Below are 72,089 nucleotides of genomic sequence, written 5' to 3' on the forward strand. Positions count from 1 at the left end.
TGACACATTACTATTCATTCTCTTGTCAACCTTGAGTTGGGGTGCTAGAGAATAGTGACAAGCATTTCATTTTCTTGGTCAAATTCAGAAATTCTCGTTTATTTTAGAGAAAAGGTTTGTATGGGTGTATCTTATTACTAGAATCCATCTTTTTTTCTTGATGAATATAAGGGAACCCAATGATTCATTCTTCAGCAAATACGTATTGAACAACTATTATGAACCAAATATTGTTCTAGGTGCTGGGGACACAGATAAAAAAGGATTTACATTATAGCAAGGTAGAGAGACAGCATTAAAATCAAAAGTATACTATCATGGCAGGGACCAAGAAATGCTTTGGAGAAAAATAAAGTAGGATACAAGGATGGTGGAGGTCCATTTCAGGAGAGGCAACGGTGTGATGGTGATGGCAGACACCACCTTCATCAGAGCTGACTACTAAAGGTTTAGGAATTTTGCTAGTCAGATGTTAAAAACAGCTATCATTATAAATTAAATTATGTAAGCTTTTAGGTAAAAATACTTTACAATAAAAGCAAAGGTAATAAATACTCAACACCCACCATTTATGTTTATTTTTCTACTTGTTACTATCATCTGTGCTCTTTATTTACATCTATTATATTCGCACGTTGGAAATTGCACATAATGTTGTGCTACCACACACCTCTTCCCAACTGTGTGTTTAGTGGTGTCATGTTGCTGGCTAGAAATCAGCCATGGTGAGTACAACTATACTATGGAAATTGGCAAATAATACTAACAGGTTGTTTGTTTTTTGTTTAATTCCAGAGAGCTGGTTAAACATTTACCAACACCTTACAAGTGTTTACAAGTCGGAAGAGTCCTTCCGATAAGGTGATATTTGAGCAGAAGCCTGAATTAAATGTGGGTATTGTCATCAGGATACCTGGGGGGTGCAGGAGGGAGGAAATAATACATGGTCAAGGATCACCACAGAGAACAGCATGGCTGTTGATTGCAGTCAATGAGAAATGTGGCAGGAAATGTGGGCAGGGGACAGATTAAATAGAACTTTGAAGCCCATGGTAGAAGATACTTTTTATGATAAGTACTTATGAAGCCATGGAAGGATTGAAAAAAGGAGAGGTACAAGCGCTGATGTCTATTACAAAGGATCACTCTATTGTATGGAGGACACGAGATTGTTCTAGATTTCAAGTGAACACTATCTGAGAATTACTCCTTGCTTGTTGGAAATCTACCAGAACCATTGATATTTGCAATCATCCTAACATTCAATCACAGACAACATAGAGTATGTGGAAGTGACTATGAAGGCTTGTTCCTATCCACACTCTTTTCTGGGCACGTGGGTAGTCTACACTTCCCAACACTCTTTCAATTAAGTGTGTTCATATGATGCATTTTAGCTAATGAAATGTGAGCCTAAGGGGCGCCTGGGTGACTCAGTTGGTTGAGCATCCGACTTCAGCTCAGGTCATGATCTCACTGCTGGTGGGTTCAAGCCCCGCGTCAGGCTCTGTGTTGACCGCTCAGAGCCTGGAGCCTGTTTCAGATTCTGTGTCTCCCTCTCTCTGCCCCTCCTCCACTCACACTCTGTCTCTCTCTCAAAAATGAATACATGTTAAAAAAAATTTTTTTAAAAAGAAAAAAAGAAATGTGAGCCAAAGTGATGTGTGCCACTACCAGGCAGAAGTATTTAAAAGCCACTGTGTGACCTCTACCTTTTTCTCTTGTCTTCCATGATAACTGTGGAGGCCACATATTGATGGAAGAAACCACAAGATGAAAGTATCCTGATCCCTGAGTGACTGTGTGGAGTATACCAGCTACCAACTTACTCTGGACATGTAACATGAGCAAGAAAAAAAATCTTTGTATCCTTGTTTCACTTAGCCCTGAGATTTAGGGATTAATTTATTCCTTCAGCTTGACCTAGCCTATTGTGACTAATACAGAATTTCAAGTTAGCAGTATTTTCATAACAATTGCTGACATTTATTGAGGTCTTTTCCTACACAAGACACCATGGTAAGCATTTTACATGTATTTCCTCATTTAAGACCTACATTGCCCCAATGAGGTGCACACTATAATTGTTTCGTTTTAGAAATGAGGAAATTAAGGCCAAGAGAGGTTAAATGGTTTGTCCAGCATTCCCCACAGAACAAAGATTCAGGCCTGACTCTGGTGCCTTCCCTTTTCCTACATAAGGAAAGAACACATAACCTCCTGACTTCATGCATTTCTTCACCCACTTATCAGACACCTACAGTGGTAGCCTCTTGGTAGGCAAAGATAAATAAAACACCTCTAGGAGCTCACAGTTTAGTGAAGGAGAGATTGTGAAGAGCAGATTATAATGAAATGAATTTACAGGAAGTACAGGAGAAAGAGGAAGAGACTCCAGTCAGCAAAATCTAGATTGTGTGAAACTCTACAGGACAAATAACACTGTTTCTTCAACAAATAAATTGCAAGGAAATTGAGGCAGAACTTATAGATTAAAAGAGATACAAAAGACTTATCAACCAATGGCAAGATTATCTGGCTCTTGATTCAAGCAAACTGTAAGCAAACAAACACAAAGTGAAGGTACTTACTAGATATTTGAAAATTTGAAGATTAGGTGGACATTTAATGATATTAAGGAATTTTTCACTTTAAAAAGTTTGGGTGAGATAATGGTTTTGAGGTTATTTTTAATGTGTCCTTACCTTTTAGAGATATCTGCTAAAATATAGATGAAATGATACGATGTCTAGAATATCCTTCATAGTATATAGAAGGGGGGAGAAGGGATAGACAGAACAACGCTGGCCATTAATGATTATTGGATCATTGGATCATTGTATCATTGGCCTGGTGATAGTTAGATTGGGGTCAATTTTAGTAAATACTTTAAACTTTCCAAGATGGAAAGTTTTAGAATAACTGTTGCTGGATTGGATATAAAGGAACTGGTAGAATCACTGACAAGGTGTTTGGGGACGTTGGGAAGCTTCCAAGGAAAATGGGACATCCACATGTGAAACAGTTCTTAGGCAGCAGAGGAGCATGCACAAACAAACAGCTCGAATTATTTTAAGCATCACCCAACATTATCGATGCCAGAGATGGTTAATAATTAGTTTTCAACCACAGCTGGCTGCTGGCACATGGCAACAGGTTATCAGAGTTCATGAAACTTCCTTCCACGGACACGTGCAGAAATGGGCTGAGGGGACAGGAGATTAAACATTGGATTAGAAAATCAGGAGACTGGGCAGTGAATCCTCGCTCTGTCACTGACCAGCTGCGTGTCTCAGAGAAGGACTCTTAGATTTTGGATCTCTGTTCCCTCGTCTGCAAAACAAGGGTCTTTGAACTGTTCCCAAAGACCCCTTCCTGCTCAAATTATTCTAACAAATGTTATTTGGGGTCATGTGTGAGAATCGCCCACCCCAGGTCATTGAAGTATCATTATCAGAACTGGAGAGACTTCTGGTCCAGGCATCTCAGTTACAAGAGACTCTAGGAAAGTCCCTTGCAACAGAGACCCCCTGAAGCAACGGTAGACTGTTTGGTACTTCACATGAGAAGCAGGTGGGAGTATTAACATGAGACCACTGTCCATTGTCTTCAGCACAGCACTTGAGAGCTTGGTGCCCTTTGCAGGTTAAGGGAGGAGAATTTACTTACAATATGGCAACTTCTTTTTTATTATTATTATTTTATTTTTATTTATTTTTTATTTTTATTTTTTTATATTTTTATTTATTTCTAGGAGAGAGAGAAAGACAGCGTGAGCAGGGGAGGGTCAGAGAGAGAGGGAGACACAGACTCCGAAACAGGCTCCAGGCTCTGAGCTGGCAGTCAGCACAGAGCCCGACGTGGAGCTCGAACCCACGAACTGCGAGATCATGACCTAAGCGAAAGTCGGACGCTTAACCAACTAAGCCACCCAGGCGCCCCTATTTGTATTTATTTTTTAAATTTACATCCAAGTTAGTCAGCATATAGCACAACAATCATTTCAGGAGTAGATTCCTTAATGTCCCTTACCCATTTAGCCCATCCCCCCTCCCACACCCCTCCAGCAACCCTTCCTTTGTTCTCTATATTTAAGAGTCTCTTATGTTTTGTCCTCCTTCCTGTTTTTATATTATTTTTCCTTCCCTTCCCTTATGTTCATCTATTCTGTGTCTTAAACTCCTCATATGAGTGAAGTCATATGATATTTGTCTTTCTCTGACCAATCTCGCTTAGCATAATACCCTCCAGTTCCCTCCGCGTAGTTGCAAATGGCAAGATTTCATTCTTTTTGATTGCCGAGTAATACTCCATATACATATACCACATCTTCTTTACCCATTCATCCATCAATGGACATTTGGGCTCCTTCCATTTGGCTATTGTCGATAGTGCTGCTGTAAACATTGGGGTGCATGTGCCCCTTTGACACGGCATAGCTGTATCCTTTGGATAAACACCTCGTAGTACAATTGCTGGGTTGTAAGGTAGTTCTATTTTTAATTTTGTGAGGAACCTCCATACTGTTTTCTAGAGTGGATGCCCCAGTTTGCTCAACAGGGCAAAAGAGATCCTTTTTCCCCGTATCCTCGCTAATATCTGTTGTTGCCTGAGTTGTTCATGTTAGCCATTCTAAGAGGTGTGAGGTGGTATCTCATTGTGGTTTTGATTGGTATTTCCCTGATGATGAGGGATGTTGAGCATTTTTTTTCATGTGTTGGTTGGCCATCTGGATGTCTTCTTTGGAGAATTGTCTATTCATGTCTTTTGACAATTTGGCAACTTCTTTGTTAAAAATTTTTCTTGGTTTAAAAATGCTATTCCTTTCTTTCCTTGAATGTTGAATACTGAGAACTCTGCCCCCTTGGTATCCCAAATAGGGGTGAAAATAGTACTGACTGGATGATGCCATGGCCACATAATACCATGCCAAGGAAAACAATGGAAAGTATCAAAATATCCTCCTTCAAACCCCACTCTTCACACCTCTGGAAGTGCAGCACTCACCTGCAGTCATTCTCTTCATGGAGGAAGTAATAGGGCCTGAAGCCACTACCTCCCTACCCCATCCACCCCACCCTGGCTGGATCTGGAAGCCACACAGACTGATCTCGGAGAGCTCTGGCTGAGGAGAGAGAAACACAGGCCAAGTGAGACTGCCTGGCCTCAGACTCTCTTGGTCCTGCAATTTCTGTCCTAACATGATTGAAAAGAAGGTTGGTCTGGGGGAGAGAATGAAACAGCCCCAAGTGGGGCAGATGTGCTGACAACCTGACAGATGGGGAGACTCAGTCTGCCCATCCTTCTTCACTGCCACTTGCCTATGCTCCAGTCTCTCAGGCCTTTTGGTTCAGGAGAAGGACCACGCTCCCAGGGTCTATCTGGAAAGCAGTTTCCAGGCTGCCTCCTGCACATTAACTGTGTACTTCCCTCATGTCTCCACATATGCTTCAAGTGTGCAGGAAGATTCCCAGAGCAGGAAGGCCCCCTAACGAACACCCTTCTGGAATCTCATTGGTTCCCTCCCAACAATTTTATCAGTCTGTAATAATATAGAAACTGGTATAATTATATGATTAATCTGCCTCTATAAACAGATATCATAAATCCTGGATATTTGTTTTCTTTTTAAAATTGAAATAGAACCTATAGAAAATGTACAATTCCTAAGCTCAGCCCAGTGAATTATTACAAAATAAATACACTTGGGCACCCACGATAGGGGTCAATAAAACAGTGCAGACATCCCAGAAAGCACTCTCCTCCTTCTCAAAGTCACCACTTCCCCCTGACATCCAAAGATTAATCTTACCTCCTTTTTCAAGTTTTTAATTGTTAAGATTTTTAAAATTGAGGTATGTACCATGAATTTGTGTACAGTGAAATTTACCTTTCAAAGTATGCAATCCTGTGAGTTTTCATAAACAGAGTTGTGTTTATCACAACCTCAGTCAAGATACAGAACAGTTCCCTCATCCCCAAAATTCCCTTGTATGACTTGTAATCAACCCCTCTCCCTCACCCCAGTTCTTGTAACCCACTGATTTGTTTTCTTTCCCTGTAGTTTTACCTATCCTACCATGGCATATGTATGGAATGGTCTAGTATTTGGAGTGGGGGCGGGGGAAGGCAAGAGAGAAGGGCTGGCCTCTTTCACTCAACCTAATGTTAGTAAGATTTGTCCATGATGTGTATAACAGTTGTTCATTTTCATTGCTGTATGAATTTGCCATAATTTAGTTACATTTCTGTATGAACACACCACAGTATTATCCACTGTATTGTTGGTGGACATAAAATTGTTTCTAATTTGGGGCTATTGCAGATAATGCCGGTAGAAACGTTCTTATACACGCCGTTTCATGCTCACACTATGCATCTTCTTCACGGTTTAATGATCCCAAGGTAATGAAGATGTACTCCTACCTTAGTTTCTAGAATTTTCATTCTAGTTTTCACACTTAGATCTACAACTGACCTGGAATGAGTAGTATTTGCATGTGGTATGAAGCAGGGGCTCAAGTTTCTTTTCCCCTTTTTGCGACCTGGATATCCAGTTGACCACCACCATTAAATGTAAAAAATTAAAAAGTCCTTTCACCTTGCTGTACAGTGTCACCTCTGAAATAAGTTGTCCATGCATGTGTAATAGTGTTTCTGGGCTATCCGTTCTGTTCCACCGTCTATACATGTCAATCTTCCCACTGTGTTCTTCTTTTTCAAAATTTGTGTCAGTTATTTGTGACCCTCAGAATTTCTCCCTAGCTTTTATGCTCCTATCTGAGTTTACTCATCCTTGGTCCCAGTACTCACAAGGGGCCGGCGCACACTAGGAACTCAATGAATAGCTGCTGTGGGGATGGAGGAGTCCTCGGGATCTTTCAGAGATGATGATAAAGACTCTCGAGTGCCAGATCTCAGCGACGTCCTCCCCACCTCCACTACCCCGGGCACCCCTCTCCTTCCATCCTCCACTACGCTGCCCACCCCCCACCCCCCACCCCCCACTCATCCGCCCCACCTCCTCCTCCCCCTCCCCGCCCGCCCAGAGGCTCTCTGGTAAACTGATAGGAGCCTGAGCTCGTCACTTTCCTCCCAGACACACCCTTCCCAGCAACCGGTTCGCCCCGCCCCGCCTCCGCCTCTCCCGGCCCCGCCTCCTCCTGTCCCCGCCCCGTTTCCGCACTCCAGACCCCGCCTCCGTCTCTCCCCGCCCCGCCTCCCTCGGCCTGACCTCAGCTTCTCTCCGCCCCCCCTCCTTCTCTCCTGGCCCCGCCTCCTTCTCTCCTGGTCCCGCCTCCGCCTCTCCAGGCCCGGCCTCGGCCTCTTCCCGCCCCACCTTCTCCTGTCCCCGCCCCGTTTCCCCACTCCAGGCCCCGCCTCTGCCTCTCCAGGCCCCGCCTCCATTTTCCCCGCCCCGCCTCCCCCGGCCTGGGCTCAGCTTCTCTCCGCCCCGCCTCCGCCTCTCCTGGCCCCGCCCCCGCCTCGCCCAGCCGGGTCTCGGCCTCTCCGGGCCGGGACGGAAGAGCAGTCCCGCAGCTTTCCCAACTGGGCTGCTGGCAGCACCGGACATGGACACCCGGCTGGACCAGGAGACTGCGCGGTGGCTGCAGTGGGACAAGGTGAGGGACGACAGGGGGTGGGAGCATGCGATGGAGAAGTGGGGCCCCTCCGCACCCCCCAGGAGCCCCCGCCTTTCCTGCGCGGAGCGCGGGTGCCGGAGCTTCCTTCCCGCCCGCCGCTCGCACCTGCAGGGCCCGCGGCCGGTGGAGAACCGGAGCTGGGGTACTGAATTACGAACATGCAGATTACGACCTGCTGTTAGGGAGTCACCAGCACCCCCATGAGGCCACAGCTCGCTCCCTCAGCGGCCGGGCTTCCTCTCTGGGGAAGTGGAACCCACCGGGGCATATTGATGCAAGGCGCGTTTCAATACATCCACACAAAGGAAGTAGAGCCCCTCATAGGTTGTAGTACTTACAGATCCAAGGGGTGGGGGGCAGTATGCAGAGAGCCGGGGCATGGTCAGTGCTCCGTCCCAGGTCACCAGAGAGAGGGCAGGGTAGCAAACGCCCATTAGAAAGTGGTTAGGGCGGCGGTCTCCAACTTTTCCCCAGGCTGAACTCTGAGTGGTTATTTAAAAGGTGCCCCGGAAAAAGCAAAGCGAAAACTTGGGGCGGGAATGCCTCTGGGTGCGAGCAGAGTTATAATGTTGTCAAATGACTTGGCAGCAACTCAGAACGACAAAGATGTTTTTCTCATCAAATGCGGGAAGACGGAGGAAGAGGAAGCAGGGAGTGGCCAGGCCTCCTTGCGTTTGGCCTGCACTTGGCAAATCCGGAGCAAACCCGGAAAAGTTTGTCCCGGGACAAAGCCAGCCATCTGGCCGCCTGGGGCTGCAAGTCCGGGAGTGGGAGAGCGAGCCTGAGCTGATCCGGACTCGGCCGGGCTCTGGGGTCGTGTCCAATTGGGGCGTGCCCACGTGTCCGCGTCACTCAGACCGCTGGCTCGTCCTCTAGTAGTAGGCTGTGCATCCCCAGAGACCCGGAATTGTCCCGTCCAGCCTATTTTTTTTTTTTTTTTTGCTCCTGGGAACTTGGCAGAGAGCAGCATTCCCCATCCACCTCTCACAGGTGCTCGGTTGTGAACGTGCATGCTCCTCATTGGGCCCGCCTGGCCTCAGGTGTTTTCTTCTGGTCTCCGACTTTGCTGGAAAGACAGAAGGGAACGCCTTGAGCACACTAGCTTTTCTCCTGTTCACTCTCTTAGGTGCTAGAGCAGAGGGAGAGGATCAGGGACCCCGCTGTAGACAGCACCTCCTCCCTTCCTGTCTAACTTTCCTACTTGCCCCTTGGGACAGGCTGTTTGTTTCCCCCGGAATGTTCCCTGGCTCTTCTGCTGAATTTGTTTCTCAAGCAGTTACTCCTGTTTCAGGTCTGAACTTAAATGTGATTTATGTAGAGAGGCCCTCCCTGGAAACCAATGGTAAATTATATCTCCCTAATTGGTCTACATCCGCCAAAACAAATAGGAAACACAAAAAACCCCCACAAAAATTGGTAAGTTTATTTGTTTAATGTCTGGCCCCAGGGCTGATTTCAAAGGCAGGACGTGTGTAGGGGTGGCACAGACCCTGTTTTAGGAGGGCCCCGCCCTCTGCTGTCCTGTTCTGAAATTCACTTGTTGAATAAGGAGTCCCGTGTTTTCATTTTGCTCTGGACCCAGACAAGTTACACAGCTGTGCCTGTCCACTCCTCCACCAACTTCCGTGGTTTTCAGGGCCTGACCCAGGGCACCTAGCAGATCCCTAAGATGCTGGTAGGATGAAAGGAGGGAGAGTGTAAGCTCTGTTAGCAGGGGCCAGGCCTTCCTCCTTCCCCACGGCCCCTACACATGAAAGAAACGTGAGCACATCTCTTGCAGGATGCCATTGGCAACTCCTTGGGTGGCTTTTCTTTTCCTGGAAAGACAGCCCTGTAATTCTTTAGGGAAGGAAAATGTTTCCATTTCTGATAACTTCGTAACTTGAAGTGGGCAGAATCCTTTTAAAGCCGTAATTGATCATGCGTTTTAAACCCACGAAACTTTCTCTCTGAAGAAATTGAAACCCAATTTCCGCCAAGATCTTGTATCTGTGTATGGAATGAGTACTTCCCTGGGTAGAGGCGAAGGGCACGTTATCCTTTTTAGCTTTTAATTTAATTTAGCTTTTAATTTCTTCTGCTCCTCTTGCTCTTTCTTGCTCCGTGTCTTCCTTGGTTTAAGACAGACCCCAGGTGGGGGACCATCCTGTCTACCAAAGGCACTGCAAGCCCTCTGGTCTGATTGCCCTACGTTGTATAGCTGTTCCTGTCCACTCCCTCACTGGTGCGTAGGGCCTGACAGTGCACTGCTCAAGGCAGGTACCCTCTGCATTTCCACCGTGCTTTCATTCCGTCTGTCTAGGCTGTTGGCTTTGGTCACCCTCACACTGATTCTAATCTCTGCTTCCCTCCTGATTTTGTATTCTTATCTCTCTGCCTCCTTTGGTTTCTGTCAGGCTATTTGGTCTTTTATGGCTATCAAAGGACAGTTGGCATTTTCCAAATCTACCGTGTACACAGGAGAATCACTGGATATTGTGTGTGACCTTAAAGTCTGTGTTGTCTCATTCACTCAGCAAATATTTATTGAGCCTCTTTAATATTCCAGATGTGAGCCCTTCCTTGAGGGCACATGACAATCTGATTGATTGGATTGTGCTCTATGATCACTGGCTATTGCTCTTAACCCAAAAGGTGGGGTTTTATGTGACCCGAATCAAGGTAGAACAATCTGGAAATGTGGGTTCATTCCAGAAAGCAAAGGTTTTATTGCAGTAGCATTTCAGATTTTAATGGTGTGGCCTATCTTGGCTGCATGTTCATGTAGTTGGATTGTGACTGTAAGATAAAGTGTTTACTCTGTTTTTCTTCTGATGTGTTACTTTAAAAGCCTGATGTGGAATTAATGTGATTGTCATTTTCCTCCATTCTTAACATTTTCTGCAACTCTTGTACAAAGAAAATAGGGCCATGTACAATGAACTTACATGGCTCATATGGGCCTCTATTTGAAACACTTAATGTAATAGAAAAAGCACTAGATCACTGTTCAAGCAAGTCACTTAATCTGAGTCTTCCCCATTGATGAGTTGGGGTTTTTGTTATTTGTCTGCCTCTTGCAGCCATTGCATACTTCAAATTTGAGAGAATTGGACAAATTATGACACAATAGTTAAGGTTTTTTTTTTTTTAAAGTTTATTTATGTATTTATTTTGAAAGAGAGAAAAAGCTTGAGTTGGGGAGAGGCAGAGAGAGAGGGACTGAGAGGGTCCCAAGCAGGCTCTTCATCGCAGGGCTCAAAACCACGAGCCGAGCCGTGAGATCATGATCTGAGCTGAAGTCAGACACTTACCTGACTGAACCAACCAGGTGCCCCGCAAGGTTTTGATTTAAATTGTAAAATCTCATAACTCTGGGGGAAATTTTGAAGATATTAGGGAAGAAAATGAACATTAGATTACAACTAAGTGCCAGGCAGAGAGCAAGGTTTTACATTAATTTAATGTAAACTACCTCTAAACCACCTTGTAAAGAAGGGTCTAGACTGTTCCCATTTTACAGATGAGAAAACTGAGAATTCAAGAAGCTAAATCATCTACCCAAGTACATAGAGGCAGTAAGTGATGATGCGGCTGGCATTCCATTCTGGGTGTTAGACTCCAAAACCATGTGTTCATTCCATTTCTCCAAAAGCACTTGCCTTGATAGGCAAAATAAACAAACAAATAAAATAACACAACACATGATAAAGGAGAAAATGGGCTGCCTGCGTGGCTCGGTTAAGCATTCGACTTCGGCTCAGGTCATGATCTATCTCATAGTTAGTGAGTTTGAGCCCTGCATCAGGCTTTGTGCTGACCGCCTGCTTCAGATATTGTCTCCCTCTCTCTCTCTGCCCTGCCCCCGCCCCTGCTCACACTCTGTCTTTCTCTCTCAAAAATAAATAAGCATTTAACAATTTTAAAAAATAAAGGACAAAACTATTTTCTTCTGCTCACAACACTTCTGACCCCAAATGTGTGGGTTTTCCACAGCAAGTTAATTTGCAATTCTCCATGGATACCAACTGGATTTCCTACAATTTAACTCACTTCTGACACTAACTACTCAAAGTCAGCACAGACCTCCCTCTCCGAGCTTAGGGGCTCCTTCTCACAAAACTGACCTCACTTTAGACGTTAGTCCAAAGCCCCAGGTTGTCGCCTGACTCCTGACCAACCAGTGATAAATCAGGGGTTCCCGAGACCCCCCTCCTCGGGTTTGATAATTTACTAGAACAGCTCGCAGAATTCAGGAAAGCGCTTTGTTATTATAAAGGACACAACTCCGGAACAGCCAAATGGAAAGCTGCACAGGACGGAGTATGTGGGAAGTGGTACCGACCTTGCACGCCCTCTCCAGAGGTGCTGCGCTCCTGGCACCCCAAGTGTTCACCAGCCCAGAAGGCCTCTGGATCGGGTTGCTGAGGGGTTTTGTGGACGTTCTGTTACCTAGATGCGACTGAATCATTGGCCACTGGTGAGTGGACTCAACCTCTGAGCCCACTAATCCCAAATTGGTTCCCCTGGCAACCAGCCCCGCCCACCAGGAGTCCCTCATTAGCATAAACTCAGGTGTGGCTGAAAGGGGCTTATTATGAATAATAAAAGATATTCTTACCCCTACCTCTTGGGAAGTTACAAGGGTTTTAGAAGCTCTGTTACAGGAACTAGAGACAAAACCAAAATAATATATTTCTTATCATTCACAATATCACACATAATTTTTAAAAAATTGAATCACGATGTTGTACATGTGAAACTAATGGAACATTGTGTGTCCACAACAACAAAAAACTTATATTTCAAATTGCAAATCCACCAGAAAATTGAGAAGCCACATATATATGGCTTTTCAAATATATATCTGGCTTTTCAAATATATATATAGCTTTTCAGATATATACATTTTTCCCTCTACAGGTTAAATTATTGTGGGTCTTTTTTTTTAATATTTCAGATTTTTATTCTGTTATTCAGCTGGCTGTGTCTGTTGTATACATTTCTGTTTTGCAGAATCCTTTAACTTTGGAGTCAGTGAAACAACTAATTGCAGATGGGAATAAAGAAGAACTACAAAAATGCTTTGGGGCTCGAATGGAGTTCGGAACCGCTGGCCTTCGAGCCGCTATGGGAGCAGGAATTTCTCATATGAATGACTTGACCATCATCCAAACTACACAGGTATCCCATTTTCATATTTCTTGGTTATTCTTTTTTTTTATTAATTTATTTATAGGAGAGAGAGAGAGGGAGGGAGGGATAGCGTGAACAGGGGAGGGTCAGAGAGAGAGGGAGACACAGACTCTGAAATAGGCTCCAGGCTCTGAGCTGGCAGTCAGCGCAGAGCCCGACCCAGGGCCCGAACCCACGAACCGCGAGATCATGACCTAAGCGAAAGTTGGACGCCTAACCGACTAAGCCACCCAGGCGCCCCTCTTGGTTATTCTTAACACATCCTCAGCGTTAAAAGATAAAAATGAGGCATGTTAAACATTTTAAGAGTTCATTTGAGCAAAAGTCTGTTTGAATTGGGCAGTGCCAAACTGGAAGTAGTTAGGAACACCCCACTGTAGGGGCTGGAAGAAAAACTCACAAAGGAGAGGCAGGAACGAGGCAAGGAAATTCATAGATGGGGAGGGGTTGCCTTATTTGGGGAACACTTGGAGGCAGTTTGTAATTAGCTGTCCTTAGGTTTTAATTTCTTAACCTTGAGGCATTTCCAGGCTTGGGCTTTCCTTCGCTTCTATAGACCAGGAAGGCATTAAAGCCTCCTCAGTCTAATGGCCTCCTTGTCTAATTAATATAACCCCAGGCTCCTTTTGTATTTGAGGGACCTAATTTGTTTTAATTATGGCCGGGTCTTGTGAGTTCACCAAGGCACAGGGACATTTACTCAGTAAAGTAAGGCTTGTGCAGTTGGTTAAAGGGATACTTGTTTCAAAATTCATACAAAATTTATACAGCCTGGGTGGCTCAGGCGGTTGAGTGTCTGTCTGGCTTCGGCTCAGGGCATGATCTCATGTATCAAAATTCGAACCCAACATTGCGCTCGTTGCTGTCAGCTCAGAGCCTGCTTCAGATCCTCTGTTCCCTTCTTTCTTTGCTCTGTCCCTGCTTGCACTCTCTCTCTCAAAAGTAAATAAAAACGTTTTTAAAAATTCATATAGCCGTCCTCCCTTTCATTTAACAGAGATTTATTGAATGCTTACTCTCTGCCGGGCTTTCGAGATATAACAGTGACTAAACAGATTCCCGTGTAACTTTCATTCCAGTGCAAATCCACCAGCTAAACTGATGATTTTTATGGTCTTGTAATGTTTGCAATGGTGGAGAAGGTACAAGCATCGAAAAGCGTTTCTAACTGTCAGAATAACCAGGGGCAGATTCGATTTCACTTTAATTTATAAGATAGGTGGAAATTATTGCTGAGTTCCTTTGCCTTCATTTGTAAATTTTACTGTCAGAGTCTACACCCAGCTTCTAGGAATAGAGATGAATCTTTTGATGAAACAGAAGATCTGCCACAGAGTAGCCAGAGTTTTGTTAATGAGGGAAATGAAAAACAGATTAATTCAGTTTCTTCAACTATATAAAATGTAGGTTAAAAAATGAAGGTGACTTTGGGGCGCCTGGGTCTCTCAGTTGGTGAAACGCTGGACTGTTGATTTCAGCTCAGGTCATGATCTCACGGTTTGATAATCATGATCTTTCATCTCAGGTCATGAGATCGAGTCCTGTGTCAGGCTGTGCACTGACATCGTGTAGACTGCTTGGGATTCTCTCTGTCCCTCTTCTTCTGCCTCTCCCCCACTTGCACTCATACATGCATGCATGCATGCTTGCATGCTCTATCTCTCTCAAAAAAGAAAAAAGAGAGAGAGAAAGAAAATGTAGGTGACTTTAATTCTGAAGGGAAAAAGGGCTAGAAAAATTGACTAATGATTATGTGTACCTTACATGTACCTCCCAGTATAAAAGGCAGACTTGGGCATGTTCTAATGAAACCCTAATAAGGAAGTCTTGCATAAGGGTATGGAGTTGCCATGGGAACCCTGGCAACAAATTTCTGAAATCTTTTTTGAGGGGAGGCTTACAATGGAGTGAGCCTGGGAATCCTATTCTAGTTTATGGTTTGCATGGGATTATGCCTCGGTAAAGTCACCCTCTGCTCTAGGTAATAGGGCTGTATAACTAATCACCCAAAACATAGTGGTTTTGAACAACAGCCGCATTTATTTTGCTCACAAATCTGTAGCGGAGGTGGAGGTCATCACAGCGGAGGGACAGCTCATCTCTGCTGGACTTGGCATTCCCTAGGCCAGCTTAGAGGCTGGAATCACCTGAAAGCTCATTCATGCACACATCTGCAGTTACTGCTGACTTTGGCTGAGAGCTTAGCTGGAGCTGGAACATTCTGTGTGCCCTGGGCTTCCTTACAGTATGGCTCAGAGAGCAGCCAATGACAGCATCCAGAGAGAGTGTGCACAGGTGGAAGCAGTATTGATTTTTATGACCCAGCCTTGAAAGTCACACAAATTCAGTCAATTCCATCATATTCTCTATCTGTTAGAGCGACTCAGTAAGGCTGTTCCTGTTCAGGGGAGGGCACATGGATGCTCACCTCTCAACGGAGGAACGTCACTGTCCCATTAGAGGAGCCCAGGGAATGGGATGTATCCACATGGCTATCTTTGGAAAGTCCAATTGGTTACATCTCCATTAGGCTTAATTGTTAGAGGATTCTAAGGAATTCTAGATGAACTCAGAGCCTTTTCTCCTGTATTCATCTACATCTAGTTTCTGAGTATGATGAAATTTATCCTCAGAAAAGTGTTGGGCCCTGTCTCACACATCTTCTCCCCCAGGGGAATTGGCCTCTTCTGGGAGTAGACCTTCTGATCGTTAAGAATCCTACAAAACTAAAATGAGTAGATCCTTTAAAGATCAGCTGATTCAACCAGCCACCCCTTGTGATAATTTCCTCTACAGTCCCCCACCACTTTGAACTGATTACCCGGCCTACACTGTAAATTTACAATAGGCGACACAGAAGTTGAAAGATGTGACAGTTTTATGACATCTGCAGGTACATTTTTAAAGTCTTAGGCGTGGTTTCAAAATCAGAGAAAGAGGATTCCCAGGACAAACAACTCACAGTTTGAGATTTTGAAACCATACAGAATTCCTTTATTCTGTCCTATGATAACATTTCAATTCTGAAAATCGCCCTCATCCCACACTGAGCCTTCTCTAGAATAAACAAACCCTCTTCCCTTAGCCATTTTCTCAAACCCTTAATCTCAGCTGGCCCCAGAGTTTTGTATTATTTTCTTTTTTGATATTTGCTTATTTTGGGGAGGGTGCAAGCAGGAGAGGGGTAGGAAGAGGGAGACAGCAGACAAGCCCGATGTGGGGCTCCAACTCATGAACCTGGGAGATCATGACCAGAGCCGAAGTCAGACGCTCAACTGACTGAGCCACCCAGGTGCCCCAGCCTCGGAGTATTTTTAAAGAGGTTTGGTGGTGTAAAGCTTCTGGGCTTAGACTGAGTGATTTTTGTGCCCTTGAACACTGGGGCCACAGGACAGTGGTCCACTGGGGCTAGGGAGAGGGTGTAAGCCTTAGAGGCATCTGGGTATCTTCTGGAAAACCCACAAAACCAATGTACATGTGTCCTTATTCCTATATTGCTCAACTCAAAAGATTAGCCCAGTGCAATATTTTTGCCTGCAAAAAAACTGAAAGCATTCTCAATTGGCACTGTTCTGGCCACAAAACTGTGAAATATCTCCCCTACCAAAAATAAAAGTTACATTTATTTTCTAAAAGACCTCCTTCAAGGGAGGGGACAAAAAAACCCGCTTTCTTCAGTCCAAGTAAAGTAAGTAATGTTCTTACCCAGTCAGCCAGAGTTCTGTTTGTTCTGTACTAAAACCTATTTTTTCCAGTGATATAAACCTATTGAGTTCAAAGTTCACTGTTTTCTAATCTTTCATATTTCAGATCAATGTGAGGTTATTGCACACACTGAGATACAGAAATTACGTGTTCCATCAGTTGTAGGCAGGTGATAATAGCCCAACCTCTGCACAATTTTTATATGTTAATTGACTATGCTGTGTAATTAGACTGATAAGGCCTCCATGAAAGTTTGGCTTGCTGGAAAACAAGATCACAAGTAGAACAGGTTTAGACCAGATGATTGTCAAAAGCTTACAAAACATATTAGTTTCTTTGATCTTCTGATGTTACAGAGCAGGCTGAAATGTCTGAAACATCTCCTGTCCCCAGTCAGACATTTCAGAACTAGTATAAAGGGAGGAATATAGACTTTAAAGGAAAATAATAAAAATAATGTTCATAACAGCAAACACATGGTGCTCACTTGGAATTGGATTGTCAGCACTCAACATATTTTAATTGATTTAATCTTTAAAACAGCCCTTTGGGGTCGGTACTATTGTTTTCCCCGTTTGACAGAACAGGAAACCGAGGCACCAAGTAATGAAGGGATTTGTCATTTACTCATAGGTGGCAGAGTTGAGTATAAAGTCCACCAATAATGTGTGCTTTGAACCCCTACACTGTACCACCTCCAACCAGACCCAGGCAGAAATCCAGGCTCTGCTATTCATGTGTCCCGGCAAGCCTCCCTGAGCCTTAACTTTCCCAACTGTAAAACGGATTCCTTGGCAAAACTGATCTGGGGGTTGCCGATAATAGATACTAAGTGTCTAGCACAGTACCTGCTACATATAGTTAGACAGTAACTGAAGCTGTTATTTTCTTATTCAGTTTGTTTCATTATCCATGGGATACTTTTCAGGGATTTTGCAGATACCTGGAAAAACAATTCAGCGACCTGAAGCAAAGAGGTGTCGTGATTAGCTTTGATGCTCGAGCTCATCCACCAAGTGGAGGCAACAGCAGAAGGTATTTAAAGATATTTAAGAAACCATTTTGTTATAGTGTATTTGGTGGGTTTGTTTTTAATCACTTTACATACATTTGTCAGCTATATCACTTAACTCTAAAAATGAGTCCATTCTGTTCGCAACTTTAAGAATTCTGATTTTTCATTTAAGAGAATGAAATTATTTAGACAATTTAGAATTTAATATGTATCTAAATGAAAGACATTTTTAAAGGGGCAACATTGTTTCTCCCTTTCTCTCTCTTCCATTTATGTCATTTTTTTCTTCCACTTTTCATAAGCCACATGAGCTCCTTCCCATTCTAGAACACCTGCTTTAAGCTGCATTCTTGTATCGTTTCTAAACCATTGGGACTCTCATGTAGCTATAAGCAGATGATGATGAGGCAGATGATGACGGTGATGAGGGTAATAGCAGCAATTATTCCAGTGCTGAGTTTGAACCAGGCCCCCAGGTGTTTACTCATTTCATTGTCACAACAGCCTATAAAGTGTACTTTTTTCTCTGTGATCTTCTGAGATCATGAAGTGAGAGAGGGAGCCACAGTTTCAGCCTAACGAAGCTGACATCAGTGTAAAGAGTAAACATCTTACACGCTGTGGACTGTCCAGCCTGTCACAATTACTCAGCTCTGGCATGGAGCACAAGCACAGTCATAGATTATACATATTGAGCGGGCATGGAGGTGTTCCAATAAAACTTTATTTACAAAATGGGCTGTGGATTGCCAACCCCTGCTCTTGACCCTCTTTTTTACTTGAACACTTCCTCTATTCTGATGAATTTTTTGGCACTGTAGAGTAGAAGTGTTAGTAGTTTCTTAGGTTAGAAGAACATACAAGTATTTAATATTAATGGAAAGTCCCCATACCTTCATGGTACAGGCTGAGTTCATAGAGTCCTAATCTTTGCCCATCAGGAGCTTCTCTGTGCAGTTCTGAGGAGGGGAACATAGCTGGGGCATAAGATTAGATGACACCAGCCCGCAGCCTGAACTCACAGTGACGTAAGATTTTTGCCCTTAAGCTGTAGGCTCAAAAATGTGTGTTATGTCAACAGCGCTAGAGAGGAACTGTAGCCCTAGATTTATAAGAGAGTGACATCGTATAAGCGAGAAAATCAGTTTGTCAGTTTTCACTTAACGAATTTACAGTTAGAATTAGGTCATAACATGCTTCCCTGGCCCAGAGGCGAATCACATGATCCAGGCAGAGCATGCCCAGTGCTGTATGTGGCTAATTGCACTGTTGAGCTTCTGAAATTGCTTCATTTTAGGCTGACAGACCTGCTTCTGGTTGATACATCCTTCATATGTGCTCATATTGTCAGTGAAGTTATAGATATTCCTTGCTCTGGCCTTGGAGCCATATCACTTCTTTAATGTGACGGCCATATGAGTTTATGGTTCACGTCTCAGTGTTTGATGGGATAGAGTGGAGCCCCGGGTTGCTCTCTATCACCAACAACGTGCAGATATTTAGAAACTGCAGCATAAATATTAAACCAATTCACGGTAAAACACTCATGATGAGTAAATGGAATCTTCTTAAAGAGTTAGAAACCATTGCAGTCTCAGAATTTTATGTAAGGAACTGTTTGTTTATTCCTCCGTCTTCCAATTTTAAATATCTGGTGGGAAACATAAACAGTAACTGTCAAGCATATGCAGAAAACACATTGAATCTTTCTTGTGCAGATTGGTAACTTAGTTTGTGTATATAATGTATATGTTGAGTGCCTCCCTTGCTCCTTTTAAGATGGCGCCTTTAAAAGCAGCCAGAACATGTGATAAACTTATCAAGTCATTTCAGTTCTAATGAATGCAGTTTAGACTTCATTCAGATTTTTATTAATACTGTTTTTGCTGAATTTTATTTTTTTATGAGTTTCCTTATATAGAAGCCTTTTTTTTTTTTTTTTTTTTTTTTTTTTGCTGTCAAAATCATTTTTGTATTTCTGTGGATCCTAAGAATTTTAACACTTGAGTTGTTAAAGCACAGAGATTTCTTTGTGCCCACCCAGCTCCAAGAAGAGTGTTTGACATGGGACAACTGTCTGGCTTTCCTTGGCCTTAGTCCCATTTCTGTCCAATAAAGGGGTAGAACGAGACGACGTCTAAGATGCCTCCAGCTTGAATGCTCTCTGCCAATGGAAATAGAACAAACGAACCCAAAGAAGTGGTCGGACATTCATTTCCTGCTTCGCCCTCACGCACGGTCCCGACAGTCCTAATTCTCCTTTCTCTCTCATCACGCTGCGTTTCCAGGTTTGCCCGACTTGCTGCAACCACATTCATCACTCAAGGGATTCCTGTGTACCTCTTTTCTGATATCACCCCCACCCCCTTTGTGGTAAGCATCCCTTTCTGTTTATAATTTTCTATCATGGGATCAGGGATGGGATGTGGCTGCATTTTGCAGTCTTTGGGATTTGGGTATTTATATGACAGAAGAGCCCCTTGGCATTTATCATTATTCTCTCATCTCTCTGAGCATGGTTTTCCTACACCCTGGCAATATTGCTATGGTGTTCAACTTCCAGTGTGTCAGAATTTATTTTTTTTTATTTTTAAAATTTTTCTTTTTTTTCTTTTTTCTTTTTTAAATTATTTTATTTATTTTTGAGATAGAGAGAGACACACAGAGTATGAGAAGGGGAGAGAGAGAGAGGGAGACACAGAATCTGAAGCAGGCTCCAGGCTCTGAGCTGTCAACACAAAGCCCGATGTGGGGCTCGAACTTCTGAACCGCGAGATCGTGACCTGAGCTGAAGTCAGATGTTTAACCGGCTGAGCCACCTAGGCACCCAAGAATTGACTTTTTTTCTTTTCTTTTTTTTCTTTTTCTTTATTTCTAGGAGAGAGAGAGAGAGACAGCGTGAGCAGGGGAGGGTCAGAGAGAGAGGGAGACACAGACTCTGAAACAGGCTCCAGGCTCTGAGCTGGCAGTCAGCACAGAGCCCGACGCGGGGCTTGAACCCACGAACCGCGAGATCATGACCTAAGCAAAAGTCGGACGCTTAACCGACTAAGCCACCCAGGCGCCCCAAGAATTGACTTTTTTTCTAAGTGCAGTTTTCCTTTGGTTAGCATTCAAAGGATGTTTTAGCTGGTTAGCAAAATATTTTGTTGGTCATCTGTGTTTTCATTCGGTTTGTAGTTCTTTTTCTCATTGGCACAATGCCTTGGGTCCCAAAGGAAATGTCTTGGTCTAAATCTGAATTCACTTCAAACTAGCCTTACCCCAAATATTTTTGACAAGTTGATGCACCAGCTTTTCAGACAAATGTTTTGTTCTAAACACTTCATGCCCAGAACAAGAAGCGTGCTTGGCACATCTTAGTAAGTTTTATATGTAATTCTTAATGTAGCAGAACCTAAAGAAAAAGACAATAGGGTCTGTGACAACTGTTGTTTTTAAGTAGACAGAACTGTTAGGAACAGGGCCAGATGCTGAGAATATGCATTTTCAGAAATTAAGCCAAAAACATGCTTAGAATGAAGCTACGTACATGGAGTGGAGAAGAGAGCATCTAAATACAGAGGGCAGTCCCGCAGCTTGTGCTTCCTGGCTCTAGTGTGCTGACAAGTAGATGCATCACCTCCCAGACTGTAAATAACCCAGTACACACGCAATGTCCCGTCCAGACGTAGCTCGGATTTCACAGTTTGATGGCAAGGTTGCAATGTGTTCAAGCAACCTTGGACTTCTGTACTATGTAAGTGTTAACCGCTATGGTTTTTATATCAGACATGAATTATAGGAGTCTCTCATGATCATTTTCTCATGCTGTGGAGTGGTTCTCCTTTTTCCTTTGTTTTGGGGGTGTAAAATAACTCCTAAAGGGCCAAATGATCCCAGAGATTCTTGCTGGGAGGCTGGAAGGGGTGCAGATGGTTAGAATCTCCAGTAGCCTGTGTAGAGGAAATCTCAAAAGCAGCCATAGGGAGGCTAAGCCCACCCCTCTCCCTATTTGGAGAAGTAGCCTTGTAAAGATGGGGGCCAAGCAGAAATACACGAGAAGGATTTCTAACCCTGGAGTAGGCGATGAGTGAGCAAGCTATAGGAGCACTCTCCATGTCTTCAACATTTCCTTCCACGGTTCCCTAAAAGCAAATGGGAAAGAAGAGAAAGCCACTGGAGGGAAGAAACTGAATCCAGACGCTTCTGTTCCAAGCAGAAGGCTTAAAAGAATGTGAAATGAAAGATTCAGACCTTTTTGGGGCACCTGGGTGGCTTAGTCGGTAAAGCGTCTGACTTCAGCTCGGGTCATGATCTCATGGTTTGTAGGTTCAAGCCCTGCATTGGGTTCTGTGCTGACAGCTCAGAGCCTGGAGCCCATTTCAGATTTTGTGTCTCCCTCTCTCTCCGCCCCTCCCCATTCACCTGCTATATCTCTCTCGCTCTCAAAAATAAATAAACGTTAAAAAAATTTTTTAACTTTTTATTTGAACAATTTGCTTCCTCTACCAAGTGGAAGACAAAATGAGAAGGCACCTAGGAAAATCCTCACCTGTCTTGTTAGGGTGCATATCCCAGAGTTTTGAGCAGTGAGTCAGTTCTAAGGGAAATGCAAGTATACTTGGGTGTGGCACAAAAATATTGAATAATGCGTTATGATGTTTATGTTTATTAAAGGAAAACAAGCCAATACAAACAGTATACAATTAACACACTAAGTATATCCTGTTCTTTGTTTGAAACTGTTCTTGCTTCCTGCCTTGACAGCCCTACACCGTGCTGCATTTGAAACTTTGTGCTGGAATCATGATAACTGCCTCCCACAACCCAAAGCAGGATAACGGTTACAAGGTATTCACTCTGCGCTTTTCCCTCCACACCTGTGTCCTTCTATGTGTATCCTACACCTTCACTGAGTAGGTAACAAAGGCTTTCTTTCCATTAACCATAAGCCTTCTGGATTTTTCCTGGGTTCTCCAGGTCTACTGGGACAATGGAGCTCAGATCACCTCTCCTCATGATAAAGGAATTTCTCAAGCTATTGAAGAAAATCTAGAGCCATGGCCTCAAGCTTGGGACGATTCTTTACTTCATGGCAGTCCACTGCTTCATGACCCAAGTGCTTCCATCAGTAAGAGCTACTTTGAAGACCTTAAAAAATACTGTTTTCACAGGTAAATGGATCAATTGTAAACTCACCTCAGGTCAGTTAAAATATGTGATTTAGCCAAGTTCGATCAGTTTTCATTAAATTTTTCTCTTCAATTGATACATCTTCTGTAGCAGCATCTGGTTTCAGAGGCCATAGGTCAGGGGTTGGCAATTTTTCTTGAAAGGACAGATAATAAATATTTTTGGCTCTGTGAGCCATTGTATTATTACAAATACCCAACTGTTGTGGTAGTAGGAAAGCAGCTATAGATGATACAGGAATGAATGAGCACAAACATAGCTAGGTTAAAAAAAATTATTTACAAAAGCAGGTGGCTGACATTGGCTGTACTTTGGTGACCTCTGTGGTAGAATCATATATATATAGATATATATATGTATATACACATACATATATACACACACATACACATATATCTACACACACATATATATGCATGTGAGTGTATATATGTGTATGTGTATGTAAAAAAATAAACTTGCTGAAACGTAGCAAAAGGAGACACTGATTTTTTCATCTTTCTAGAAATTTCCTGTGCATATGCCAGCATATTATATGTGTAATATGTTTCAAAACCATAAATTGGAATATAGGGTGCATATAGTTTTTTCCTCCGGGTAATTTGTCATGGATGCCTTCTGTGTCGGCCCCGGTTGGTCCTGATTCCTCTGCTGTAAGGGATGATGTAAGGGATTGATTTAACCCAGTGGCTCAGACTTGAGGTTGGTTAGGCGAGAAGCAGCCCAGCCGAGTGACAGTGTTGTCCTTCTGCAGCATGCCTGGGTCCTGCCACTCCTGACTGTCCTCCAGCAAGAAACCACGGATTTTTTTTTAATTTTTAATTTTTTTTAGAATAGTGTTCCATTTTTAATTTTTTTAAATGTTTTTATTAATTTCTGAGAGAGGGAGAGAAAGAGAGACAGCATGAGCAGGGAAGGGTCAGAGAGAGAGGGAGACACAGAATCTGAAACAGGCTCCAGGCTCTGAGCTGGCTGTCAGCACAGCGCCCGACACGGGGCTCGAACCCACAAACCGTGAGATCATGACCTGAGCAGAAGTCGGACGCCCAGCCAACTGAGCCACCCAAGGTGCCCCAAGAAACCACTGATTTTAAAGAAGCATAATTTCTAGACTGTCTCTAATATTGTGTTTGTTGGACCACTGGGGCCGGTTGCATCTGAAGGGAGTGGCCCTACAGGCTGGCTGTTAACATGAGCAAATGGAGGTTCAGAGTGGCCAGATCACCTGATTTGTTCTCTGTAAGAGAAATGAAAAACCTACGTTTTCTGTGTGAAATCTCCTAATTTTTAAGTATCGGGGACCATTTTGTAAATGGTGTATATACCAAACAAAATACATCTGTGCGTCTTCCTTTCGTCCCTCTGATTGAATTTCACAAAGGTGAGGGTTTCAAGTTGTTTGCTACCCCACGGAGCACTGGCGGCAGCATGCACCAGCACAGTTCCTTGAGAACTTGCTTGTGTGCGGGTGTGTGTCATAAGAGACATTGCTGGCATCAGCACTGTGCATGCATTTACAGAGTTGTCAACGATTAATAAACTGCTCTCCAAAAATGTTATACTACTTGACACTCCCACCAACGTAATCATAGCAATATCAAATACAATGATGTAATATATCATATATCAAGTATATCATAATAATATATGATCCACATATATTGGATATATAAGGTCCACATCTTACCCATACTAGTATTATCAAATTTCTTATTTTACTAGATGAAAGTAGTATCTTGGGACACCTTGGGGACTCAGTCAAGTGCCCGACTCTTGATTTTGCTCAGGTCATGATCTGACAGTCCTGAGTGCCAGCTGGGAGCTGGGCTCTGTGCCCTCTGCACTGGACGTGGAGCCCGCTTGGGATTCTCTCTCTCTCCCTCTGCCTCTCCCCCACTTTCACCTGAACTCCTGTTCTCTCTCTTAAAAAAAAAACTTAGGGGCGCCTGGGTGGCTTAGTCGGTTAAGCGTCCGACTTTCGCTTAGGTCATGATCTCGCGGTTTGTGGGTTCGAGCCCCGTGTCGGGCTCTGTGCTGACTGCCAGCTCAGAGCCTGGAGCCTGTTTCACAGTCTGTCTCTCTCTCTCTCTCTCTCTCTGACCCTCCCCTGTTCACGCTGTCTCTCTCTCTCTCTCTCTCTCTTAGAAATAAATAAAACATTAAAAAAAAAAACTTAATATCTTACTTTATTTGGATTCCTTAAGTATGAATAAACTATTTTTTCATACTCATTTAACCTCTATTTTTCTGTGTATTTATTCATCTTGCATTTATAAAACCTCTTCGCTTATATACAAAAATAGTCTTCATTTATTTCAAATATTGTTTTCCCTTCTGCTATTGTTACCTTTGGACTTTTTTATTGAAACTTTTGGATGAACTCTTATAAAAATTGATTAAAAGATCAATTTTTTAATTTATGAGTTCTGAGTTTTATGTCCTATTTAAGAAGACTTTCTCTACACCAAGATTATTTTTTAAAAATTCCCCTTGTTTTTTTTCTAGGACTTGCATCTTTACATTTTATAATGTTTAAATCTTTTCATTCACTGGTGAGTTTTAATTTTATGTGAGACACAAAAGCAGGAAAAGGATTGGGGTGTTTTATTTTTAAGTTTTGTGGTTATACCAACACATCAAATTGAAGAATCTATCTTTTTTGACTAATTGGGAATATCACCTTTATCTAACAATTTCTTTTTTTCTTTTAAAGTTTATTTATTTATTGGAGAGAGAGAGAAGAGAGAGGGCACACCAGTGGGGGAGGGCCAGAGAGAGGGAGACAGAAAGAACCCCAAGCACGACCTGCACTGTCAGCACAGAGCGTGACATGAGGCTTGAACTCACGAACCTCGAGATCATGACCTGAGTCAAAATCAAGAGTTGGACGCTTATCCATCTGAGCCACCCAGGCACCCCACTTCTTTTTTAAATGGAATTAGATCATCGTTGTCTTGTACATCTTATTACATTGATTTCTTCCTTTCTTAGGAATCTGGTTCTTTAATAGCAAAGTTTCTAGTTTTGCGAGCCATATTTAAATATTTTATCTATATTTTATCCTTTCCCATGATGTGTTTAATCCCAGGAGTGTGAACAGGGAGACCAAGGTGAAGTTTGTGCACACCTCTGTCCACGGTGTGGGTCATAACTTTGTGCAGTCGGCTTTCAAGGCTTTTGACTTAGCTCCTCCTGAGGCTGTTCCTGAACAGAAAGATCCAGATCCTGAGTTCCCAACAGTGAAATACCCAAATCCTGAAGAGGGTAAAGGAGTCTTGGTAACCTGATCTTTTATGTTCTAAAACTTACCTGTTATATTGAAAATTCTTACTATCAAGTAAAATAATTTTTATGTATTTTTTTAAACTTTTATTTATTTATTTTAAGAGACAGAGAGAGTGAATGGGGGAGGGGCAGAGAGATAGAGAATCCCAGGCAGGCCCCATGCTGTCAGCACAGAGCCTGGTGCAGATTCGATCTCACAAAACATGAGACTGTGACCTGAGCTGAAACCAAGAGTTGGATGCTTAGCCGACCAAGCCACCAGGCACCCCTTTTTATGTGTTTTCATTGTGCTAAACAGAAAATGAATTTTATCATGAGAAATACTTATATCTATTACTCATCCATTTCTTTTTTTAAATTTTTCTTTAACGTTTTATTTATTTCTGAGAGAGAGAGAGTGAGAGACAGCATGAGCAGGAGAGTGTCACCGAGAGAGGGAGACACAGAATCCGAAACAGGCTCCAGGCTCTGAGCTAGCTGTCAGCACAGAGCCCAATGTGGGGCCCGAACCCACGAACCGTGAGATCATGACCTGAGCCGAAGTTTTAACCAACTGAGCCACCCAGGCACCCCTGTTACTTATCTATTTCTTATCGGAACCTTCAAAACACATCTCTTAGCATCAGGATGTGAGAGCTGAAATTGAAATGGTATTTTAAATTGAATTAATTAGATTTAAATTAAGTTTTACTCTGCTTTTTAATGTTTTAAAGAAACAGTAGTAGAATGAATATTTATCACATGATTTTTATTCCTCAATATTTTTAATCTGTAATTTTTCTAGTATGAAGTAGTGCTATTTATTTATTTATTTATTTTAAGTTATTCATTTTTGTGAGAGAGAGAGAGACACAGAATCCAAAGCAGGCTCCAGGCTCAGAGCTTTCAGCACAGAGCCTGACGTGGGGCTTGAACCCACCAGCGATGAGATCATGACCTGAGCCAAAGTTAGACTCTTAGCTGACTGAGCCACTCAGGTGCCCCTGAAGTAGTGCTATTTAAATTATGGTTCCTTTCGCGTTTTTAAAGGTTAAGGGTAACAGTGATATTCAACAAATTGGCTTATTTTGGTTTGTTTTGCGGTTGGTTACTTGGCAAGGCCTAGAAATATACTAGTCCAACCACACCTACACTATTGGACGTGAGGTGAATCCCACAGGAAGGTGTGGGTCATGTGTTGATGTTCCCATTATCTGACTTCTAACTTAGGAAGTAATTTGTGACCAGCTGAGACCAGCTCCAGAAATAAAACTCAGCCTTTGGGGAAAGTTCTTTTAGTTCTTGAAGAACTGAATGTTTTTGAAGACGGCAATATGCTCAGTTGTTGATTGACATAATCTGTTATTTTCCTCCTCTTTTTCAGACTTTATCTTTTGCCTTGGCTGACAAAACCAAGGCCAAAATCGTTTTAGCCAACGACCCGGATGCTGATAGACTTGCTGTGGCAGAAAAGCAGGACAGGTACAATTGATTGTGATTACCTATCTAGTAGAAAACATAATGGGCAACGTCTTCAGCAGTAAACTGCTCCTGGAAGTATTTACTGATCATTGTACAGATCATCACCTCACTGACCCCCTAACATACAGCAAAATGCCACACGATGATTGGCAAGCATAACGCACAGTAAACCAGCCCAGGATGTATTTGTAATTGAAATTGCTACCTATCTTCTCTCATTTCCTCATCGATTTTATAATTAATGACTGTTTCTAATGCAGGCAAGTACTTTGTTTGCTGCTGTCTTTACAGTTCAGTATTTACTGAAGAGTTTGCTGAAGGAGCTCGACCTTCAAGGAAATGTTGAATTTAGGTTGAGCGGACCAGAGAGGAATAGAACTGGGGTACCCAGTGTTTAAGACAAGTTTGACTGTAGAATTTGTGCAGAGGAATAGGGCATACGTGGAGGGAAAAGATGGAAAGCAGGCAGGGGTCCAAGCAGTTTTGGGTGTCAAACAGCACATGTGATGTTTTGGGAGCAGCGAGCAAGCCGGGGATGCTGCCAGAGGATTGGGGTTTTAGATTAGGATCAGACAGGTTTAATTTGAATCACTTTCTGGAAAGTTAGGCAAGGGTGATGCATGCTGAAACGCAAGAGGTACTGCTAGCCACCCAGTGTAGAGAGGAAAATATATCACAACGTCTGTTCTGTGGTGTCCTGACCATTTTAGTGCAGACTCGCTCTTGAGGCACACTAGGATATGGACTTCTCAGAACCCTCGATACTGACCGGACCAGAAATTGAGATTCACAAACTATAATTCTGTTGGCGGCGGGGGGGAGGGAGGGGGCGCGCGCAGAAGGGGAGAGAAAAGGGAGCAGCATATTTCTGTCATCTTTAAAGCCAAAGCCTTTGCCAGAGACAAATAAAAGTGCTATGTGTCGTCGCTCTTCAAAGACGGGGTATTTGAGCAAACCGATTGAGACAGAGTAGCTGCTTAAAGGTTTGTGAAGTGACAGTCACCTTTTCAACCAGTTATTTAAACAAGAATGAGAAGAACATTCTTACAGAAACCACTTTGAGCCTTGTTTGGCTTAACTGTCCTGTCCCAGTCACTTCCAGTGTCTCTCTTAAGATCAATGCATTGGTTATTTTTTCTTTCAGTGGTGAATGGAGAGTGTTTTCAGGCAATGAGTTGGGGGCCCTCTTGGGCTGGTGGCTTTTTACTTCTTGGAAAGAAAAGAACCAAGATCACAGTGCCCTCAAAGACATATACATGTTGTCCAGCACAGTCTCCTCCAAAATCCTGCGAGCCATTGCCTTAAAGGAGGGCTTTCACTTTGAGGTAAGGTGTTTCCAGAGACTTGCTCTTAAATTTCTTTTACTCTGTAGGAGGCCTAAGGCATTTCTTTCTCTTTTGGGTTATCCCTTTAGGAAACACTAACTGGCTTTAAGTGGATGGGAAACCGAGCCAGACAGCTAATAGACCAGGGGAAGAATGTCTTATTTGCATTTGAAGAAGCTATCGGTAAGAAGAGATAATGGTGATTGCACCATGAGTTAATATATAGAATGCAAATAAATGGGATTTGGATTTGGGTTTGAGAAATTAACAGTAGAACAGGGGTACAGCGGCACTCAAAGAACACCGAACTGTCATACCCCGAAATTGGCACCTCAGACTTGCTTCTGGCTAAAAAGAATGTCTCTCAAAAAGCCAAGCCATTAATAGGAGAAAGTGAATTCTTTCCCCGATGACTGAAAACAGTGATGTTCTGCATGTGAAAGCTTGTAGCTCAGGAACCCACGCATTCCCATTCCGGGGGAGTTGTTGGATTTCCTCATCTGTGGTGTTGATCTCCAGGTCTGATATGGTTCACTCCTCTTCCAAAAGTGCTGGGCAGACATCTGTCCAGAGGAAAAGAGAAGGCCTGGCTGTAGGACTTTCATCAAAGCGACCATCACCCAAAAGGACCGCCCAAGTCAAGTCAGAATGACTGAGAAACACTCATCTTAAGTTGTCCATATAAACGAGGAGAAAGGGGAGTAAGGTGTAGAAACTTGAAATTCAGATGTTTTTGTGAGGGATATTTTAACTACTTGTTTAGTAAAAGCTATTATACCTTATACTTATTACATAAGAAGATTCATCTAGTCCCTGCGGCACAGATGCTCACATATTATTTAACGAATTAATCAAATGAAGCATAACAGCTCAGCTTTTGCTCCTTCATCACAAATAGCACTCTTACCTTTCTATACCTTTTTATTTAAAAAATGTTTCGTTCAAATATTTATTGTCTATCAGTTACATAGTGACTCTGAAAGAAATGGATGACACTGACCTCAGCCTATAGCACTTTGCATCTATCTAGTTAGTAACCACGCAAGAGAGCATAGGCTAGGTGTCAAGGTGAAGGACATAACTCTCAAGAACTATTGGAATTCAGAGAAGACAGAATAAGCATTGAATAGAGCACCTGGAAACCATTTGGTGTAAGCTGGTGGGGCTGGGGCTAGACCTGGGGAACAAATAGTTTATCAAGGAGGGAGAATATCTCCTTATAGGTTATTCAACCAGTACATCTTGCAGGCCTGCTATGTACTAGGCATTGGGCTGGTTTCTCGAATATAAAAATGGTAAATGAGGAGCGCCTAGGTGGCTTAGTCGGTTAAGCGTTGGACTTCAGCTCATGTCATGATCTCATGGTTCATGTGTTCGAGCCCCGTGTTAGGCTCTGTGCTGACAGCTCAGAGCCTGGAGACTGCTTTAGATTCTGTCTCATTCTTTCTGCCCCTCCTCCCCCCCATGCTGTAGTTGTTTCTCTCTCTGTGTCTCAAAAATAAACATAAATTTTTTTTTAATTTTTAAAAAAATGGTAAATGGGAAGCATTCACATATTCATGCTGTACAACCTCTTATGAGATGGAGATGGGCAGGTTGCATATAGGTATGTGCATGTACAGTGTTGTAAAGGAGCCCACTCCTAAGCATGTACGTATGACACATGTTTCTCTGCAGGATATATGTGCTGCCCTTTTGTTCTGGACAAAGATGGAGTCAGTGCCGCCGTCATAAGCGCAGAGTTGGCTAGCTATCTAGCAACCAAGAATTTGACTTTGTCTCAGCAGCTGAAGGCCATCTATGTTGAGTAAGTTTCCAGTAACTGTTTAATTGAAGTAATAGTCTTACATGTTTTATTATGGTTTAACGTGTGAGATACTAATATTCTTTCTAATGCTCTTACTTTGGTTGTGAATTCTATTTATTTTTTTTAATGTTTATTTATTTTTGAGAGAGAGAGAGAAAATGAGGGGGGAAGGGCAGAGAGAGAGGAAGACACAGAATCCAAAGCAGGCTCCCGGCTCTAAGCTGTCAGCACAGAGCCTGATGCGGAGCTCAGACTCACAAACCGTGAGATCATAACCTGAACTAAAGTGAGATACTCAACCAATTGAGCCACCCGGGTGCCTCATGAATTTTATTTCTTATGAAAACTAAATAAAGGATCACACTTTCTTTTGATACTTAACCATTTAATAGTAATTGTTCATGATTGCATGAATCCTTAACAAAGGAGCACATCAGTTGCAGAAATAGCTAATTAAAAAATGTGATTTTAAGTGCCTGATGTCAAAAAAGATTAAAGGTGTTCAAGAAACCGCTATTAAGTTTTTAGAGCAATGACCCAAGTCTGCCTTTTTAAAGTGCAGAAGCAGTCAGGGGCAATCCACTGCAATAAGACTTTTATTTACAAATACAAGCTAAAGGCCATGCAGCAGTTTGGCAGTCCCTGGGGTCAATTGTAGCTCTTTTTTATGCTAAATTATTCCTTGGAAGGTAGTCATGGTTGTTTGTTTCATTCGGTTTAAAATATACTGGTTGATACATGTTCTGTGTACATTGTGTACAATTATATGTTCCTCCTTTTGCATATTTGTATTTTTTTAACTGAGATATAATCGACATTAGTTTCAGGTATACAATATAGTGATTCGATATTTGTGTATATTACAAAGTGATGATCACAGTCCATCTAGGTAACATCCACACCATACACAAGTACAAATATTTCTTCTCCTGATGAGAAATTTTAAGATCTATGCTCTTAGCAACTTTCAAAACATATAGTGCAATAGTATTAAATATAATCACCATGCTGTGTATTATTTATGTTATTCTAATCATTTAATTTCTAAAATTATTTGTGTTTGTTTTCATAGATATGGCTACCATATTACCAAAGCTTCATATTTTATTTGCCATGATCAAGGCACCATTAAAAAATTATTTGAAAACCTTAGAAACTACGATGGGAAGAATAATTATCCAAAAACTTGTGGCAGATTTGCAATTTCTGGTATTAGAGACCTTACAACTGGCTACGATGATAGCCAACCTGATAAAAAAGCTGTAAGTTATATCTTTGATCAGTTAAACTCTTCTCTATTTACCTTCTATTATACTTTGAATAGCTTAACTTATTTAATCATGGAATTAATTGAAGCTGATTTTAGGCATCCAGGCATTATTATAAATAAGCTATCAAGATATATAGAAAGAGTAGGGCAGTCCACCCTGGTGTGTGTTTCTCTTTTTTTTTATTAATTTTTTTGATGTTTGTTTATTTTTGACAGAGTGTGAGCAGGGGAGGGTCAGAGATAGAGGAGACGCAGAATCTGAAGCAAACTCCAGGCTCTGAGTTGTCAGCACAAAGCCCAACGCAGGGCTCGAACTCACGAGCCGTGAGATCTTGACCTGAGCCAAAGTCAGACGCTCAACCAATTGAGCCACTCAGGCGCCCCCCCCCCCAGGTGTTTCTGAATGAGTAGATCTGGGGTGGGGGCCAAGAATTTCATTTCTAACAAGTTCCCTGCGGATGCTGAAGTTACTGATACACACTTTGAGAACCGTTGTTTGGTTCCTAGTTAGTTTTACCCTATTCTCTGAATGTCCAGGAGCTGTTAGCTATAAAGCATGAGTTTGCATTCTTCACATTGTGTGGATCCCCCACTGGCGTCAAAAGAAAGCTCAAATATGGCAGAAGAGTATTGCTAACTAATAGCAGCACACAGGGGAAGGAGAGCAAGAATCGCCTTATGAGATAGTAGACATCTTGATAGTTACCTTTCTTTAAAATTTTTGTCTGTACACGATGTTATTTTTTAGAAAAGTATTTTTGGAAGAGTCATGATGAAACATGGCAGCTCCAGCCATCTCTTTGCCACGCCAAGACCACTGTCTTCACTCTCAGTTGTTTTGCCTGCTATTTACCACCAGATTTTTTTTTTAATGTTTTTTATTTATTTCTAGGAGAGAGAGAGAGAGAGAGACAGCATGAGCAGGGGAGGGTCAGAGAGAGAGGGAGTCACAGACTCTGAAACAGGCTCCAGGCTCTGAGCTGGCAGTCAGCACAGAGCCTGACACGGGGCTCGAACGATGAACCGTGAGATCATGACCTAAGCGAAAGTCGGACGCTTAACCGACTAAGCCACCCAGGCGCCCCCCACAAGATTTTTTTTTAATGCTTATTTATTTTCGAGAAACAGAGGGATACAGAGTGCAAGCAGGGAAGAGGCAGAGAGAGAAGGAGGAAGAGAATTTGAAGCAGGCTTCAGGCTCCAAGCTGCCAGCACAGAGCCCAATGCGGTACTCGAGCTCACAAACTGTGAGATCATGACCTGATCTGAAACCAGATGCTTAACCAACTGAGCCACCCAGGCGCCCCTACCACCAGATTTCTAAATAATGTGCTCATATGGTGATATTTTGACTTCTCACTGTTGGACTTTGTTAATTTTTTATTATGGAGATAAGGATTTAAATCTTACATTTCTTACATTCACTATTCTGCCTTCTCCTCTGTCTTCACAAACACATACGCCACAACATTCGGTGAGATCACATTCCATGCTTGTATTATTATGACTAGTAACTATTGTTTCCTGCTTAGCTAAGTAGTGTACTTTGATTAGGTTCCCCTAAATTGTATAATTATTTTTCCTATAATTAATAGTTGCTTTGTTCTTTTGTGTGGTTGGATATTTACGTAACTCTCACCAGTCTTTCTCACGTCCTTCAGACACCTCCAGTAGGGTTTTCCGTATGGTCCAGTGCTGTTTTATCAGTGCTGTTTATTCAGTTTTGTTTCCAGTGGCCTCCGTCCCGGTCCCTCTGTGCGCACAGGGCCAGCTCCTCTGTGTGCTGGTTACACACGTCATCCTGGGAATGCCCGTCACCACTTACCGAGTTGGGTCCTTTGCTTCTGGACCCCATGACTTCCTCTTCCTCTGTTTGTTTTCCTAAATCACATCCTCCTAGCAGATTCCTTAAACAAAGTGAATAGGAGGTAAATTTTTGGAGGCATTTAAGTCTGAAAATGTCTTATTCTATCCTCACATTTGATTGATTCGCAGTTTTGAAAACAGCAGTGTTCCATTACATTTTAGTCCCCAGTATTGCTGTGGAGGGTTTGATCTTTCATTCAGGAAATAGTTGAAGCCTACTATGAACCACATAAAGAGATGTCAGTGCCATACTGATTCGGTTCTGTTCATGCAGCGTGTTTTTTACTCTATGGGAAGATTTCAGGTATCGTCTGCTAAAACTTGGAGTTCTAAAATGTCAGTGATTTGCTTTTATATGGGTCTTTTTTTCGTCATTTTTCTGGGTAGTCAGTGAGTCTTTGTTAATCTTTGGAGTCATTTCTTTCAGTTCTGAGTAATTTTCTTAATCTTGTGTCAGAGAAGAGGGCTGGATGCTCATTTCCCAAATATCTTATTGCCCTGCATTTCTGGCCTCCCTTTCTCACTGAGTTCTTAGTTAGCGGCTGGCTCTCCTGGACTAATGTTCTCTTTCCTTGTTTCTTTCTTTCCTACTGTCCATCTCTATCTTGCCCTACTTTTTGGGAGATTACATCAACATTAATTTTCAGAGCTTCTGTTTACTATTTCAGTTCTTATTGTCCAACTTACTAAGAATAACATCCTGAGGCTCCGGCTGGCTCAGTTAGTGGAGCATGCGACTCTTGATCTCAGGGTCGTGAGTTCTTGAACGTTGGGTATGGAGCCTACTTAAATAAAAATATCTTAAAAATAAAAGTAGCATCCTCTTCTTGTTTTCTATATATAATATTTTTCTTTTTTTAATGATATAATGTCTCAACATTATTGTTGAATTATTCATACATTACTTAGCTGTCATCATAGTAAATGCACTCTTCACCCCCTTTGTCTATTTCATCTATCTCCCTACCCACCTCCCCTCTGGCAACCACCAGTTTCTTCTCTATATGAAGAGTCTATATTTTCTGATGTTGTTGTCTCTTTTTCTCTTAGTTAATTGTTTTGCTCCTTAAATTCCCCATATGAGTGAAATTAAATAGTATTTGTCCTTCTCTGTCTGTCTTAATTCACTTAACATTATACCCTCCATGTTGTCCATCCATGTTGTTACAAATGGCAAGGTCTCATTCTTTTCTTTTTCCTTCCCTCCCCTCCCCTCCCCTCCCCTCCCCTCCCCTCCCCTTTTCTCTTTTCTTTTCTTTTTTCTTCTTAAGTAATCTCACACTCAACATGGGGCTTAAACTCATGACCCCGAGATCAAGAGTCACATGCTCTACTGACTGAACCAGCCAGGTGCTCCAAGATCTCATCCTTTTTAATGGCTGAATAATATTCCTCTCTCTCTCTCTCTCTCTCTCTCTCTCTCTCTCTCTGTGTGTGTGTGTGTGTGTGTCTACACACATACACTCTTGGACTGCTTCCATATCTTGGCTATTGTAAATATTGCTACAATAAACTGAGAGGTGCATATATCTTTTCTTTTTTTTAATTTTTATTTAATTTTGAGAGACAGACAGACAGAAAGTGAGCTGGGGAGGAGAGAGAGAGGGAGACACAGAATCTGAAGACAGGCTCCAGGCTCTGAGCTATCAGCAGAGAGCCCAATGCTGGCTCGAACTCACAGATGGCGAGATCATGACCAGAGCCTAAGTCCTACACTTAATCGACTAACCTGCCCAGGTGCCCCTGCATACACCTTTTTAAATTAGTGCTTTCATTTTCTTTGGGTAAATACCCAGTAGAGGAATCACTGGATCATATGGTAATTCTATTTTCAGTTTTTTGAAGAACCTCCATATTGGTTTTTTTATAGTGTCTGCACCAATGAACATTCCCACCACCAGTGCACAAGGATTCCTTTTTCTCTACATCCTTACTGACGCTTGTTATTTCTTGCCTTTTTTATTTTAGCCATCCTTCTGGGTGTAAGGTAATATCTCATTGTAGTTTTGATTTGCATTTTCCTGATGATCAGTGATGTTGAGCATCTTTCCATGTGTCTGTTGGCCATCTTTATGTCTTCTTTGGAAAAATGTCTATTCAGATACTCTGCCCATATTTAATCCATTTGTTTTTTGGTCCCAAGTTCTATAAGTTCTTTATACATGTTCGATATTAACTGCTTATCATATATATCATCTGCAAATATCTTCTCTCATTCAGTAGGTTGCCTTTTTGTTTTGTTGATGGTTTCCTTTGCTGTGCAGAAGCTTTTTCTTTTGGTATAGTCCCAATAGTTTTATTTTATGTAATATTTTATCTCTCTTAAGGATGATCATTATACCTTTTGAAAATGTAGACTTTTTTTTTATCCCATATTGTCTTTATATCTCCCAACCTCTTTTTTTTATTATTATTTGGGTTTTTTGGATTTTGTCTCTTAGCTGTCTTTTCCCAAAGTCTGGTAATCCCTAATTGTTTTGGGGCACTCAAAAACTGATTGGAAGTTCTACATACATGAGCAAGCCTTGTCAACTGACAAAGTTTACTCTCAGGGGATTGGATAGCAAATTAACTCTTACATGCAGGGCTCCCTATCTGGGGGATCCTAATTCTCACCCTGATCTCTTGCCTAAAAGCTGTAAGGTGGGATGTTGATACCTGAAAGCGTTGGAGAGGTGCCTGGGAGTCTGGAGGGAGGGCAGCTAGTATTCAGGTTGTTGACTCTGAGTTACTCTCTGTTTTCACCATACCCTGCCTCACAGTGCCTGGTGTACCCAACTCCTGAGCCTTTCTTATTCAATTACACCAGAGAATTAAACCATCTTGTATTAAGGCGGTTGCCTGACTGTGTGGGCAGAGGGTGAGAATCTGGAGGGTCTAATAGGTCTTTTCACATACTACCTTCATTTCCCACCTGCCTTTTGCAGTACCTGGTGCCTCCAGGTAGTGAGTTTGCCAGAGTTCTGCAGAGCTCGGCCAAGGTCTTGTTCCTTGTAGGTGCTCAGCCGTCATTGTCCTGTGTTCCATCAGGTCAATTCTGCCCCTCCCTCTGTTTTGTAACCCCCAGGATTGATTGACAGTCTAATTAACTACTGTTTTCCTTTCCCTCTTTGCCTTTGTGTTTTATACAAACACACACACACACACACACACACACACACACTTCTGTCATTTTAGTTGAGTATGGAGAGTGATCAGCTATAAATACATCTTCTGCCAGAAATTTTATCTTAAAAAAGATCTCTTCATATAACTTTTTTTATGAAGTAAATTAAGGTTTATTGTGGGTTTTTTGCTCATACATTATTAATCTATTTAAATTGATTTCTTATGAAATGACATGTTTCAATGTTAGTAAAACTTTAGTAGCTTTGGGGTGCCTGGGTGGCTCCGTTGGAAAAGCATGCAACTCTTGATCTCGGGTTGTAGGTTCGAGCCCCATACTGGGTGTAGAGATTACCTAAAATCTTTAGGGGCGCCTGAGTATCTCAGTCAGTGAAGCATCCAACTCTTGATTTTGGCTCAGGTCATGATCTCACAGTTGGTGAAATCAAGCCTCACGTCGGGCTCCTCACTGTCAGTGAAGAGCCTGCTTGAGATTCTCTGTCTCCTTCTCTCTTTGCTCCTCCCCTGCTCTCTCACTCTCTATCTCTCTCTCTCAAAACAAATAAACAAACATTTAAAAATAAAATAAAATCTTTAAAAAAAACCAAAAACTTTAGTAGCTTTAATTAAGAAAACTAGGGAGGTAAAATGCAAGTATACAAATGACTTAATTCCACAAATCACTTGATTATTATTATTATTTAGTATTTAAATCATATGGAAAATATTTTCTGATTTCCTCAAAAATATCCTTTTCTCTTAAACCAATATATTTGCTTGGCATTTATTTTCTTGCATGTACAGGGGGAAACTATTATTTGAGCCAGAATAGTTCATGTTACAATTTAAATGTATAACATGTGTAAATTAATTCCTAGATTCTCCCTACTAGCAAAAGCAGCCAAATGATCACCTTTACCTTTGCTAATGGAGGTGTGGCCACCATGCGGACAAGTGGGACCGAGCCCAAGATCAAGTACTATTCGGAACTGTGTGCCCCCCCTGGAAATAGGTATGATATGAAGGGCACGCCTGTGATTGCTGTTCCCTAAAGTTCCTAATTGGTTCTGTGCAAATGCTAAGTAAAACCTTTTGCCTTTCCAGTATTATATACTTTAATTAGGAATGTTGTTTCAAAACCTGCAGCAATACTGTGATAGTAACAGCTGGTTGAACCATCCAAGGACACGAGAGCTTATTTTTACTTACTTATTTCTTTCCTACCTTTTTTTGTATGGGGAAATTTCATTCCAGATTTCAGTAATAGTAATAGTTTCCTTTTTTAATTCTTTAATCTGAGACTAATACCAATGAGTTTTTGTCTTTTTCTCCTTGTCTCTGATACAATAATTTAAAAAAAAATTTTTTTAATGTTTATTCTTTTTGAGAGACAGAGCGTGAGTGGGAGAGGGGCAGAGAGAGAGAGGGAGACACAGAATCCAAAGCAGGCTCCGGGCTCTAAGCTTTCAGCACAGAGCCCAACGTGGGACTCGAACCCATGAACTAAGAGATCATGACCTGAGCCGAAGCTGGACACTTAACCGACTGAGCCACCCAAGCACTCCAATACTTTAAATTCCCCTGTACATGCCTTGAACAAATATCTTTGAGCACCTACTGTGCATAAGTCTGTGCAGGGTTCTGGGGAGGATAAAGAGCCATAGAAGAAAGAGTCATTGCCTCCAAAAAGCTGATGGTCTAGTAGCTTCAGGGTCATGTTTTTGTGACCTTGGAAAAGGGTTTGAGTTTACTTTACAATACCATAACACCTTAAACTTTAACAGCCATGGTGCATATAGTTAGCTTGTATAAATACGATACTGCACACTCGTTTAACACTTGGGTAACTAGCACTTCTCCATTCAGAGTAAAGAATCAGGACAACTTTTGTAAAGATTAATTAAGTCAGTACTGTCCAATGGAAATAAAATGTGAGCCACATAATGCAATTTGAAATTTTCTACTAGACACATTTTTATTTGTTTTTTTTTAAATTTTTAAAAAAATTTTTAAATAGTTTATTGTCAAGTTGGTTTCCATTTAACACCCAGTGCTCATCCCCACAAGTGCCCTGCTACTAGACACATTTTTAAATAATGAAAAGAGCTGTGCCTGGGTGGCCCAGTCGATTGACCATCTGACTTCGGCTCAGAGCATATAATCTCATGATCCATGAGTTTGAGCCCCGCATTGGGCTCTGTGCTGACAGCTCAGAGCCTAGAGCCTGTTTCAGATTCTGTGTCTCCCTCTCTCATTTCTCCTTCCCTGCTTGCACTCGGTCTCTCTCACTGTCAAAAATAAACATTTTTTATAAATAGTCAAATAGTAAAAAGAAACAGATAAAATTACTTTAGTAATTTAATCTACTTACATATGAAAATATTGTTATACCATATATAATTTATATAAAAATTAATGAGATAGTTTACATTTTTTCACATCTTCAAAATCCATTTACTCTTTTACACTTAACCACATATCTCAATTAAAATGCTTGATTTTCTAAGAAATACTTGTTCCATACAACTGACCCTTGAACAACATGGGCTTGAACTATGCAGGTCCACTTATATGTGGATTTTTTAAAAATAAATATAGTATAATATTATAAATGTATTTTCTCTTAATCACTTTTTTAGTGTATTGTAAGAATATAAGTAACAAGCAAAATATGTGTTAATCGACTGTCTGTGTTACGGTAGAGTTTCTGGTCAAAAGGAGTGAACTTTTTGGGGACTCAAAAGTTATACATGGATTTTTCACTGCATGGGGGTCACTAATGCCCTAAGCCCCAGGCTGTTGAAGGGCCAAATGTGTTAAGAGTTTATAAAATTTACAGTTGAAAAAATAGATTTGTATACCTAAGTTGTTCCAAACATACTTAAGTTTTCCAATAATTGAATTAAGTGGCAGCTTTTTTGTTTTTTTAACGTTTTATTTTATTGTTTGTGAGGCAGAGAGGGGCAGGGCACAAGCAGGGCAGGGCCAGAGAGAGAGGGAGACACAGAATGCAAAGCAGGCTCCACGCGAGGCTCCAACCCACGAACACGAGATCATGGCCTGAGCCGAAGTCAGATACTCAACTGACTGAGCCACCTAGGTGCCCCTAAATGTCAGCTTTTCAGTTTGAACATCAGTTAATTAAACTTGAATTCAGTTTTCAGTCACACCAGCCACATTTCCAGTGCTCAGTACAGTAGTTAGGACCATGGATCTGATGTTTACCAGCCAAAGCCTTGTCACTGAAGAGTTTTTCTGATCTGGTGAATCAAATTTGCACTATGTGGAAATAAAAGCAGAGGAAATTTTCTGAGCATCTGCAATTGGCCAGCCCTTAGCAGATTAAATGTAGCAAATTGGAGGGGCAGGGACAGAATTGTTTCTTTGGACAGGAGGAAATGACTGCTGACAGCAAGGAAAGAAACATTAAAACAAAAGTATTAAACATGGACACAGAAACTCAGAATGTTCACTGCTTTATCATAAGGGAAAGCATTCCACATCCAAATTGGCCCTGAATCTTCTTCTGAATAAGAGCTTCAGGTCAGTCCAATATATTTAAGAAGTCAAAGACTGTGTTCTTTATTTTTCTACAGATTCCCATCCAAAACCTTTTTGTGCTGAAAGGGTAAAAACTCAGCTAGTGAGAAACTTAAACACATAAAGCTTCTCATTTTCTAAGCATTCTGTATAACCAACATTTGATTGTACTATTGTGCAAGTATCAGTGTTTGTGTGTTAAATATTAAGCTCTTTGCTACTCTATGGAGTATAGGATTTTCCAGACATTTCTTTGTAATTCACATTCTCATGTAATGTTTTTGTATTTCAGTGCCTTTCTTCTAAAAACAAAGGGGCATTAGTCCAACTTAAAGATCCATTTTTTCTTTATATATTAGTCCCTTCCTTGTCATTTCTCTGTGAAAATACTATAATTCAGAAAACTTTATAATAACCATACTATTTAAAAAAATGTTTTAATAGTTTATTTATTTTTGAAAGAGAGACAGAACATGAGTGGGGGAGGGGCAGAGAGAGAGGGAGACACAGAATCTGAAACAGGCTCCAGGTTCTGAGCTGTCAGCACAGAGCCCGAAGCGGGGCTCGAACTCATGAACCACGAGATCATGACCTGACCTAAAGTCGGACGCTTAACCGACTGACCCACCCAGGTGCCCCATAACCATACTATTTAATGTTTAAGGATCTGGTATTTTATATGTTTCACATGGCTTATTGGGTGAACTTAAGATTCAAATATAGTTTACAACTTCCTGAAAACACTTAGAAAAATTGTCTTTTTATTATATTCATTGAAATGCTGTTCCAGTTTATTAATTGCAACATTGGGTGCTAGGTCAGTCCACGGATATGCTAACAGGGCCCAAGCAAGTCAACAGCATAGCTAACGTACAAGAGCAATAAAGACATGGCCAAGGTTTCCTTACTGTCTGATCACCTTAATATTATTACTGTATTTTATTTATTTACTTATAGAATTCCATAACCTCCTCATCCTTTAGAATGGAAAGTCCTTTTCAAGTTTAAGTCCTGCTTTTAAAAAAATATTTTTTGATCAGTAGATGTCTTTTGCCCAACTTTTTATTTTGGAAATTTTCAGTGAATACCCACATACCTTTCATTTAGACCAAGGGTTGGCAAACTTTTTCTGTAAAGACCCAGATAGTAAATATTTTAAATTTTGCAAGCCATGTGGTCGCAACTACTCAGTTCCCCTGTTGCTCAAAAGCAGAAAGAAGGAATATACACAAAGGAAGAGGTGTGGCTTTGTTCCAATAAATCTTTATTTATAAAAGCAGGCTGTCAGCAGACTGCTAGCCATAGTTAACCTACTCTAACCTAGTCTAAGCAATTGTTAACATTTTGCAATATTTGCTATCTGTCACCGTATCTTATTGTATATGCAAGTTTTGTACCTGTATTGTATATGCAGGGTCATTTGAAAGTAAGTTGCAGACCTCAGTAAAACTGAACAAGGATGCTCTAAGGAATCCCTTAGAACAAGGATACTCGATTACTGTATCACGATTTAGATAACAATTATGTCAGGCAAGCTTCTAACAGAGAAAAAAACCAGGAGGAGATATACATTGTATTTATATATTTGTATTCACTGGTAGTTTAATTTTAGGTATATTGCTTGGAAAAAAAAAAACAGTAGTTGTTAGCTGTGTGCCTTCCTGAGAAATGCTGTTTTCTTCAACACGCACTTATGGAGAGAGAAATAACAACCAATGTGATTCATGTGTATTTATGAAGCATAATTACTTTATATGTTACCAGTGAGGGTAAAAATAATTTTAATGATAGCTACACTTATTGAGGTTTTTGGGCCAGGTTCTGTGCTAATTGCTTTATATAATTTATCTCAATCTACACAACAACTCTCTTGGGAAAGTAAAGTCTTTATCCCAATTTTACAAATGAGAAATCTGGGCCTTTGAGAGGCTAAGCCACTTGCCCAAGGGCAGACAGCCAGTAGTAGAGCCAGAATTCATGTCTGCAATAAAATGGATTGTTTTAGTTGTGCTGGGTAGCTCCCACAATGTAAAAATGAACTTAACTAATGACAAGAATTTCCAATTCCATTTAAATAAAGGTGCATATATTGAAGAGAGTCAGTTATGAGGTAATGTACGTTTGAACTGAAGGATTTGGTTTTTTAAATTCGGCTTTTTGTTTTGAAGTACTTCCCGTAAATACACGGCGCTAGAGCCCTGCCCCTAACAGGAGCTGCTAGAAACCTGTATAATCACAAATTCCTTTTATCATTATCTACCTTCCAGTTGTTTGCATATAAATGAGTGTTGTCTGTATGCTTGAAAGTTTGATTAGTTCCCTGGATTTTCGTTTATACTTTAGTTTTGACCCTGGAGGTAGAATAATGAGAAAAGCTGGGGAGACTGAGTGCCTGGTGTGTGATTAGCAGGCCCACTAGGAGGCTCCCATTCTCTGCTGCTTAGCTTCCAATATTTTGAAGGAAAACAGGATCAGGAACGTTCCTATCCTGAGAGACCGAGGACTTAACAGAGGTGTCATTTGTAAAAGTTTAACAGGATTGAATGACAACTGAAGTTATAAAAGTTTTCTTTGCACTGTCAGGTTCAAACTTTGCAGATCTTTCAGCGAGGCTAAAGCAAAAATTGTGTTTCTTAAAAATTCTTGTAAGACACACAAAGGGATGATCTTGTTTCTAGTAGAGACCTTGGGAAAACCATTGGGGGAAGTAATGGATATTGTCTCATGGGTTTTTTATTTGTTTGTTTAGGGTTTTTTTTTTTTGTCCAAATCAACAGATGCATTCTCATGCTTAAGTCTCTGGAGTTCTATTTTGGCTGATTTAGCCTTCCTCTTAAGGTTAAATTTCAATGTTACTTTCCCAATGTGGAGAGAACTTAAAATATGCTTTGGAATAATCCACTGATCTGGAATTTTCTCCCTTATTTTCCAGTGATCCTGAGCAGCTGAAGAAGGAACTAAATGAACTAGTCAGTGCTATTGAAGAACATTTTTTCCAGCCACAAAAGTACAACCTGCAACCAAAGGCAGAGTAAAATATTTCAGCCGTGGGCATAATTACAATTAAGCTGAACTTGATTAATTAAGCAATATTTTTGAGGACCAAATGATTTAAACGGTCACTCTAAGTATTTATATATTTTTAATAGACCTACATTCCTCATTGTTCTATTTTTTACCTTTAAGACAAGTAAAGAAAAGATGGCCAAACCCAATAAACCAATTAAATTTAATTCCTATTAAAAGGTTAAGCCTGGGCATTGTCTGAATTAAAAAAGGAAGATTTTAAAAATAGCTCACTTTCAAAACTGCATTGTAATTCATATGCTTTAATTAGGATAAATAATACATGTGTCTTTTCTATCACTCTTTTTCATGAATAACTGAAATCGCCAAAAAGTCTATACAATTACTAAATTCTGGGCTGTCATATCATAGGATAACCACTTCTTAGGTATATGTATATTTACATTTCTATCAATTGCTTATAAAGTAAAATATATAAACAAATTGAATGTCCTCTTCATGTTTAGGGAAAAACAGGAACCTATAAAGTGGAGGAAAAGATACTTTAAAAAGATAAAATTTTTGACCTAAAACTTTTTAGTTGTAATAATGCATCATTATACAGTGTTTACATGCTAGGAAAAAACAGCCTAATCATCTTTGTTCAGAGCATTAACATTCATTTTATCTCTCTAAATCTGGAATTTAAAAATTGGTTATTTGAAACTGCAAAGTTCTTTATTGTGCAGTTGTTGCTTTGGTACACGTTAATGTAATTTTTGATACTGAGGCACAAAGGCTACAGCTTTAACTATTTACCTGACTTTGCTTTTTTGCCTTGATCATATGTGATTAAAATCTAAAGCTATTAGATTTCCTTTTCAGGTTTATATTTAACCTGTGCCTTCTGTTCTTCTCATAACCAATGGCCTCAAAACCATCCAGAATTACTCCCTTTGAGCGCCCGTGAGTCAGGACCAAGCTGTTCCTTATATACTTTCTATATTTTATGTGATTCTCTATTTTTAAAGCAAATGATTGCCCATTGTTATTATTATTAACATAAATGGCTACTAACAGTTTCAGAACAATGAAAAATTACAATCCTATTGGCTTTTTTCTAAAGTAAAGAGAAAATGTTTTTATGTCTTCGTGATCCATAGTTGGTGCCCTATCAGAACTCTTGAATCTATAATATTCAATATATGCCGTCAGTTGTTTCATTGTAGCTGTTATGTATTTTTGTTTTATAATGTTTTGTAGTCTCAAGCTGTATTCTAGAAATAAAGTCTGTATCCTTGATGCAGTTTTCAGAGCTTATAAACTATATGCCATCATGGAAATTCCATGGTTTCTGGAAATTCAAAGGTGGTGGAGACCCACCCTGCTGGGATGATGCTCACAGTCTAACTGGAGAGCTAAGGAGTGACTGTAATGCTTACAAATTCTCTAACGGAATTATTTGCAAAGCACCAGAGTTCAGAAGTGTGAGAGAGGGATCCATTCTGCCCAGAGAAAGCCTCCTGGAAGAGAGATGAATGGCCGCTTTGCCTCTGGCGGGGAGTAGGAGCTGAAGATGAAGAAGAAGGGCATAGAGCACAGCACCAACAAAAGTATAGAAGTGCTGGGGTATGTGTGTGGGTGTTTTGGGAGGGGGTGGTGAAAACACGCCCCACATGTGCATTTTAGGACATACCCCCACTTCTCTGCCACTCATGTGAACTGGTGATTCAACTGGGCCTGGAGGATGTCCCCCAACTCTGTCTGTCACTTGTATTTCTAAGAAATAACACAACACACCATGGGGGTGCCTAGGTGGTTCAGTCAGTTAAGCATCTGACTTCAGCTCACGTCACGATCTCACGATTCATGGGTTCGAGCCCCGCATTGGGCTCTGTGCTGACAGTTCAGATCCTGGAACATGCTTTGGATTCTGTGTTTCCCTTCCTCTCTGCCCCGCCCCCACTCACTTCTCTGTCTCTTTCAAAAATAAATAAACATTAAAAGTTTTTTTAAAAAGAAATAGCACACCATGTATGCACACTAAATATTTTATGAGTTTTTATGTTATGGGACACCATGTAGCCTAATGTGCGGTGCATGAAGCTTGCGACACAAGATCTTCCTGGGTTCCAACCATGGTCTGCTGTGAACCATCTTTGTGACCTTGGTCAAGTCGCGTAATCTCTCAAGTGTCAATTTTGTTATTCTTTTAGAAGACTTTTTTTTAGGGCAATTCTAGGTTCGCAGCAAAACTGGGAAGAAGGTACAGAAATAACCCCATCACCCTCCTGCTTCCCTACATAAGTAGGAAACCTGAGTGGTAAGTTGTTATAGCTGATGGAACTACACTGGTATATTTTCACCCAAACTGTGGAGACAAAAGAGCATTGGTTGCCAGGGTTGGGAGGGGAGCAGTGAATAAGTGCAGCACAGAGGATTTTAAGGGAAGTGAAAATACTCTGTATGACACTCTAACGGTGGTTATATGCGTTCTACGTTTGTCCAGATCCATACAGGGTACCAGATCAGGAGTGAACTCTAATGTAGACCATGGACTTTGGGTGATAATTTTGTTAGTTTTTGTTTTCTTATTATTTTTTAATGTTTATTTATTTATTTTGGGGGGGGGGAGAGTGAACAGGGGAGGGCAAAGAGAGAGGTAGAGAGAGAATCCCAAGCAGGCTCTGGGCTGAGAGCACAGAGCCCAACACAGGGCTCAATCTCCCGAACCATGAGATTGTGACCTGAGCCAAAATCAAGAGTCGACCACTTACCTGAGCTACCCAGGCTACCCATGTCAGTTTTTAAATTAAAAGATTTTATTAAATGATGTCTGAGGTCATTTCATTCTGCAAGTCTTTAGATTATGTGGAAAACACTATCAGCAATAATAAATCATTGACAATTCTCTTTGGCAGAATGCTTAACGAGTCCTCGGCGGGGGGAACACTTGATACCAAAGAGGTACCTTGTGTATGAGCCTTGAGTTCATCCCCTGCCTTGCCTCACAGCCTGAAGGCTGTGTGTTGAAACTGGGGACAAGCAAGGCAGGGCCACGTTTCCTGGAGCTCCAGGAAACGTTCTGCAGGGGGTTGAGGAGGAGATCGGGACTGAGCAGTCACAGCTACACCTGCTTGGGGAAGGCGGTCTGATTTTTTTTTAATTTTTAAAAAAATATTTATTTTTATGTGGAGGTGGTGAGGGGCAGAGAGAGGGAGACACAGAATCCAAAGCAGACTCCAGGCTCTGAGCTGTCAGCACAGAGCCTGACGTGGGGCTCAAACTCACGAACTGTGAGATCATGACCTGAGCTAAAGTCGGACGCTTAACCAACTGAGCCACGCAGGTGCCCCAAAGGCGGTCTGATTTGAGTGGGGTGGTGGCATCATTTTCCTTGGTGCCCAGAAAGGATCGATCCCTAGTCTGAGAGACTGACTTGCAGGAGGAAATGCAGGCCAACTTCCTTTGTGGGCTCTGAAATAACAGCTGTTACTCTTTAAGAGAAAAATGAGAGTGCCTTTCATTTATCTCATCAATGTAGCTCAGTCATTATACTATCATGGGAAAGTATTGTTCTTTTCTGACCTTGGAAACCCTTGGCTTTAAAAAAAAAAAATGCTTTGGGGCGCCTGGCTGGCTTAGAAGAACATGAGACTCTGGATCTTGGGGTCATAGGTTTAATAAGCCCCATGTTGGGTATAGAGGTTACTAAAAAAATAAATAAACTTTAAATAAATAAAAATAGATGCTTTAAGTGATGGAACAAATGTGTATGTCTTGCTTTAGAGGAATTTTGAAAGGATAGCATCTAAATCACATTTACAGTAAAACCTTAGTTTGAGGGCATAATTCGTTCTATAAACATTCTTATAACCCAAAGCACTCATATATCAAAGTGAATTTCAAGAACCGTTGGCTCAGTTGTGATCACGTGACATTCGGCGTCAGGTACCACTCGTATTGCAAGACGTCACTCGTTTCTCAAGTTAAAGTTTATTAGAATTGTTTTCTCGTCTTGCAGAACAAGTTACTCACAATCCAAGGTTTTACTGTATAATTTCTATGTTGTAAGAGACCAAATCCTCAGAGCTATTTGTGCATTCATTCGTATGTTCACTGAGTCATGTTAGAACCCTGCTGTGAGCCAGCCCCTTGTCTGGATACTGGTAACGCACTTGCCACCCTGATCTCAGACTTCGTCCAGCAGGGGAGATGCACGTGTGCCCAGATCATGCAGTACTGTGTGTGGAACTGCAATAGCGAACTATTCCAAATGCGCAAACAGCTCTGTAACGCCTCTTGGACTTGTCTTTTTCCAAATTACCCATTTCAAATCCCTAACATTTTTGCTCAAAACCATCCTCCTGGGAGGCTACTTTTAGCTCATTTCCCCTCACCGTCCTTTGCCCCAGCCTTGCTCCAAGCACTTTTGTGTAAAATAACACCCATTGAAAGCAAGGTGTCTCCGAGGCAGGTGAGCATCAAAGTTTAAAATACCGTCACTTCTGGGGCGCCTGGGTGGCTCAGTCGGTTAAGCGGCAACTTGGGCTCAGGTCATGATCTTGAGGTTCAAGCCCCGCATTGGGCTCTGCGCTGACAGCTCGGGGCCTGGAGCCTGTTTCAGCTTCTGTGTCTCCCTCTCTCTGCCCCTGCTCCACTCGCTGTCTGTCTCTGTCTCTCAAAAATAAACAAACATTAAAAAAAAAATAAACATTTAAAATACCTTCATTCCATAGACTTCCCTATTTAAGCAGAGTCCAGTAACTACTGGGATGAGCCAGAGGAGAAGGACAACGGTCTGCAGAGGTGAGACCCGAGGGCTGAGCCTCCAGGACCAGAACGTGGGCACCAGCATAGAGAGCAGTGTTCCTGGGGCCAGGTTTCTTTTGACCTGCCTCCCCTTGGTGCATCCTTGAAAATACACAGTGAAAGACAGAACTGTTGCTCTGTCTTGTCCCACCCGGGTCCAGCTAAAACGGCGTAGGTATGTGGCCCCAGCGTGGTACAGAATGGAGTTGGGCACACAGACCAATGAGCCAGTTCCAAGTCCAAGTAGCCCTTGAAACCATTTCAAAATGGCACGGTGAAACCTCAGAGGGAAGTTGGGGTTGCAGTTCAGAGATGATGAGCCTGATTGTGTCCTTAAAATACATTGTTCTGAGCTGCTTAATGGGGGGGGGGGGGAGGGGAACTAAAAGAACATCTCTGGGTGGCAAGAGTGAAATGGGACTGGTCTGTCTGACAAGTGGTCCTATCATTTAGTAAAATTAACGTAAACTTGAGGTGGAGGCTTGGGCTGATTATCTGCCTTGCTAACAAACAAACAAACATTAAAAGAAGGAGAAGGAGAAGAAGAGGAAGAAGAAGAAGGATGAATTGATGTGTCCAGTGTTATACTGGTGGAGGTCAGCCTCCCTCAGAAGGAGCAAGCGTTGCTGGGAAGCAATCTCAGGTGGCATTTGTAGTTTTTGTCAACCTTGAATGACGGGGCACTGTTCCCAGTTCTCTTGGGCTCCAATGGCACAAAAAACGCAACTTGCCACACCTTAAGGATTTTAGTGATTTCTTTCTTTTTTTTTTTTTAAAGTAAACTCAGTGCCCAGCATGAGGCTTGAACTCATGGTCCCAAGACCAAGAGTCACATGCTCAACCAACTAAGCCAGCCAGGCACCCCTGCAGTGATTTCTTTCAATAGATTACTTGCCTGTTATAGAACAACGTTGAGTTATGAGGACCAACAGAGAAAGGGAGGAATGTGAATGAGGTGCAAGAATCCACGAAGAGACCCAGTGAAGGCTTTGCTTGAGTGGACCAGCCACATGGTGGATGGATCCACAAGTCAGGAAATACGACAGTCTTCCTTCAGACGGTGTGTGCTCTGGTATGCAACCAGAATTGCAACCACGATCTTTATGGATAAGATATCAAGAGATTTAAATGAGCATGGTGTCGTTTGAGATCTACCTTCTATGTCTGTTCAGAGAGTCTGCATTTAGTACCTTGTGGGGAAAGGATGCTGGACAGAATGCTGTTAAATTGTGCAATGCTGTGAAATCTGCCCCAGAGTATGCATTGGTGTAGCAAGCAACAAAAATCAATTTCACAAAGTAAAACAAAGAAAGAAATTCTGAAAGGAGTCTGTGAGGTCCTAGCATTGTGCTCTATCATCAATATCACCTTTATCAGCAATACCAAAAATAAGATTAAAGGGTTGTTCTGCTTGAGAATCACTAGTCACCACACAAGCCAGAGGTGGGCTGATGAACGGACCCCTAAAAGAATAAAGAAGTATAGTTGCAGGTGAACGGACTGACCTTGTGGATGAAACAGACCCTGAGCCAGTAGCCACGGTATTATATCTTAAATGGCAGAGTCTTTACTATAACAATGTTGAAAGAAATACTGAACAGACCATTTTCTGAATTTAGAAACTCAGGATGATAATGACGTTGAGATAGGCATTTGCTCACAAATGGTAGCATGATGCACACATCGTTCTGCTCTGCTTTTCCATCCTTTAGTTGAAAGAAGGACATGAAAGCTGTTTCCAATTCTTTGCTCACATAACAGCAATGAATAACATTGTACATACGGCATTTCCCCTCTCATTCTACCATAGGAGAAATGCTATTTTAACTGCTAAAATACCTCCTGTTAAAAGTGGAACATGACGTGATCCTTGTGAGAACACTGTAAATTGCCAAGTATTAAGTATGACTGTCAGTGGGTAAATGAACAAATTAGATTTATAAACTGTTTCATAATTCACCCACTTAGTGTTTGTAAGTCTGTTTTAGAAAATCACTTATCTTTCTGCTGCTCTCATTTTCCAGATATTGACAGCAATTTTTAAAGAGAGAAGAAAGTCAGTATTTCTAGGCTGCACCCACTATGACCTTTGGGGTTAAGGTTGTGACTCTGTAGCAACAACCTGAGTTTCGATTCCAACCCCATCACTTTCTTTTTTTTTTTTTTTTTTTTTAATGCTTTATTTATTTCTAGGAGAGAGAGAGAGAGACAGCGTGAGCAGGGGAGGGTCAGAGAGAGAGGGAGTCACAGACTGAAACAGGCTCCAGGCTCTGAGCTGGCAGTCAGCACAGAGCCCGACGCGGGGCTCGAACCCACGAACCGCGAGATCATGACCCGAGCGAAAGTCGGACGCTTAACCAACTACGCCACCCGGGCGCCCCTAACCCCATCACTTTCTAACTGTGGGATGCTTCTTAACATTTCTTAACCTCAATTCCCTTATCTCTAGTGGGGATGAAACCAAATTATTTTTCAAACTCACTGTTGACATTTTTAAATTGTCTAGGTCTTTTAAATACAGAACACTAATGGGTGATTAGGGAGAAATTGAGGATTTCAGGAGAAATTTATTAACTACTGGAGAAATCACACGAAGGACTTCAGGCCCCATGGACTGACTGACATGCAGAGGTACTCACTACTTCTCTTGCCTGTAAGAAAAGCTTGCCTGGGGAAATGAAACTCATGCAGGACCTACAGAGGTGTTAGAAGAAAATATGGGACTGATTCTTTTGCAACCTTGGAGTGAGAAAAGCCTTTCTAACTAAGGCTCAAAAGAAAAGATTGAAAGCTGCCACACTAAATAAAATCTGTGACAAACTGGGCAAAAATATTTACAACTTCTATCACAAAGGGCTTCTCTCCCTAGTGTACAAAGAGCCCTTGGATATCAGTAATAAAAATGAAGAATTTCATAGAAAAGAGGGCAAATGTGTTGAAAGACAGTTCACAGAAAAGGAAGCATAAACGACTCTCAAATCAGTCTTTTAAAAAGGCTCAAGATAATTTTTTTTACACCTCTTTGTGTCCTGTGCCATTTTAGTTGTATGTTCAATTCCTTGTGTGTGTGTGTGTGTGTGTGTGTGTGTAGTTACTCTTAAAAATCTTAACATGTACATCTCCTTAAACATGTCTGAAGTTACTATATATAGTCTCCACTCAAACAACACAGGACACTTAATTCTTGCTTAGATAATATATTCAAATGATAGAAAATTCAAAAGATATGAAAAGGTATACAAAGAGTGAAATATCTCTAATGGTACCAGTGTTCATGGCCAGTCATTTCCTCTGCGTGAAGGCAATCACCTTTGCCAGTTTCAAGTTTATTCTTCTAGAGATATTGTATATAAAACTATTATGTGATGGATTCTTTTGTTTTCATTTGATCCAAATGGTAGAACATCGTACTCTCTGTCCTGCAATTTTTTTTTGTACTGAGCAATTGTGAAAGTTTTTCTTAAAGTAGCTCTGTGCCCAATGTGGGGTTTAAACTCATGACCCCAAGATCAAGAGTAGCAATGCTCTACGAAGTGAGACATCCTGTATATTAATGTTTGCAATTACTCATTCCTTCCATGTAGATGGAGTGTATGGAAGTATGAAAAAATCTGTGTTCATTATTATAACCAACTAACATGTTATAGTTTTTAATGAGTCAGAAAAATGTGACTCATATGTAAATACATTTATTCCATGCCATACTCAAAAACTTAATGGCCAAATAGTATTTCGATGTATGGATGAATATTGAGGTTGTTTCTAATGTTGCTGTTTCGAACAACACAGCAATAAATAACCTTGTCATGCATAATTTTGTGTGTGCGTACATGAGTGTGTGTCTATGGTATAACCCAACTAATTTTTAAAACCCTTCAAAATAATTATTATTGAAAGTTAATGCTTATATATATATATTCACTAACCTGTTTGCTAATGTGATTTGCTTCTTGCTGAAACACACATTTTAGAGGTTGTTTTAGTTTTGACCCGGAGATGTCTTTAGTCCTCTTCATTTGTTAATGATCGTTCTGCTGGGTAAAGGACTCTAAGTTGATGTCTATTTTCCCTGGCACCTTGAAGTCACCATTGAATTATATTTTGACTAATTTTGTTTCTGTTAATTTAGCTGTCACCCCTTTGTAGGTAATTTCCCCCTTTTTTCTGATTGCCTTTTTTGAGTATTTTTATTTTTATTTACTTATTTGTTTAATAAATTCTTTTTAGAAATTTTTTTGAGTGAGAGAGAGAGAGTGAGTGGGGAGGGGCAGAGAGAGAGAAACAGAGGATCCAAAGCGGGCTCTGTGCTGACTGCATCGAGCCAGGACAGGGGACTTGAACGCATGAACTGTGAGATCATGACCTGAGCTTAAGTCGGAAGCTTAACCAGCTGAGCCACCCAAGTGCCCCAAAAGTACTTTTATTAAGGTGTAATATAAGGTGTAATATACACAAAGTGCATCTTAAGTGTACGGCTCAGTGACTTCTTACATAGTTATACAACCATGTAACCATGAAGGTGTAAAACATTTCCAGTGTCTGAAAGGGTACCTTTGTGCCCTTTTCAGTGGGAACCCTTCTCTTGCACTCTCCCCCCCAAGCCCCCATCCCCGAGATAACCACTATTCTAACAGCTAACATCCTAGGATTAGTTTCGCATGTTCTTGAACTTCATGTAAGTGAGATTGTATCTTTTGCTATTTGATTGCCTGTAAGACTTTTTTTTATGCTTGGTGATTTGTAGTTTCCTTATGATTTTAAGAATAGTGTGTTGCTTTCCATTTCTTTATCTCCAGGTTGCTATCTCAACAATATCTTCAGAGCTGTCTTCCAGTTCACTAATCTCTTGTTAGCTTTTTCTAATCTGCTATTTTACCCTTCTTTGAGTTTCAGTTTTCAATTGTTTTTTCCCTAGCAGTTCTCTTTGATCTATTTTCAAAAGCTTCCTTTTCTTTATTATTCCATTCCATTCTCTTGGTTCCCATTTTTGCTTTTTGAGCTTTTAAAAAATTTAATTTTCATATGCTTGGTTTATTCTCTCAGATTATTCTATAATCGAAAAGTCTTCTGATATTTCTTCAGATTGTTGGGTGTGTTGGCTGTCTCTTGCAATGGATTGCTTTCCAGTGTTTGTGAATTTGCTTGTTTTTATTTTCAACAGAAGGTCATTTTTTGTGTTTTGTTTTGTTTTTAAGCTTTGGAGAGTCCCTTGTGCCTATTCAGTAGACATGTGACTACAATGCTATTCTGTATTTACTTCTACAAAATCCCAGAGGGTTCTCTGTTTTGTTGCTATAGTCACTGCTATCGTTTTGTTTGCTTTTTAAACTATTTTTGTTGTAGATTTGTGGTTTATTTTTATTTATTTTCATCTTTTTAAGATTTTGTTTTTAAGTAATCTCTACACCTAATGTGGGGCTCAAACAAGAACTCCAAGATCAAGTTACAATGCTCTACCAGCTGAGCCAGCCAGGAATCCCTGTGGTTTCACTTAAAGCTATTAATTGCTTTGCATGCATATAATTACAATTATTAATTAATTATAAGTTATTTATATGTGCTTGTAAAGAGTATATTTTTAAATGATTTGTATAGATTTATATCTGGCAACAGTTTAACCAAAACAACTATGCAAATTGATTTTATTTATTTTTAAAAATTTTTTAAATGTTTATTTTAGAGAGAGAAAGAGCCAGAGTACAAGGAGGAGAGAGGCAGAGAGAGAAAGGGAGACACAGAATCCAAAGAGGCTCCAGGGTCTGAGCTGTCAGCACAGAGCCTGATGTGGGGCTTGAACTCATGAACCAAACCACCTGAGCCCATCATGACCCGAGCCCAAGTCAGACACTAAGCTGACTGAGCCACCCAAGTGCCCCTGCAAATTGATTTTAAAACTGATATGGAAGGGAGCACGTGGGTGGCTCAGTCAGTTAATCGTCTGACTTTGGCTCAGATCATGACCTCACAGTTTGTAATTTCAAGTCCCATGTCGAGCTCTGTGTTAACAGCTCGGAGCCTGCTTGGGATTCTCTCTCCCCCTCTCTCTGCCCCTCCCCAACTTGTACACACACACACACACACACACACACACACTCTCTCTCTCTCTCTCTCTCTCTCTCTCTCTCTCTCTCTCAAAAATAAACATTTAAATAGAATAAAACTCATATGGAAGAATAAAGGGCCCCAAGAAGCAAGATAATACTGAAGAAGCACAGAGACTGGAAGACAGTGCTCCCCTGGCATCTGGCCTTTCTGCACATCTACGCACAGGCACTGACAGATTTTCTTTGGAAAGTCTTTTCAAGGATGTTTGTACAGGAAATCGCTTTGGAAGACAGAGATAATGTCTCCCTCCAGGTCAGAGGGCAGATTTGTCAGACATACAGGATAGTTACGAAATATCTCTCCTTGGGCAAAAGGAAGGGCAGGTTTGCTAGCCTCCCCCCGCCCCCGACCCAAACCAAAATTTCCTAACCTTGGTTTTCTCACGGTGCTGTGTGCAGCACTGATTTCAGCTCTTCTGTGTCACATATGGGATTTGGAGACCAGGGTAACTGAGGAAAACCTGAAATTTGCACTGTTGCTACACTGTAAGTGTGAAAGTCCTTTGCTCCTGATCCATTAGCCTCTAAGGTCTTGGACTTGCATCCATGGACCAGCAACAGGCTAACTTGTTTGCTCACAAATGAGATAAATTCTCAGACTTTTCAGTTCTTAACAAGAAGAGAGGAATTATATTACCAAATATTAAAATTTATTCTAAAGATATATTAAGTACATTTGACAGAGAGATAGACAAATAAACCAATGGGGAAAAAAACAACAAATGAGCACAGGTATGTAGAAGAAATTGGTATATGACCAACATGACATCATTAAGTCTGTAGGGAAAGAATTTTTGAGTAAAGAATTCTGGAACAATTAGCTATCCAAATGGAAAAGCTAAAGTTAGATCCCCACCTCAAACCATATCCAAAACCATATCCAAAAGTGAATTCCAGTTGGATTTAAAACCTAAATGTGAACGCTTTAAGCATTTTAGAAGAAATTGTACTAGATTGTCTCTATGATATTATGGTATAGGAGGACTTCTTAACCAAGACAAAAAGCCCGTGCCGTTAAAGATCCCACCACAGGGGCGCCTGGGTGGCTCAGCCAGTTAAGCGTCCGACTTCAGCTCAGGTCATGATCTCATGATTCGTGGGTTCGAGCCCTGCATCAGGCTCTGTGCTCACAGCTAGCTCAGAGCCTGGAGCCTACTTCAGATTCTGTGACTCCCTCTCTCTCTGACCCTCCCCTGCTCACACTGTCTCCCTCTCTCTCTCAGAAAAAAAAAAAAAAAAGATCCCACCACATTAGAATGTAAAACTTTTGTATAATAAAAGCCATAAGAAACAGAGTTAAAAGACAACTGGGAAACTATATTTGCAACTCTTCTAACAATGCTAGTGATGAGTGTTTATGGGAATTTTATTAGCTTTGGATTCCTTTTTTTTTTTTTTTCTTTAGCTTTGGATTCTGATACTAACTTGTGAGCATAAATTCACACTTCATCCACTCAGACTTGGAGTTTTGATTTCTGATCTTGAACTTGCTCTCCTCACCTCTGCCGCTGCCCATCCCTCCCAACCCCCATCCTCACCCAGCATCTCAAGCAAACTACAAGCTTCCCTGGTCCTGGATCAGGGGTACTTTTGTTTCGAGTTTCCTCTCACAGAGGAGCATCCCTTCAGGTTTCTCGGACACTGGGATAAGATAGCACACCATGAAGAACAGGAGATTTGAAAAAAGAATCCAGTAGAACTTATTCAGGACACCGAGCTGGCTCAGTCGGAAGAGCACGCAACTCTTCATCTCGGGGTCATGAGTTTGAGCCCCATGTTGGGTGTAGAGATTACATAAATAAAAACTCAAAAACATAGAACTTTGGGGGGGCGTGGCTGGGAGGGACAAAAGCAACTGAGTCAGTAACATCACCCTGCCTGGTATAAGCCCGGGGCCAGTATGTATCTCCAGTATGTGTGGGGGTGGGAGGAGGGGAGAGAGAAGGAGAGAGAGTGGGAGGGAGAGAGTGGGAGAGGGAGAAGGAGGGAGAGAGAGTGGTGTCAAACTCCTAGCCCTTGAGGCCATGGGTGTTTCAGCTGCTGCTTCTCTGCTCTTCCCAGTTCATCTGGGAATCTTTTCCTCAACACCTAGGAAGCTTTTTTTTCTTTCTTTGGAGTTCATATATATATATATATAAATTTTTTAAGGTTTATTTATTCTTGAGAGACAGAGCACAAGCAGGGGAGGGGCAGAGAGAGAGGGAGACAGAGAATCTGAAGCTGGCTCTAGGCTCCAAGCTGTCAGTGTAGAGCCCGACGTGGGGCTTGAACCCACGAACTGTGAGATCATGACCTGAGCCGAAGTCAGGCACTCAACTGACTGAGCCACCCAGGTGTCCCATGGAGTTCACCTATATATTTTAAAGCATCTTACAAATATCTAGCACGAATGTCCACTTTGATTGTGAGGCTTCTCCACACCTGCACCGGCCTACATGTCGCCGGAAGTGACTCGCCTTTGACGGTCCTTTCCCACATACCCGGCCAGCTCCAGGCAAAATCTCATTGGGGGAACAAGGCTTAAAAGAATTCTGAAATCTTTTCAAATTGTCGTCGTGAAATTTTAACTTGATAAAATGTTACTGGCTTTGGATAAGCTTGCCTGGCAAAATCTTGATCATTTAGAAGAGAAAATAATTTCAAACTTTTCTTTAACAGTAATCATTATACTATTTATGAAGCAGCGCAACCGCTGAATTCCTGAAGAATCCCTGATTTCCTGAAGAACTCCCAAAAGATTGGAGTTTGCTTAATTTTCATCTGAAAGAAACAACGTGTTAGCTTAGCATCCTGTGGTGCCTGCAGAGAGATAGAAAAGGCTGATAAGATCCAGAGAAGAGAGAAAAGAAATATTGCAGCCCTGAATAATAATGATAAACACGTGCTTTACTACATGCAAGATTCTGTTCTAATTAGTTTACCTTTATTAACTCATTAATCTCATTGACAACATTGTTTGGTAAGCACTATTATTTTTATCCCCTTCTTATAGGTGAGGACATTGAGAACAAATAGAAGTCACTTAACTGGATGGCTCAGTTAAGCATCCAACTTCAACTCAGGTCATGATCTCACGATTTGTGAGTTCGAGCCCTGCTTTGGGCTCTGTGCTGACAACTTAGAGCCTGGAGCCTGCTTCGGATTCTGTGTCTCCCTCTCTCTCTGCTCCTCCCCCGCCCGCATTCTGCTTCTCTCTCTCTCTCTGTCTCTCTGTCTGTCTCAAAAATAAATAAACACTAAAATTTTTTTAAAAAGAATCACTTCAGTAATTTGCCTAAATTTACAAAGCTAGGAAGTGATCCTTGGCTATTTAGTGCTGGTCAGTGTGACAGGTGTGGGGGCTTTCTTCAAAGGGGCATTCAAACCTATAGGAGCTTCTGTGGTTCTGCAACATCAAAGAGGAATTCAGCACAGATTTGTGGAGGGAATCTTATCACTAGTTACAGAAAGAGTGAGTTGTGACGATTGGTAGGTGGTGTTGGGTCCAGGTGTGATTTTGCAGCCTGCCAAGAGTAATTGGAATTTGAAGCCTTGATGTGTAATGAGACACATACACACACACAAAATACTGCTCACTCAGAAGACTCTCTCTTCATTTTGAGAACATCTCTAGATGTTATCCTAACACAGAGTGTGTTAATGATGGAGAACTTGTGGAATATGGGAAAATTGCCAGGAAAGGTAGATTTGGAAAACATATGACTCACTTGTATAAATTAGCTTTTGCTGAATAAGAACCACCTTCCTCCCACCGTCCCCCCCCCCGACTCCCCCCCTCCCTGGTAAAAAGTGACTTAAGGCAACAGCCATGTAATTAGCAGAGCCTGAGGATTGCCAGTGTGAGCTGGGCTCAGGTAGGCAACTTTGCCCTGTGCAGGGCTTGGCTGGGTTTGGTTGAGGCTCAGTCCAGTGTTTGCAGGGCAAGTGGATAAAAGATGAATAGAAGGATTACCAAGAGGCAGTGGGGCCTAGTTAAGGTTGAGAATTGTATGAAAACCTAATAGTCTCTTTACTTTTCCTTTCTTCCAATTTTCCTTTTCTTCCTTCTCTTTGTTTCCATCTTTTCCTTCCTTCTTCCTTCATCAAATTCTAATTTAATATTGAGGAACAAGGCTGACTCTCTCCTGCAAGTGAGATAACCCAAATGAAGAGCAGAGATAAACCTTTAAGAATTTTCCCATTACAAAATAATACACACTTATTGGAGATAATTAAAAAAATATAAAAATATAAAATTCAATGAAAATCATCATCCTTGTTCCCACTGGTGAAGTTGATAATAAGGAAGTGGCAAGTGCTTCTGACCAGCTGAGTGTCTTCTTAGGAGAAACTAAGTCTGTTCCATACCACTTGTCCAATATAATGCTCCAATAAGAATTCTTCAAAAGTCCAAGTGACAGACGACATTCTATCTGAACAGTTTTAATTTGCCTAGTTTGTATGATGACGCTAACATGTCATAAGAACTCTGCTACAGAGCTCCATCACACCAGTGCAGTCTTCTCCTAAAGGAGTAGTGGAACAGGCCACATGGATGGGGACAGACTTGCATATGGCAGTTAAAGTTCCTCTCTCCTTGCTGAGTCACTTCACTTCACTGTAGCCTCTGTCTTCTCCTCTCTATTACAACTGTGCTCTCAGGGTGCCGGGCTGGCTCAGTCGGAAGAGCATTGCAACTCTTGATCTCATGGTTGTCAGTTGCAGCCCCACGTTGGGTGTAGAGGTTACTTAAAGATGTAAAAATCTTTAAAATTTCTTTGATGTTTATTTATTTTGAGAGAGAGGGCATGCAAGTGGGAGGTGGGCAGAGAGAGAGAGGAGAGAGAGAAAATCTCAAGCAGGCTCTGTGCTGATAGATTGATGTGAGGCTCAAACTCACAAACCATGAGATCATGACTTGAGCTGAAATCAAGAGTCAGATGCTTAAATGACTAAACCATCCAGGTACCTCGGATTTAAAAATCTTTAAAAAAAAAATCATGCTTTCAAAATCCTCAACAAGATACTAGCCAACTGGATCCAACAATACATTAAAAAGTTATTCACCACAACCAACTGGATTTATACCTGGGATGCAGGGCTGGTTCCATATCTGCAAAACAACCAATGTGATGTATCACATCAATAAAAGAAAGGACAAGAATCACATGATCCTCTCAATAGATGCAGAGAAAGCATTTCACAAAATACAGCATCCTTTCTTGATAAAAAAGAAAGTAGAGATAGAAGGATCATACATCACAATCATAAAAGCCATATATTAAAGACCTACCACTACTATAATCCTCAATGGTAAAAAAACTGAGAACGTTCCCCCTAAAGTCAGGAACACAACAGAGATATCCACTCTCACCACTGATATTCAACATAGTGTTGGAAGTCTTAGCCTCAGCAATCGGAAAACACAAAGAAACAAAAGGCATCCAAATTGGCCAGAAGGAAGTCAAACTTTCACTCTTCACAGATGACATGATACTCTATATGGAAAATCCAAAAGATCCATGAAAAAAACTGCTAGAATTGATCCATGAATTCAGCAAAGTTGCAGGACATGAAATCAATGTACAAAAATCAATTGCATTCCTATACACCAATAATGAAGCAACAGAAAAAGAAAACAAGGACTCAATCCTATTTACAATTGCACCAAACCCCATAAAATACCTAGGAATAAGCCTAAACAAAGAGGTGAAAAATCTATACACTGAAAACTTTAGAAGTTCATGAAAGAAATGGAAGAAGTCACACCAAAAAATCGAAAAATACTCCATGCTCCTGGATTGGAAAAACATTGTTAAAATGTTGATACTACCCAAAGTAATCTATATATTCCATGCAATCCCTACCAAATAACACCAGCATTCTTCACAGAGCTAAAACAAACAATCCTAAAATGTTCATGGAACCAGAAAAGATCCCGAATAGCTAAAGAAATCTTGAAAAAGAAAACCGAAGCAGGAGGCATCACAATCCCAGACTCCAAGATGTATTACAAAGCTGTAATCATCAATACACTATGGTACTGTCCCCAAAACACTCAGATGATATGTCATATGATATTTTCCGTATCAATGGAACAGAATAGAGAACCCAGAAATGGACCCAACAAATGTATGGCCATCTAATCTTTAAGAAAGCAGGAAAGAATATCCAGTGGAATAAAGACATTCTCTTCAGCAAATGGTGCTGGGAAAATTGGACAGCAACATGCAGAAAAATGAACCTGGACCACTTTCTTATATCATACACAAAAATAAACTCAAAATGGATGAAAGGCCTCAATGTAAGACAGGAAGCCATTAAAATCCTCAAGGAGAAAACAGGTAAAAACCTCTTTGACCTTACTGCGTCAACTTCTTACTCTACACGTCTCTGGAGGCAAGGGAAACAAAAGCAAAAATGAACTATTGGGACCTCATCAAAATAAAAACTTCTGCACAGCAAACAATCAGCAAAACTAAAAGGCAACTGATGGAATGGGAGAAGATATTTGCAAACGACATATTAAAGTGTTAGTATCCAAAATCTGTAAAGAACTTATCATACTCAACACCCAAAAAACAAATATTCCAGTGAAGAAATGGGCAAAAGACATGAATACACATGTCTCCAAAGAAAACAGCCAGGGGCGCCTGGGTGGCTCAGTCGGTTAAGCATCCAGTGTCCGCTCAGATCATGATCTCACGGTTCGTGGGTTCCAGCCCCGCATCAGGCTCTGTGCTGACAGCTAGCTCAGAGCCTGGAGCCTGCTTCAGATTCTGTAACTTCCTCTCTCTCTCTGACCCTCCCCTGCTCATGCTGTCTCTCTCTCTCTCTCTCTCTCTCTCAGAAATAAATAATAATAATAAAAAGGAGACATCCAGATGGCCAACAGACACATGAAAAAATGCTCAACATCACTCATCATCTGGGAAATACAAATCAAACCACAATGAAATACCATCTCACACCTGTCAGAATGGTTAACATTAACAACTCAGGCAAGGATGATGTGGGCGAGGATGTGCGGAAAGAAGATCTCTTTTGTACTGCTGGGGGGAATGCAAAGTGGGTGCAGCCACTCTGGAAAATCATATAGAGATTCCTTAAAAAATTAAAAATAGAACTATCCTATGACCCAGCAAGTGCACTACTAGGTATTTATCCAAAGAATACAGGTGTGCTGTTTCAAAGGGGCACGTGCACCCCAATGTTTATAGCAGCACTATCGACAATAGCCAAAGTATAGAAAGAACCCAAATGTCCATCGATGTATGAATGGATAAAGAGGATGTGGCATATTTATATATATACAGAATGGAGTATTACTTGCCAATCAAAAAGAATGAAATCTTACCATTTGCAACTACATGTATGGAACTAGAGGGTATTATGCTAAGCAAAATTAGTCAGAGAAAGACAAATATCAGATGACTTCACTCATATGGGGAATTTAAGATACAAAACAGATGAACATAAGGGAAGGGAAACAAAAAACACATAAAAACAGGAAGGAGGACAAAACATAAGAGACTCTTAAATATAGAGAACAAACAGTTGATGGAGGGGTTGTGGGAGGGGGGATGGGCTAAATGGTTAAGGGGTATTAAGGAATCTACTCCTAAAATCATTGTTGTACTGTATGCTAACTAACTTGGATGTAAATTTTAAAATAAATAAAATGAATTAATTTTAAAAAATTGTGCTCTCAAAGATAAGGGCTCAATTTTCCCAGCCCACATTCTCCTTGAATTCTCAGGAGCCCTTTAGCTGAGATCAAAGATTCTCTTATGGGGGAACCTGGGTGGCTCAGTTAGTAAAGCATCTGACTCTTGATTTTGGCTCAGGTCATAATCACAGGGTTGTGGGATTGAACCCCCATCAGGCTCCATGGTGAGTGCTGAGCATGGAGCCTACTTAAGATTCTCTTTGATGGCTCTATGCATAGAATCCAGAGATTTTTTTAAGTTACTTCTAGCGATTCTAATCAAAATTTAGGTTTTCCTTCAATTCTAAATGCTAGCAACACACCATAAAAGTTTATCAGTTCCCATGACTTTGTCATCAATAGAAGTCACAGATTTGCATGTCACATTTCAGTTGTCACAGGTGTCTCGGAAAATCATATATACACATCACTACCTCAAAGTCGTGGTAGTTATTAGACCTGTGGCCAGATCTCATTACTTAATATATGAATAAAGAAGTATCTATTAACCCTTATTGGATCTATGTAAATGTTTTCTCCCATGGCATAGGTTGCCTTTTCATTTTGATGATGATTTCCTTTGTTGTGCAGAAGCTTTTCAGTTTGCTGAAGTTGTTTTTACATTTTAAATTATTGAAAAAAGAAATGAAAAATAAAACAATATTTCATGACATTCCAAAATGTGTGAAATTCGAGTCTCAGCATCCATAGTCACTAGAACACAGCACGTGTGTGCATGTTGTTCATGGTGACTTCTATGCTCAGTGACAGAATGGCTGACTGAGACAGAGACCAAATGGCCTGCAAAGGTTAAAATATTTACTGAATGGGCCTTTAGTGAAACTGTGCTGACCCTGAACTAGAAGAGCATAAGAATCTGAGGACAGGGACAATGTCTCCTCTGTGTTTCCATCACTTCGGTGTCTAGCTCAAGTCCATGGAAAGAATCACTGATCAGCAAAACTCTACAGGTCAAAAGATTCTACTGAGCCGTTGGTAGTACGTACCTGCCAGTTTAGGAGGCTTGGTATTTTCAGTCATATTTTTCTTAATCTTTTTGCCTTCAACTTTTCTCTTAGCTTCACATTCAAGGACTCATGCTTCTTTCCCTTGAATAATAGGAGACCATCAGCTTATGTTTTATATTTAGCAACAGGAAAATGAGAAGAGGGCCAAATGTCTCTAGCTCAGCTTCACCGTTAAAGGAAATTACTAAGTAATGAAGCAAGCTCCCACTATAAGGCTGTTGCACAATGTGAATGATGATGCAATAGAAAAAGTGATCAGAAGGAGACTACCCTGCAGCCCATGGTTTCCATATGTGCTGATCAAGGTGACCTTGATTCAGTTCAGTGGATGCTCCCTCAAGCTAAAGGATCAGAGAGGCCAAGGAGATACACAGGCCTCCCACAGAACACCTCACAACAAGGAAGGTTATGCCGAAAGCCAAGGAAATAACTAGACTGTCCCGAGAGTCTCCTTAAAAACAAAAACAAAAGCAAAACCTCTGCACACTAACATCCTCGAAAACAATAGTTTCAAAAGGTGGTAATATGGAGGTGCCTGGATGGCTGGTTGGTTAAATGTCGACTCTTGATTTCAGCTCAGGTCTTGATCTCAGGGTCATGAATTCAAGCCTTGTGATGGGCTCCATGCTGGGCGTGAAGCCTACTTAAAATTTTTTTACGAATAAAATAAAAATAAAGTAAAAATGGGATAGAAAGAAAGAATTAGGCTTGGAGGCACAATATCTAGGTTAAAATTCCAATTCCCCCTCTGACAAGGTTTCTGCCAATGAGGGAAATGTAGCAAATAACACCTCTGAGTGCTCCTGGGAGGAATAAGTAAGAAATTAATTAAATTTAAAAAATAAAACAAGCCAACAAAGACTTCTACTATTGACTCTCACCATCATTTCTTAAAAGACTCTTATTAATACTGACAAAGTGGGAATAATGTGATTTCAGAATACAAAATAGTGTGATTTAGTTTTATGAGATTATACATTGTTATTTATATTTTGTCTCAGAGGGATGAAACACACAAGCTGGCAAAGGGTAGAAAAGGCATTTGTGAATCAAGGACTGCAGATGCAAAATGGCCTCAGTGCTTGTCAACAACAGATCCCTAATCTGACTAATGAGCGCATTAGTTAGCCCCAAGGAGGAAGGTGCGACCAGTTGTTCAAGAAAAGTTATTCCTTGTAGAACCCTAAGAGAATTGTTTTTCCTGGATTCATCTTAAAAAAAAAAAAAAACACATTGTGCTAAGTATTAAAGAACATCCTCAGACTGAATAGGGCATTTTTATTAAATGTATTCCCTTCATATGGGCAAATGGGATAATGTCAAAATGCAATTCAATAAAAGGAATTTTTTGGATACAGTCTAGGCAAACTCCTCTTCACTTGGGTTGACCTGATACAGAAACTGATTTGAGGGGACTGAGATTCTAGAGGGCCAATCGGACTGCATATCTTTCAGACATTTCTCCAAGTGGTGTTTTTTTAGCCAAACTTTTGACAAACATTGAATGTGGATGAAGTCTCCGTTGTTCCATGATTTTACAACCCTTTTACAGTATATCTGGAAATCAGATCCTATGCTGATAGTGAAACGCGGTGAAGGTGAAACAATGTTCTTTACCAGTCAGTTCCCCTGGAGGGGAGGACTGAACTCTCGGGACAGTTGAGAAACTGGATGAGAGCCCAAAGGAGTAAATAGAGGGAAACCTCAAAAGTCTCTAATCTAAGGGAAGTACTGTGTAAGCACTCAGTGAATCACGGATGTCATGTGGTACAAATTATATTCATTCATTCAGCACCTATTTATTTGTCCACTACATGCTAGGTTCTATTCTATGCACTGGAGACATAGCAGTGAGCAAAGCAGAAAAAATTCTCTGCCCTCATGGGTTTGGGGGGTGGGGAGGGAACATGAGAAATAAGATACACAAGTAAAAACCAAAAAGATACACAAGTAACATATTCAGGGGCAATAAATGCTATGGAGAAATACAGATCAGGAAAAGGGATAAGAAGTGGGTGGGGGTGGGAAGTGGGGAGGTGGGAAGGTGTAGCAGTAGTTTCTATTTTCAAAAACTTGGCCAGAGAAGGCCACATCCAGGAGATAGTATTTTAAACAAAGACTTAAGAATGTAAATTAAGTAGGGGTAATATGGTATCTGTAGAAAGAACACACCTGGCAGAGAAAATGGTGAATCAAAGGCCCTGGGGTAAGCATATACCTCACAGGGATGAGGAACAAGATCAATGTGTCCAGAGGGATCCAAAGCTGGTAGCAGGCGATGAAGTACACAGGTATGGGATGGGGGAGGGGGAGGGTCCCATAGGGCTTTATAAACCATTAGAATGACTGACTTTGACTCCGGGAAATGTGGGAAGCCATGGGAGGGTTCTAAGTAGAGCACTGACATGGCCCAACTAATATTGTAGCACATTCATTTGGCTGCTGTCTTACAAATGCCAGACTGCAGGGTGGCAAGGACAAAAGCAAGGAGAGCAGTTAGCCAGCTACTGCATTTTCTAGGCGACATTACACATTATGTCCCAGCAATGGCATAATGGCATTTGGCATTAGCTGAAATGGGGATCTTGCAGTGTTGGAGGCTTGGTCATTTTACCCCGTTGGGTCTGGGCAAAACCCCCAAGATCCATAACTCTTACAATTTATACAAAGAAACACTCCTGACTTTAGAGGAACTCAGATGTCACAACAAAAGGTGGCATGCTGTCTAACACTCGCTTAACTTGATGCTTGACGCCCAAACCCACAAAACCAGCTCAGGTGAGCAGGGGGAACCCCAAGTAAAGGCTGGATGTTGTCAGAGAGCTGCATGGAACCACTGCTTGTGTGGAGAAATGGTTTAATAAATAGAGGGGAAGCTGAAAAAGGAAACGGAACCAGTGCCCAGAGTTTTATCTGCTTTGTCCATAAAAGGAAATTCGACATTTCGCAGAAGCCTACTCCATACAGTTCACTTTGTTCTGACTCCACATAGATTTATGTTGGCTCATCCATTGCAAGCAGGAGTCTCCCATGCACTGCAATTTCTGTTTATTTAAACTTCTGAAATTCCAAGATCCACACTGGTTGTCTGCTCATTTTATTTTATTTTTTTACTATCGTGTGTTTTTATCATTCCTGTGCCTTTCAGAAAGCAATCACAAGGCTCTAGTGTTGTCATTTAGACAATGTAATGTGCTCTCTGATTTAATGTCAATCCATTTTCTTGTCAAGGAGGAATATTTCTTAAAGCTAATGACTTAATGCACTGTTTACATGCTAATAGTTATGCCTCGGGTCGGCAGGATTTGGGAAATGCCCCAGCAAGTCCTGCCTTTTTCCATGCTCTAGATGCTGCTTCTCCATCTCACACCCTCTTCCACTGACCTTGGACTTGCCTCAGAGATCTGCACCTCAGGCTCCAGAAAGTCACCTCCAATTTGTGGGAGCAAGCATACCCAGTGAACCACCTTACTGTCCTAGGGTTATATCCAGTATAATCTTAATCTCTTGCCTTTATTGATGTCAGTTTTGGAAATAGGCCCGCCTATTAACAACGCTTACCTTATTTTGCATATCTTGAAATTAGGCAAAAACTTACCATAGCAATAATCATTTGGGTTCCTAACAACTATGAAGATTTAAACAACTGATTTAATAATAATAAGCAATTTTATTATAGTTCTCTTTTTTACGTTAACCAAAGACTTTTCATTCTAGATTTATATACGGTTCCCTTAACTTTTTAAAAGTAAAGTGGTCTCTGTTTTGTCTTTCAGCCCCTGGGCTTCCACTTGATTTAATGGCATCAATGGCTCATTGTCCAGAGCTCCACAGCCATCTTAAAATTGATATTAATGTTCCTGGCCTTTGACCATGAACAATGAAATATGCTGCAAATGACTAAATTAGGAAAGAACCTATAGGGGATCCCCCAAAAGAATGATTCATGGCAGGATTTCAGGAGCTAGAGGTGAAGAGGTTGTCCACACAAGGAAATGGCGGTCGCCATGATTGTTGATGCCTTCCCACCAGGGTTTTCACTCACTGAGCCAAAAGGTCAGTAAATGCCCCCTGTGGGGAAGAGCTCTACACCGCTTGTGTTTCTGGGTCACATCACTGAAGAGAATCAAGGGCCTGAAAAAAGTCACGGCCATGTTTAGCCCCACTCCTTGCTTAGTTCTGTTATTGGTGACTTAAAGAACTTTCAACAGAACACCTTCCTGGGCAGCCAGAGAGCTCTCTGTTGCTGTCACCAAGGCCATGTGGCCCAAGCCTCAGGCATAGTGGTGTACTTGCCTGCTAGGAATTGTGTACCTGTACAAGGGCAAGTATAATCTGGGCAGTTAGCTCTTACCTTTCCACTCTACACTGGGACAACATGCATGTCCCTTCCCTGCTTGACCGTCTTCATTCTGCTACCCCAGGTATCACCATCAGTTCCAAAATCCCCACAACTATTTCTTCCAGATCTGCTAGAAATGAGTGCAAATGAGGTTGATGGCAGACTATCCCCTATTCTCTGAGACAATGCTTTGCAGCAAAAAAAAAAAATTGAAGATCCTTATCACATAATACAAGGAAGTTCTGTATCCAGCAAGCTGAAAGTATTATAAAATTCCTCATTATCATTTCAAGGGCACCAAATGGCCCTGGAAATTGGAAAAGTGATACAGAAATCACTGCTTCTCACAAGGCCATGGCCCTTCCCTAACCCAGGCTGAGGTCAAGGCAAACGGTAATTTGCCACTAAGTTGTAATTCTGAGCTGCAACGTGCAGCGGGGTTGGGGGAAGGAAGGTTTCCCCCTCCTCACCACAATAATATGAGAGACTTGGGTCTAGGCCCACTCCTGCCCCTCCCCACCCCTCTCACTTCCTGCCTTGGCGACCTGATGAGCACCCCATCTGGCTGCCTACCTGTACTAAGTTTTCCTGCACTCCGGACCTGGGGGTGTGGATGGAGTGGGGGTGAAAGGGGTTAGTGAGGAAGAGAAAAGGGAGTGGAGTGGCAGGATGGGAGTGGATTTGAGCACACAGGATGTTCTATGTGCACTGCCCAGTCTTGGCCTGACCCCACCTCCCACGGGCAGTGGCTGGCAGCCACGGTTGTGAGGTTACTGTTTCAACCATCATCTGGCAGGATATGTATGAAAGGCAGTTGGGGGTATCAGTGAAATGGATCCCAGGATGTACCCGTCTTGACATCCTAGCACTAGGAGGTAGGTGTGTTCAGAAGGCTGCTGCAGAGAGGGGATGAGACTGCACAGGGGAATTGGAGATAAAGATGCAGAATAATCATGATGTGATCCACGAGACAACAGTATGACTTAACCGGTTTACCTGGTCTTGTAACCTAATGAAGAACAATGTCCATAACCTAATAAATGTCCTAATCATTAAAGTATTAAAGCTTATATATACTCTTAACTACTCTTTAAAAAGTTTTAGAAGCTAAGTACACAAATAACTGTGCATGAGCTGAGTGCTACAAGAGAGGTACACAGTGGCTGGGGGGAAAGTGTGTTACAAGTGGCTTTGGATCTTAAAGGGTCCCAGCACCTATTAGCTCTGTGGCCACCATGAGGCATTAACCTTTTAGTTTTCTCCTTACTCAAGCAGGATTTAATACTCTGTACAGCAGAATTTTTGTTAGGATCAGAGAAAATATATCAAAGTACCTACCACAGTGCCCCTCTGTAGACTGACCCCTCTACAAATAACTGCTACCACTGTTACGAGAGTTTGAAGTCAAGCTGTGGATAAAATGTTGGCGTCTCACTTAAATATAGCTTCCCTGCATGGGAGCATCCAGAGGAATGGGATCAAGGAATCTCATAGTGGAGTTCCTATCAAAAAGGCTTCAAGAGTTTCAGTTAACTTCGAGGAACACACTGCTGGGGTTGGGGGCCAGGGGAGAACCTTGGATTTCCATTGGTCTCCGGAGCCATGGTGTAGATAGCCAGTAGTTGAGGTCTGCATTCTCGCACCCGCGTGCTAAGCATTTTACATGAACTTTCCCACTTTATCCTCACAGTGGTCCTGCAAAGCGTGTATCTGTCCCATTATGTGGGTAAGAGAACACAGAATAGAGATCCAGCAGCCCTCCTAAGCCAACCCAGTGGTGGAATTGGGATTTGGGTTTAAGTTCAACCCTGCAGCCCAAACTCTCAGCCATTTCCCTAAAATCAGCTTCCAGCGACACTTAGCAAAAATAAAATAAATAAAATAAAATAAAATAAATAAAATAAAATAAAATAAAAATTTTTTTAAATCCTGAAGAGGCCTCCTGGCTTCTCCACCATCGCCTCCTTCTGTGGCTGCCCTATCCCCCCCCCCCCCCCCCCCCCCCCCCCCCGTGCCCCACTCTCTCTTCTTGCTCTCCCTTTCCTGCTCATTTGTGTCTGCGGTTGATGCCACGTCTCCTACTTCCCTCAGATCCTCCTCCTTGCTCCCGCCCCGTGAAACTACGCCGATTTACCTGCTGGGACAGGATTTGGCAGGTTTGCCTGCTTCCTGCGCCCTGCCGTCCCCTCATCCTGGGAGACCACTTTTTCCCTCGTCTTTCATCTCCCGGGTCTCTCTTTACACCCCAAAGCCGCTGGGAACGTCCCTGAACCCCACTCTAGGGCAGGTGCAGCGAGGGGAGGAGAGGCGAGGGGTGTGTGAGTGTGTGTGTGTGTGTGTGTGTGTGCGCGCGCGCGCGCGCTGGACCGGCAGGAGGGAAGAGGCGCCTGACCGCGCGGCTGCGTCACCCGCGCGATTCAGAAACGGGGCTGACTGGGGTGACCTAGGGGGACGACGCTTCAGCCTTCGCTGTCTGTTCCTGTCTTGCCCGCCAGAGCCCCATAGAATGGCCTTGCCTCAGTTCACTCCTTGCTAGCGTGTGCAACCCTGGGACAGGAAGAAGGGCTGATGCGGGGGAGGGCCAGGTGGCTTGGCCGCCTTCCTGTGCTCCGTGCGGTTTTCACTCTGTCCGTTTCGCGAGGTGAAAGCGAGGGTGCAGATGAGGCGACACCACCGCAGGGGAGCGAAGAGCGGGCTGGCGGTGCCGCCTGCCGAGAGCACCGCGGGACCCGAGCGGCGGGCAGCACCACCTGCTATAAATAGGCTGCCGAGGACAGGGTGTGCGACCGCACATCGCGCCGCGAGGGCCTTCATCACGCGCGGGTCCCCGAGTCCCCCGAGCCAGGACCCGGCGCCAGGGCTGGCTGGGGCCGCGCCCGGACACCCCCCGCCCCCTGCCCTCCCGCCAGGCGGCCCGAGGATGGGCCGTCGCGCAGGGGAGAGGCACCGAGAGAAGGGAGGCCGCGGCGGACCCGCACTGCAGCAGCTGTTGCCCGCGTGGGACTCCCCTGTCCCGGCCGTGCCGCTCGGGCAGAGTCACAAGGCGCGGAGGGGAGGGAGTGAGCACCGCGTCCCCCTCTCAGGTCCCTGGAGACCGAGTTGGGAGATCCCGGCTTCTGCCCCCCCCTCGCCTCCCCCGCGCTCGCCCAGCCCGGGAGGAGGAAACGCGAGCCGCGCGCAGACACCTCCTCCTCCTCCGCCGCCGCCGCCGCAGCCCCGGCGCCCCCGCGCCTGTTGCTGCCGCCGCCGCCGCGGACCCGCCGGGTCCTCAGCCCGGTGACGAAGAGGCGGGAGCCGAGCGGAGTGGATCCCGCCCGGCCCCGCGCCGCGGAGGAGCGCAGCCGGCCCGGCACCATGGGCGCCCCGCCCGCGCAGGCCGGCCCCACGCCGCCCCCGAGCACCTGCGCGCCCCGGCGCGGCCCTGGGCTCTGAGCGCGCCGCGGTACAGGTAGGTGCTTCCTGGGGCATCCCGGCCGCCCCCCAGCACCCAGCCCCTGAGCTCCCGGGCCGCGAGGCTGGAATCCCGCGGCCCAAGGGCGTTCCTGCTGTGGTCGCCGCGCTGGGGGCTGCCGGGTGGGTGGGGTTCATGGCCACCTCCTTGCCCCCTACTTGGACGAAAGTGAAACCTTCAAGTTCATAACCACCCAGCAGCTCCCACAGGCACCCTCCTCTTGCCTCCCGTCACGTCACTCCTGCTCGCTCGGGTCGACCCTCTCCCGCCAAATAGCTCTGGGGCTGTTGTGTTTGTAGAGTGACCGGATTAGGGGGAGAGTGGTCAAAGTGACCCCATGTCATCTTTTAAAAGTTCAAGGTACTTTGCGGTAGTAACTTTGGCAGCTCCACCAGAGCGCACAACATTTCTTTCTATGGGCACATCCTGTACCAGTCATTTTGAAACCCTGCTTAATTGTTTCTAGCAGCTTCCTGATCGTTCTGTGATTATGAGACCCCAACAAACTTTGGCACACGCTGTTGTTGTTTTAAGAGATTGGTTTTTTTGAAATCCACCTAGAGGTGGCTTTACCTGTTGTTGTTTTATTTAAAATAGTTTATTCTCTGAACGTTGCTTAAAAAGGAAAAGAAATTGAAAGTGGTGATTGTTCCTCCCACCGAAGTTTAAATTTGAGTGCTCTACATTAATGGATAGGTGTAGATCTCTGATTCTTCCTTTTAGATGATTGGATGATTTCATTTATTGATATATTCAGACTCTAAAAGAGCATTTTAAAACGACCTGGTTTAAATGGGTCACACCAAGAAACTCCACTATCTCTACAAGTCCAGACTTCAAAACTTTTTGCATTGTATTTAAGCTAAACTGCAGAGGTCTTGACAGAATCCCCTTCTTCCTGAAAGCAGAAACTCATTCTCTTCCCAGATTTGATGCGATTGGTAAGAGCTGGAGCAGAGCCACCCCTGGGTTTTGTTATGCTTTGGGAGGCTGCTCTGGGTGAGAGGGGCAGAGGGCGGAAGGTTGAATGGAGACCTACCTGTGGTACGAGCCTGAGCACCCATCTTGCTAAGTGATTCTCCTATGTTTCTGGGCTCTTCATGTTTTATTACTCCCTTGGGTTAGGGATCCCTGAAGCAGCTAGAATTGTGATGGCTTCTCTTGCTTGGGGCGGAGGTGTTCCTCATGATCAGCTCCTTCCCCAGGATCCTGAAGACTGTCTAAAGGAGTAAGCACATTGCATGAAAAAGTTTGTATAAAAAAGGATTGGCTGCTTTGTAAACAGGT

At 42.1% G+C, this 72,089-nt stretch overlaps 1 protein-coding gene across 1 annotated transcript; it reads left to right on the forward strand.

Moving 5' to 3' along the window:
• Positions 1-7,488: 7,488 nt before the first annotated feature.
• Positions 7,489-44,680, forward strand: PGM2 (phosphoglucomutase 2). The gene is made up of 14 exons (XM_039227030.1): positions 7,489-7,622; positions 12,639-12,806; positions 17,452-17,558; positions 19,827-19,911; positions 22,288-22,371; positions 22,501-22,694; positions 25,802-25,991; positions 27,362-27,459; positions 28,604-28,784; positions 28,874-28,967; positions 30,462-30,591; positions 31,664-31,853; positions 37,711-37,844; positions 43,305-44,680. Exons 1-14 carry the CDS (start codon positions 7,572-7,574, stop codon positions 43,405-43,407), a joined length of 1,809 nt encoding a protein of 602 aa, XP_039082961.1. The 5' UTR covers positions 7,489-7,571; the 3' UTR covers positions 43,408-44,680.
• The last annotated feature ends 27,409 nt before the right edge of the window (positions 44,681-72,089 follow it).

This window comes from Hyaena hyaena, unplaced genomic scaffold (assembly GCF_003009895.1).
Source record: "Hyaena hyaena isolate Hyena2069 unplaced genomic scaffold, ASM300989v1 scaffold_24, whole genome shotgun sequence".
Classification (NCBI taxonomy): Eukaryota; Metazoa; Chordata; class Mammalia; order Carnivora; family Hyaenidae; genus Hyaena; species Hyaena hyaena.

What these genes read in the sequence shown, in the direction of transcription:
- PGM2 (XM_039227030.1), top strand. Translation starts at nt 7,572, where the DNA reads ATGGACACCCGGCTGGACCAGGAGACTGCGCGGTGGCTGCAGTGGGAC. An exon ending in GTGGCAGAAAAGCAGGACAG is followed by an intron (nt 27,460 to 28,603) that starts GTACAATTGATT and finishes TTTTTCTTTCAG; the next exon opens with TGGTGAATGGAGAGTGTTTT. An exon ending in TGTGCCCCCCCTGGAAATAG is followed by an intron (nt 37,845 to 43,304) that starts GTATGATATGAA and finishes CTTATTTTCCAG; the next exon opens with TGATCCTGAGCAGCTGAAGA.